This window comes from Anopheles marshallii, chromosome 2 (assembly GCF_943734725.1).
Source record: "Anopheles marshallii chromosome 2, idAnoMarsDA_429_01, whole genome shotgun sequence".
Lineage (NCBI taxonomy): Eukaryota > Metazoa > Arthropoda > Insecta > Diptera > Culicidae > Anopheles > Anopheles marshallii.
In genome coordinates this window covers 46,453,173-46,519,083 of record NC_071326.1, presented here as the reverse complement: position 1 = coordinate 46,519,083, position 65,911 = coordinate 46,453,173, and the positions used below count along the sequence as shown (strand labels likewise).

General features: G+C 42.0%; 4 protein-coding genes across 4 annotated transcripts; 1 reads left to right on the top strand and 3 right to left on the bottom strand.

The window, feature by feature from the left end:
• Positions 1–9,081: 9,081 nt before the first annotated feature.
• On the bottom strand, positions 9,082–22,265 carry LOC128710491 (muscarinic acetylcholine receptor DM1). The gene is made up of 5 exons (XM_053805545.1): positions 21,746–22,265; positions 14,071–14,303; positions 13,621–13,973; positions 13,161–13,328; positions 9,082–10,471 (listed from the first exon to the last, which is right to left on the bottom strand). Exons 1-5 carry the CDS (start codon positions 22,263–22,265, stop codon positions 9,082–9,084), a joined length of 2,664 nt encoding a protein of 887 aa, XP_053661520.1.
• Positions 22,266–28,803: 6,538 nt separating this feature from the next.
• LOC128719322 (arrestin domain-containing protein 2-like) lies at positions 28,804–31,375 on the bottom strand. Its single transcript, XM_053812947.1, has 4 exons — positions 30,920–31,375; positions 30,670–30,849; positions 29,290–29,475; positions 28,804–28,980 (listed from the first exon to the last, which is right to left on the bottom strand). Exons 1-4 carry the CDS (start codon positions 31,373–31,375, stop codon positions 28,804–28,806), a joined length of 999 nt encoding a protein of 332 aa, XP_053668922.1.
• Positions 31,376–33,298: 1,923 nt separating this feature from the next.
• LOC128719494 (pyridoxine/pyridoxamine 5'-phosphate oxidase-like) lies at positions 33,299–34,181 on the top strand. Its single transcript, XM_053813119.1, has 3 exons — positions 33,299–33,344; positions 33,408–33,564; positions 33,659–34,181. The coding sequence occupies exons 1-3, from the start codon at positions 33,299–33,301 to the stop codon at positions 34,179–34,181; spliced, it is 726 nt and encodes a 241-aa protein (XP_053669094.1).
• A 5,665-nt stretch (positions 34,182–39,846) lies between these two features.
• Positions 39,847–49,310, bottom strand: LOC128709906 (diacylglycerol kinase eta). Its single transcript, XM_053804944.1, has 13 exons — positions 49,195–49,310; positions 48,911–49,106; positions 48,337–48,834; positions 45,332–45,477; positions 44,687–44,953; positions 44,487–44,612; positions 44,210–44,412; positions 43,308–44,140; positions 43,103–43,246; positions 41,772–43,017; positions 41,137–41,697; positions 40,638–41,071; positions 39,847–40,377 (listed from the first exon to the last, which is right to left on the bottom strand). Exons 1-13 carry the CDS (start codon positions 49,293–49,295, stop codon positions 39,847–39,849), a joined length of 5,286 nt encoding a protein of 1,761 aa, XP_053660919.1. The 5' UTR covers positions 49,296–49,310.
• Positions 49,311–65,911: the final 16,601 nt, after the last annotated feature.

Sequence of the window (65,911 nt, the reverse complement as noted above, 5' to 3'; positions counted from 1 at the left end):
TTTTTTAACCATACAGACAATCCGTTTTACCGAACCAAAGAAATACTGAAGCAATTAGTAAAATAACATTTCTAAGTTTCCTATTTCTCAATCATTTCCGTACACGGTTTTGACCAAGGCACGTAATACAAGGTACAAATACATTGATTCCCCTTCCTAATCACGCATACTATGTGTGTTATCACTAATGCTTGTCACCCATGTAACCTTTTTCTTGTAAATCCCATGTAACCTCACTGTGTATTCCGGGTTGCATAATCATAGGCGTCAACACTAAGTACGACAGTTGTGTGGCCCCATTCGACTACAGGGCCTTTACCTCCGTTCAACCCATTCTAGTTAGTAATTTATCCTATTTTAACATGCTCCCCCCACCCCGAAACACCTTTTTCAATTAGGGTCCTCAACTGTCATTCTGCTCAAGGGCTCCAAGCGGATAAATCCGCCACTAATTAAAACGAAGGGTGTAACTTAAGGATTACAATACTATTATTTTTTTTTTCATTCATTTAGTTTTATTTGCCAGATCATTTGAAAAATAGAGTTCCGCGAGATACAGCAATATTGCTTTTCAGTGACTATTTCTTTGTAATATTTGTACCTTTAGGTTGTTTTGTTATCTAATTTAAATGATGTTTTGTACGTTTTGAACGTTTGTGTGCAAAAGTCCTAGCATTTAAAATCTAAAACTACGTCTCTATTAAAACACTGAAATTTAACACTATCTACCATGCAGCTAATTACTCCTTAATTTATACGGAAATATTTCGTATGATCACATGTTCTGAATGTAATAAAGCGTTTCTTGTAGACTCAGTCATTTTAAGAATTAGATCATTTATGCGCATTGTGCCAGTTGAACTATAGAGATCAGTAAATCTAGTTATATATGGAGCATTTGTTATCATTCTTAGTACCTTATTTAAACATATTTGAATTTTCTTTTTATGCACCTGTGCACATGATTTTTATACAATTATACCGTATGTTAATGTTGAGACAAAGACTTGTTTGAATATGATTATTCTATTTGTACGAGAAAGACAAGATCGACGATTAATAAGTGGATACAAGTTTTTAGTTTATATAAGACACTTTAAGTTGATGTAGTTAGTGTGAGCTCTGATTAGAAATTTAAATAGAAAAAAAGAAAAGAGAAATAGAAATAGAAATAGAAATAGGTATTTTAATTCTTTTTCTCCAACTTTTTGAAGTTCCTGCGATTGTTGTATGAATGTTGGGGTTTAAAAAATATTCTTTGTTTTATATGGCACTATCATTGCCTTTGTTTCTCTTTGAATTACAGCTATCTTCCATGGTGTCATCCATCATATGCCATCATGTCATCATCATATGGCATTGAGACAGCGCTGGGTGGTGTAGCGAAGCTGTGCCAAGGTCCTTCCCCTAACAACTAGGGCCTGTGCACATGATTTTTATACAATTATACCGTATGTTAATGTGGAGACAAAGACTTGTTTGAATATGATTATTCTATTTGTACGAGAAAGACAAGATCGACGATTAATAAGTGAATACAAGTTTTTAGTTTATATAAGACACTTTAAGTTGATGTAGTTAGTGTGAGCTCTGATTAGAAATTTAAATAGAAAAAAAGAAAAGAGAAATAGAAATAGAAATAGAAATAGGTATTTTAATTCTTTTTCTCCAACTTTTTGAAGTTCCTGTGATTGTTGTATGAATGTTGGGGTTTAAAAAATATTCTTTGTTTTATATGGCACTATCATTGCCTTTGTTTCTCTTTGAATTACAGCTATCTTCCATGGTGTCATCCATCATATGCCATCATGTCATCATCATATGGCATTGAGACAGCGCTGGGTGGTGTAGCGAAGCTGTGCCAAGGTCCTTCCCCTAACAACTAGGGCGGTGTTATCACAGAAGAGATAAATTTCGCTTGTTACGGGAAGGCACTGGTATATCACTGGTACGGCTGTATACTAGATGTATAATAAGGTTTCCAATATAATGCCCTTTAGTATACCTGCCGGGATATTTTCGCAGCTAGATTTATTTTTCCCCATGCTGACCTCGTACGTCCTAACTTGGAGATAACTCTGCAGTAACTTGACGATATGTTGTGGCGGATAGCAACATTAGTAACGAAGGACGCAATTAAATACTTCACCAACTACACCGGAGAAGCTTTATGACGCTAAAGAAATGATAAAATGTTTTACTGTGAACACCCACACTCAAACATATACATATTGACATTTGGAAGGAAAATGTTTTCGAGTGTCTTAGCAAAAACAAAAAAAACCTTTTTCATTTCATTCCAATTTCTTAAACTGACTAGCGAAAACTTTTGGACTCAGGTTCATAGTTCGATCTGTACTAAACTTAATGGAAACGAACGTATTCTACTATCTGTCCAAATGCAACTATGTGATGTGATACAAAGTTTATGTGGCAGATTGGCGGGACGACGTTTTAAAGACACCTAACCCACATTGCAAATAGTTGCATGTGGGAAAGTTTTGAAATGTCTTGGACACTTACTGTAACCATCGCATACGCTGCAGGGCATAGTTGAAAAGTTTATTGTTTATTGTATCACGTGATGCATTACTTTGTTTCGATTCTATTCAAATTGTATTGCAGGCGCCTTTAATCGATCATTGAACATTTATAGGTAATATTCCCATTGTAAGGCATTCACAATTAATACTCGGAATTTCAACGGATGAGGCAACTGAGACGTAAACGATAACAATGTTCTAGGGAGACGAAGAAATCTCTTTCCATAGACCATAGTCCCTGTAAGCCATTTCATCATCACCATAACCATGTTTGGCTAACATTATTTTTTCAGTTAGATTCATTACTTCAACTGCGGAACGGATTTAGCAAGCTCACAGATGCCGACTGAAATCAATGCATTGCTCATTTTCTTCATAATCTACATTGCGGCACTACAACTCAAAGGTCTCTCCCCTCCCTTGGGGCAATAAGTAGTATCAAAATTTTAAATAAAAAAACTACTATCATAAATCGAACATAGTGGTTGATTGCAATACTAAAATACAAATTTGCAAATGCAAAATTTTATAATTTTTCTGCTACCAATAAATAATACCAATCGTACCATTCCTTCGTGCGACAGGACTGGTACAAACCTCAGTCTATATTCAAATTATTCTTAAGTAGAAAAGACTATCTAGGAACAGTGAAGACAAACTGAAGTTAGTAGAACACTTTTCATATTTTGCATTATCGAAAAATAATAGGATATTTTAGCTTTGGAAATTAATATTAATTTTGGAAATGTAAGTGCTTAGTACATCAGATGAACAGAACATGTAAATGAACACTTAAACGTAGTTGTTCAACAAATGTTTCATCAATTTCTAAAACACGGTTTAGTTTATTGTGCTCGAAAAAAACCTTCCTGAAAAAAATAATTACATAAACGATAATACCCTTTAATAAATAAGTACCCTAATAAGAGATTACACAAGACAGCTAAATAATAAAAAAAATGAATGATTAATTGTATTGCATTGACTTAAAGTTTGCCACAAAAACTAGATTGAACCCCGCCAAATCCCCAGCATATATAAATGGCCTTCGTTTACTTCATTTTTCCGCTGTTGAATAGTCAGTCATCACCGTACGAGGGAATGCTCGTGATGGGGGATTTGGTAACGCTCTTGTACTGTATAGTACGAATTCACCACCAAGATTTATTAATTAGGTTTTAAGAATGCTTCCATTGAAAAACATTTCAAATATTACACAATACAGTCTACTGAGCGGTGTTTCGATCACCCTAATCGGATATTCTTTCATTCATAAGAAAACAAAACTTCAACACTCCACAATTACAAGGACCGTCTTCAGTCGCAAAGAAACCCCCAAGGAAATGCGAAACAAGTACAGGAAGCAACAACAAAAAAAAAAACAAATCCAACCAATCGGAACGGATTTGAATATTGGATGAGAAAATAATTACTCTGTCGCAAGCGACCGTTTTCGTCCATTCATAATTGTATGCGGAACAAAAATGAATTGAAAGGCAACTGGCAGCCGTACCGGTCGGCTGGAAGCATGCGATTACGTTTATGCACGATGTACACCGCCACGATGTACGTTTTCCCAAGTTCCTGGTGTTCGTTTGGAATGGTGTCTCGGCACTACCACGAGACAGCAAAATAGATACGGTAGAACGAAAAATACAATGACAAGCAACAATAATCCCTGTCAGTATAGCAGAACTGCCATCGGCTATCGCAGTAGTTTCACTTAGCCGAACTCCCTTCTGGGAACCATTCCCCCGGTACAATGCCTGTTTATTCTTCCTGCGATGGTATGAAGATTCTTGTTCTATTTCTTGCTTTATTTTATTTTATTTTTCTGCATGCCTTACGGTGACGCTCTAGACGTACTTCAAGTGCCTGGTGAGCATATTTCATTTCTTCCCTGTCATGAATAATTGCAAAGCTGCTTTGCCTTTAATATGGCTGCAGGGAGATGACGCTGCTCCTACCTCGGCGATACATCGATCGCAAAAGGAAGTCAAACAGTATGATGGAAAAGTTCAGTTTGAGCTTTCCACCGTTTGCGTATCGAAACCAATCAAGTAGAAACTTTTGGCGGTGCTTCGGACCCTTCACCAGTTTCAAACATTTTCCACCGTGGCCAGGTAAGGGGAGAGCTCGGGAAATTGAGTAGAAATTGGCTCTCGGTCTGTATTGCACCTTAAAACCACGATACTGCGATAAGGACATGCAGGGTGATACACTGCCGGACAAGGACAGCGAAAAGCTCTTTAATGTCGTCACGGTTCGCATGCACTACTTTGGCTTTGTTGGCCTTTTCACGGTTCACTATTTCCTTGAAGTCAACGGTACTAATACCGTGCCCATTAACGATCTGCCGAGCCCATGGATAGCAAGTAAAAACGGCAGATATCGTATCGGGTTACAAGCTAGCTAGGGAATGGGCGTGGAAGCAACCAGCAACGACCCTGCAAATGAATCCCTAATAATTATCCGCGCAAGCTGATTGTATTTTAATTATTTCAACGCGATGTCGGGCTCTGATAGGCACAGAGCCGGGTATCTATTATGTTCTTCGGTTACGATAACGAGGTTAATATACGCAAAAAATACACAAAAACACAAAGCAAGAAACAAAAAAAAATTAAACTGTCACAATTTATTTAGTACAGCCTACCTTCCTAGAATCAAGCCAGACGATTCTAACGAGATAAAAAACTACCTAGAAGTTCAATCAAATTGCATGTCCGCTGTAAAATGGCTGCTTTTATTGTTCAACAGGTAAACCATAACAAACGTTGTGGTTGGATGCATGTGTTTTTGTGCCTGCTTGTATCGCATTTACAAGCGATAATTGAATTTATGGAGAAACCTCCAATGGTCGCGTAGCACCTTTCAATTGAACCCCATTGCGCTGTTGCGAAGATATCGACCTGTTGCTTTCGAACACGTAAAGCAAACCCGCTGCACATTATGCTCCCGGTGCGGTAACACAACCACAGCAGCAGGAGCACCGATGTGACTACTGGCTGTGATGAAGTTGAATTGTTAAGGCCGATATTATCGGGTATTGCTTCCGTGTCGTGCGGATGCGTACATGATGCGAGGAGATTAAATTTCTTAACTGAGTTTGTTGTCACACCTAAGTGAATCGCCGCCGTATAACGCACGTGCTGTAATGGAAAGTGTAACACGAAGTTGCTGTGCTGCTCGCTGCACTGGGTACGGAGGCTGACGGATGGTCGGAGCTGATGATCACTAAACCGAGCGACAAGCCATGGAATGATGGGTCCTCAGGACTTCGGGCAACAGTAAACGTGTAGTGAAATACACTTTATCTTAATCAAATTCAATTTCAACCGGTGCCATGCAGCGCTAATGTTATTTGCGATGTAACGGACGATAACTGCTCTGTCTGTGCGAAGTAACTCGCAGGGGCTGGGTCTCAGTGGGAGAGTAACTGGAGAGGAATTTAAATCCTGCAGTTTTGCAGCTTAACCTGGCTTCGGCAGAGCACCAGTACCGCTTGAACGCTGTGAAAGTTTTCTAGTTGCAGCTCTCCGCCTTGCATCCAAGCACTGGAAAATCAATGGGACATGTGTGGCTCAAAAGTTTACCCTTTTTGCTGCTTCGTCAACTTTAGTAATTTTATTTTGTGATTACGTCATTCAAGGGCTTAACATATACAAGAAGAAATATACCACTTTAAGCTACACCGGTAAACAACTATTTAACATAATTCAGGGTTTCTTATAGGACAGTGTAACGCAAGAAAATATGACAACAATCGCTGCATATGACATCTCAACGTTCTGAGATGGCACCACAACCACAACCAGACAAAATGAAATGCTACCACATGATATCACTATGGAAGCGCATGATACAACAACACCAGTGCGACGGTACCAGTGAAGTACGAGGGAATGGATTTCCTTGGTTGTTTAAAACGTTTACTGTATTTTTCATAATATATAGCGTAGTTAATAACGATAACTGCACTAAATGCATTACGATATCATGTTCTTCCATTTAATATTACCTGATGCGATTGTCGTGTACGGCGTAAGATGCCGTAGAGATATCAAGTGCTGCGATTGTTGCCATAGTTGCTTGCGTTGCAAAATCTAATAAAACATAAAAATCCTGTAACAATAAGCACAAATATTCAAAATACAAAAAAAGAAGGTTGAACGCAATAAAGGAAAATCAATATTGCTGTTAATCTAGAATTCAACCCACCGGAACAACGCCGAAAAGCGGTGCAAACCCGTACCGAACGAAAAGGACCATATCATTTTTTCATAGAAACCGTATAGAAACATCAAACCGTGTATGTTTCCGCTCAGGACGTTCGTAAGATCCATGGTACAGTATGTTTCATGATCCTTTGTGTTTAAATTCTTTGGATTTGTTGTCTTGTTGTGCGCTCAATAGTTGAATATGCGTCAGTAGCTTAGGCTCCCACGCAATGTACTAAAATTGATAGGCTTGAAAGAATACAAAAAAAAACTCTTGTTCCGTGGAGAAATCAATCGCAACTCTCACCTGTTGGCTGTATTGTGCAAGCGACCCAATGTTCCTGAGTTTTAAAACGATTAATGCCTGATTTAATATCGTCGATTTGTTTATAAGCCTGTCCGATTTTCCTCGTGAGCATCCTGTTAGTTTTAGAACGAACTAGGACAAGTTTTAGATCTTAAGCTCTTAAGTTAAGTGCTTAGTAGGCTACGGAAACTGGAAGCATTAAAAATATTGAGCAATAATAACAATAATAATAAGAAGAAAACCACAACAAGGAGGATGCACACAAGCACAACGTTTTGCACTCGTAGTTCGTATTGATTTAATGCGAATGTCATAGGAAAGGATTCGGTTGCTTTTCATCACATGTGGTGGCAACGTACCAACTGGAAATGCACACCAGTTGCTTTGTTAGTAGACGGAACGATTCTGCCGAGTGAAGAAATGTTGTTTTCGCCAGCTTATTGAAATTGAAATAAAGCAAAATGGCTACTCGAGGCTAACGGCAGGAGTGGCTGATTGATCCGGATTTCCACATCAAGTTTTCTGTTTCTCAAGAGAAAATGAAAAAAAAACGACACTGGTAGACGCCTAGACGCGAGCGGAGCGGGAACACTTTTGATGGGAAATGTCGCAAGTCAGTGGTAAACGATGGAAAGTTGTTTTGAACGATGCATGCTCATACCATACCAATATCGTCATCCTTTGTCGTGTACGAATCGTCGCACCTATGGCGATATCTACTGGGAAGACACAAACGTCCCTTCTCAAAAGCACAGCAATCATACCACAACAAATCAATCGTAAGTTAACGGTAGACAGTTTCGTAACTCGTTGTAGCAAGCTCAAAACGACACATTCACCTGTGGCAGATTCAATAATATCCAAAAAAGTAGCGTAGGTTTCCAATTCCATCACGATGATCTTGAACTGAAATAGTTCTTCGTCTCTATTTAGAGATTCCGATAGGAATTTCAGCTATAAGTAGGAATAAGAGAAGTTGATGAAATGTTTGATAAAAACTGATTTCTCAAATCTAACTAAGCAAACGAAACATTTGAACAAATCGACTTTCCGGTCATTCTGGAGTGAGCTATATAATCACAAAATAGTAGTTTCATTAAAAAGTTTTAAAGGTTTTTATTTAAAATTTTTTTTTTTAAACTTAAAACTTTTAGCGATTCTTCAGACATAAGTTCATTTATATCAATGTCCAAAAGAAAACTAATAAAAGTATTTGGCAATCATCTCTACCTAAGGAATAAGGAAGTCGAGGAATTAAACAACCAGCAACACCCCATAAAGTACCGATGATATCGAAAGGAATTACACTCAGGAACTGAAATACAAATTAAAACATTCACTGTATACTTACGGGGAAATAAGCGAATGTGTTGAAAACATATACCATAATATAGCATGTGCTGAAACAGTTGATAGTTCATGGACACTATTTTAATAAAAGAATTTACATTGATTATTTTACTTGGAACTGGGTTTTGATGCAATATGATGATTTAAAATGATTTATTTTTGTACACCACAAACAGCCCATAGTGGTGAGTTAGTGCAATGGTGCAAGAAGTGATAATTATGACATTTATTTGAATGTGTTTGTTTAAAGTTCGCTTTCGTTCCAATTATGGTCATCATGGTTGCAATCTCTTGAAAAAATCATCGCTTGAAAGAAAAACACTAAACAAAACCATTGAAACTCGACAAACAATTTACTACGAAGAGGATATAAAACATTTATTGCTAAGTAACACCACATACACCGTTCATTACATACTACCGTCGTCACGTCATTATCGCCTGTCCGTGCCCTGTATTGCCCTCGAGGTCGTGTAAACAACGACAGTATCGAGTCCCTATGTAAGTATCAAAACGCTCACCACAGACCGAAACCGTTCACAGGAGTGGGGACGTGCTTATGAGGAAGAATATGGCAATTATCGGCCAGTGGACATAAAAGTGTCTGTTGCCATGACTAAACCGGCTCACTCTGATCCAAACGTCCAGAGACCGCGGCGTACTAGCTGTTCGGTTGCCAATGGCGTGCCTTCAGTCCGTACCGGCAGAGCAACACCTTGCGGAACGCGTCGCGGAACGCTTTGTTGAAAATGGTGTAGAAAATTGGATTGACCAGACTGCTGGCGTACCCGAGCCAGGTCACAAACTCGAACACCCACTGGTCGATGTTATCCTCACAGTGCTTGCAAACGCTCGGCAGCAGATTGAGCACGAAAAAGGGCGCCCACAGGATAACGAAGGTGAAAAACACCACGCCGAGAACCTTGGTGGCTTTCTGCTCCAGCCGTATGATGCGCCCGTGCCGTGAAGAATTGCGCGAGATCATGCTCGAGTTACGCGAATGGTGCGACCTGACAGTCATCGTTGTCGTGGCCATGGTCGGCACTGTCGAGGTGGCCGCTGCGACCGCCATCATCGCTACCGCAGTGCCACCGCTACCCGTCTGGTGCTGCATCAGACACGGTGAGGAGCTGTTTTTTTTGGGTGCACCACGGAACATAGTTTCGCCACTACCGGCTCCACTGCAGGAACCTCCCTCGAGCGTGGAATGGCGAAGGTTGATCGATCGCCGCAAGGACACGCTGGATGGGCTCGCCTTCGTTGGTGTAAGCAGTAGCGAAGTTCTCGCCCCACCGAAACTAGAGCCGCGCCGTTGATGGCGCCGCTGATCCCAGGTCACCACGGAAATACCCTTCGCTGCACTGCATTTCCGGCTCGGGGACGCCAGTGCCGAGGCAGGAAGTGTCGAAAGGCTGCTCGAAATGGACCGCGTTGGCTGTGAGGTCACGTTGGAGCTGGACGAAATGGAGATCGTGCTGTACACGAGACTATCACCGGTACCCGTTATTGAGCTGAAGTCGGAACTCGTCTTCACGATCTTAATTTCTGCCGGTCGCAGGTACTGCTGCCGACTGGACGCACCTTCACCGAAAAACGGACACTTGCACGGTGGTGGCAGCTTTAGGCTTTGTCCCGCATGGTTTTGCGATAGCGGATGGGAACTAGCACCAGATCCATCACCTTCGATGCAACTATTCTCAGCATCCGGATGACGATTGTTAACTGCAGCGCAAGGTACACCTTTCTCCACCAGCCGTGAGATCTTTTTGCGCGAATCATCGACGGTCGCCTTGTCCTCCCTTTCGCGTAGTTCGAGCAGAACGTCCTGCATGAACTGTTCATCCACCTCTATTTCGTCCGATTCCGATGGAGGGATGGCATGAGGCAAACTTTTGAAACGCTTGCGAACTAAGCGAACTGGCGGTGGTGTTCCGGAATTTCTTCGATTGATCCAAGTGGACGTGGAACTGCGTCGTTTTTTTACCGGCACTGGTGATCGTATAGTGGCCATCGTCACCGTTCCTGCTGTTGTTTTCGTGCTCGGTTTTTTACTGTGGATAAACCCGTATGCAAACATTTTTAGAATAAAAAATTCATTCGAAACTTTATCGAACCGCAGTACAAGCTAGTAATATCGCATATAAATATCAATAAAATAAATTTTCATATGGAGGACTTTTTAACAAATAAAATGATAAACCCAGGATGTCTAATGATTGAGTAAATACAAATCATTTCTAGGCCGATTAATTTCCTCTCCAAACCGGGCCCCATCCGTGTAGACTGGATGGGAAATGAAATTATCATGAGCATTAATACATCTACTCTCCAATGAAATTAATAAAAAGAACATTAGGACCAGAAAACACACCCGTCCAACGATCGGCAGTGTCTTCAATGAAGCGAAAAAAAAATAGTAGATGTGAAAAATATTATTCTTTTCAAAACATGATTACATCAGCCCCCGGCAGCGTCTTATCTTCCACACCATTCAGTGAACATGAAGGCGCAGCAGCAACATAAAATATGAAACCCCTACGACTACAGCAACATGTTACCGACGTCGACGAATTGAATTTATCGCGATACGATAACTGTAATGTAATACACTTCATCACCTAACAGCCTATCCGGAGCCGGAAAGACGTAAAGACGATGACGAATAGGCTTTACGAATCCCGATGTGGCATTCCGCGGCGGAAAGGCAAATTTATCATGTTAAGGATGATGTAATGAATTTATCATCGCCTCATGCGGAACGATAAATAGCACCAGCGCCAAACGATCTTGGTGTCACATGTTTTGCGCTGCTCAAACTGAACAGGAGCAATCCGATCGTTACATCAAGAACATTTCCCGGAATTATTAACTTCTTCGCACGAAACCGGGAATTTCGAAGAATAATTCCGATGTAACATGATACCAGTTGAGTGAAACAGCTTCAAATAGTACTGGCACCATTGACCTTCCGGGCAACCGATACGAAACGCGAGCAAAGACTGCCGAACGTTCTACTGCTAGGAAAAGCTAAACACTATCAGAACTGAACTATCGGCTTCGAAACAGCGCCATAGAGTAGACGTTTATTTTATACCCTTTCCACTACAATGGTCAATCAGTGCTGCTACAGCTGCTGTCGTATGGCCTACACGTCGCGAAGCCATCCAGTCCTGCTCCATTCTCGTGAGGGACGAAGTGATGACATACGTAAAAGATTGCTGAAAATTCCTCAACTCAGCATTAATCTTATGCCATCAGTCAACGTTCGGGGAAAAAGGACACCGGGAATGGGCGATTTGTGTTTGTGTGCGAGCGATAAGCTTTTGTCGGTCGCGTGGCATCGCCATTCGCTATAAACGCTGGCATAAAAGAAAGCACAACCGGTACGGCGGAGGAAGAAAAACACGAAAAATTCCAGGATACATGAAACGGAACTCCTGCTCGTCATCGTCGAATCAAGCATCGCGCTCTTGCCAAATATCAGACGACCATGTATGTATTGCTTGTAGTCATCCTGCTACCACTACACTTTACTCGGATTTATCAATCCATCAAGGGTATCGTATACATAAGCCCTAGCTAGTCGTTTGCCAAACTCTTTTTTCATCGCTGAACGTGGGTTGGATTCCACGCTGGAAAAATACATGTTTTACGATGTGTGATATTCTTTTCTCCCAATTCGATTGCTTAAGTCCACCTTCATCCATCTTTGATTTGTGTCCAAAGTTGTTCTGAAAAAAAAAAACCAAAAGCGTATCCTTTTTGGCTCTGATTTTGAGTGTTTTACAAATTTCTTCAAACACTTCACCGTTGCCTTAAGTTTCCAATTCAAGAGCGATTACATCACTTAACTTCGTTTTCTACACTAACGCAGTACGGCGTCGAAAAGTAACTTTCAACTCGCTTTTGAAGTTGTAGCATGTAACAATATGTTTCCATCAATCAGAATTTGGTTGTTGTTCCAATTGCCTTTTCAACTTTTTGCTAACTGAACCTCAATTTATTTTAGCTTATTCTTAAACAAAGTGTTGTAGGTGGAATATCTCTTTCATTCCATCTTTTTGTACTAATTGAAGAACTTGTTTTGTTAAATAAAACACTAGAAACAATAGTCTAACCACAATGGAATGTGGAATTGGAACATTTATTACGTTGTCGCCTAGTGACATGATTCCTAGTTGATTAATAAAATGATTCCCATTTAAACAAATTTTTAGGCCATCTTCTATCAGACAATCCAATCATTCAACAGTGACGTAGACATCATTGGCTTACGACTCTCCTACGTAACTGACGCTAACCAAAGCATTGAGCAGGCGACAGAAAGCCTTGAGACGGAGATTAACGAAGCAAAAACCAAACTGTTGGTAACATCGCCAGCGTTCCCGCGAGCAAATCATGACTTACGCATGGGTTACGTTCAAATGGGTGACCTTTGGGCACATTTGAAGTAGTCAAAAATATCGCCTTTCCTGGAGTGCAATATTAACACCGATAACAGTATTGATGTTGAGATACGCGATAGAAAGCCCCTTGTATACTTCGAGGCCCTCTCTATCATACAAAAAAAAAGGTTAAAGAAGGCGCTTGTCCGTCCCATTTCTGACATAATTCATACGCTTTTCCTTTTAAACACAGCTATTTTCGGAGCCCTCTACGTTTGGGTCCAACATTAGACCCGACACTGCATGGAATTATATCTTTTACAGTATGTTCTTGAATGCTTTCAGTTACACTTACCGAAACGATTCACTTTCACGGCTACCTTCGGGTGATCGTGAAGTACCACTTGAACCCAGGTGTCGATCGCTGTGTTGCGCCACGGATTCTAACCCTTGAGAAAGTTTCAGCATCTCTTCTCCAAACCGCTGCATCGCAGTCATCGTAATAGAGCTGGGTTCTGGAATACTGAAACGAAAATTATTGCTGATGTAAAGCTCCGTGGCAAGTACCGAGCAAATAATTTCATTTCGTATGTGCGTGAATGCAACTAGAGCTAGTGTGTTATGTAGCTAATATGGTATTTGGGACGGTATGTACAGTAAAATCATTCATGTAATCATTCGATGAAGTTTATGATTTAAGTGTTGCTGTTAACATTGTAATTATTTCCGCTTTTGTACTGAACTTACAATCTACCAAAGAGCACTTTGCATCTTGGTGCAGTGAAGTTGAAAACTGTCCTGTAGAAAAGCCTTACCTCGACTCTAACAACCAAAGATCATGATTATCCAGCGTGGATAGTTCCGTGTCGGTCGAGGCAGCGGAATGTGCGTGAGGGTTCTGAGCGGTGGGTAGGCTGAGCTTAATGATTCGTTTCCATGTATTCCGCCGATCAAATGCCGGCGCCTGGCCCAACCACCCGCTGGACCAACCGCCACCACTACCGACCCCGCCCAAATTCTCGCTTTGTTGTGCCAGCAGACGTACGGTTAGCGTGTAGGTTATCAACATGACACAGAGCGGTATATAAAAGCATACGATGGATCCGACCAGTTTGTACACCGGGTCCGGTATTTGGCACGTTCCATTCACTAGCACCGATGCATGGTTCTGAAAGAAAAATAAAATACACCCATTTTACGTGAAAATTATGTTCCTCTGCAATGTTTCAACTGCATACTGGGGGCGATTGCACGGTTGCACTTACCTTAGAATACATTAGACTTAACGGGAGACTCATCGCAATGGAAAGCAACCACACAAAGCTTATTTTCAACACGACCCGGCGCCGCGTTTTGTTTCGCCCGAATTTCATGGGATAGCGTAGCGAAAGGTACCGGTCGACTGATATGGTGCACAGATGCATTATGCTAGCGGTGCAAAATAAAACATCCAAACATATCCACACCAGACAGTACTCGGAATCGAGCGGAAAGTGCCCTAGAAAGAAAGGAAGAGGACAACGCTGTTTACACAAGTACGGAAAAATTAATATTGTAATTTCCTTCCATATTTGCTCCCCATATTCTGCATGGTGCATTTTTAAACTCTCGACAGCTGTATCTATCTATCTAGATGGCTATATGGCTGAAAGCTGTTTTATCAATAGGTATTGCTAGATACCAATCCATTTAATTGTTCAATGTCATAGTTATACATCACGCCGCACAGTGTTCCTTGTAAACCTGTGCATATCTCTGGTTCAATCACTGTGGTTCATCGATCGTGAAAGTTCCTCACAAAACGGTGCTTTGATCGTGGAACGTTTGATTTCATTAGCAAATAATTAATTAAGTTGAGTAACACCCGCTAGCAGATGTCGAGAGGATGGTAAAATAAGGATAATGGGTGCACACTTTACAGCACAGGAGACTGGATGGATAATTGATTAATCGCACCTTTTGCACAAATTGAATTTCATGTTACTTTGTTTGGTGTGAAAAAAGTCTTTTCTACATGCCGCATACATAATTAATTTTAATTGAACCGTTATTATGTCACCTTCGCAAATATACATTCATTTTTGTTTTAACGCATTGTTAAATTCTTGGAGTTCGCTTGAAGCCATCGGTACAAAACAATGAACAACTCGAGTAAGATGGATTGCTACAAACGACTATTTGAACAACTCTTGCTGCATATGTGATATTACCGACCGTGGATCACTTTTATTGCTTCGGCAATCGTACAGGTACTACCACTTATCAATCAATCGAGTTTGATTAATTTTACTGGCTTCTGGATGATTTTTCCTTAGCTTTTCTTAGCATTAGATATTTTTAACAAACATTGAAGAAAAAAAACTCCAATGTAACACATTTAAGTCATCTTGGAACAAGCAACACGTCAGAAAATTTCTACCCACATTATTTTAGCTCTTCTCGTTTCCTCGCACTCACAGAACACGTTTTTTTTATTGAAATAATAGCACACGATGCATTTGTTTGAGTTTATTAATGGATAGAAAATCCTTTGAAAATTTGAAATTTGAAAATATTTGCAGCCATACAACAAACTAAGTGTGTTTGTTGCCTTAAAGTGATCACAACTAGAGGATTCCATCGGGCTTCAGTCTCGTTAGAGTTTCAGAAAATTTAATAAAATAGCAATACCTCAACTGTGGAAGTTGGACAAATGAGGGAAAAAATGGAAAAATCTCGTCACTCATTACGCCCGAGTGCAAAATCCATATTGATTACGGGTTTTCTCACTGAAATGGTTTGTTAAAACGTGATTTAAATTATTGAGAAAAATTCTGCACGTTCCCATCAACAAATCCCCAATTAATCTGTTGTTTACTATAAACCAACATTACAACCAACAAAGATACTTAGCCCTGGCTTCATCCAAAGGAAATTTATCACAAAGAGTGAATAAATATGAGAAAATGATGAACACAATACGTATTAACGATGATTATAATGCTCGAAAGAATGTTGATTAATCTTGTTTGATAAATAGTTCTACCGATATTCGTCAACATGAGCGACGATCGAAGAAGTTTCCACTCGTATCCTCACTCATTTTTCTCCCACTTCTGCTGGTTCATGAGTAAAAGTTTTGTTTTTCCCGCTCACGAAAACTTTTTCCCTGGTCATGTTCACTTAACAGCGCTCTGCATTGGTCGGTTATTTATTTCCCCTTTTGTTCTTTGTTCCTGTTTGTTCTTACTTCTTTTGATAAACACAATACTTGATCTGATCGGATCGATAATCATCTCGCTGGGATGTATAAATTTTCAATCGCTTATGAAACCATTAATCATAAATAATACATTATTAACAGTATCTATTGCATCACCACTATAACGTTTAGGCTGAGCCATACGATGCGTAGAGTATTATTGGCTATTTATTTGTCATTAGTATCATGCACACAGTAATATACATTGGCTCAATTATTGCTGATTATTCTCCCGGCCTCCCTGGCGATCCGAACGAAAGCGGGATTGAAGTGTGGCATTTCAGCTAAATTCTATGAAAAGATCAAATGCTCGATTGACATACGAGTTCTCACAAACAGTACTCAGTCCACGCTTAGCTAATGAAGCTGTTGTAGCTAACGTTGGATAACTTTTCCTGGGATGGTTTTTTTTTGTGGTGGTTTTGTTAGTCCGTCCAGCCAGACAAACGGTCTGTACCGCTATGTACGGACGCATTGGTAAACATCATTAATTAGACGGTGGCAAACGAAAACAATTGTTTGCGTTAATGATTTCAGCCGTTTCCAGCACACCCGTTGGGTAAACTATTGCAGAAACGCTCCAAAACGGAAGTGTACTCCAAAGCGTCTATTTACCACAGCCCTTTCCTTTCCTAAACCAGTGAACAAAGCGTGAAAATGTTGATGTGTAAGAAAACGTGCGTCTATTCGTGGCAGAGGCCCCAGAAGCTTTTTTCCTTCTTCTATCGGTTAACTTCCGGACATGAGCTTCCGATGGCAGTGGGTACAACCGTACCGAGTAAAACCATTTTTCATCCATGCTCCCATTCACCGATGTGCTTTACGCGCGGCTTCGAGATGGTGGCCCCAAGAAATATTTTCCAAAGGCAGGAAGGTGGTAAAAACGGAAGAATAACACCATGTTCGACACCCGGCAATCCTGTGGCACTTCGTCCACCTTCAAAGACAGGATCATACATCGAAATCGTCGGAAGGCCACGTCGTTGATAAACAACGCTTACCAGCGGCTGCGATGCAAGATTTGCCTGCTTCTGTCAGTCAGGCTTTTGACAGGATCCTATCCGGACCGGAAATGTGTGGCTGTGTGTGTGTGTGTGTGTGTGTGTGTGTGTGTGTGTGTGTGTGTGTGTGTGTGTGTGTGTGTGTTGGTATGGGTGTATGTTTTTTTTTTTATTTTCGTTTCTTATCCAATGTTTTACGGTTGTTATCCTGCGGTGCCGCGGTTGTCGAAGGCATTCGACTGCACGACTGTGTGATTGCGGACTCGGTTGGTTCTGCGAAGTGGCAAGCCGGCCACCCAAGCCCAGGGTATTTGACTTCGTTCTCTCGCCTATTGACTGGCGGTGGATTGCCGGCGCATGTGGACAAAGAAAAACGACCACGTACCGCTGGGCTTGGAAAACATTGGCAGGTGGCGAGGCGTCCGTGTGGAACCGGTGTATAAATATTTCATGATTCGAATTTACATAATATTATTCGTAATGCTTTCTCCATCCCCGGCGGATTTACAGAGCCGAAACAACAACATTGGCGGCGGGCGACGGTACCCCGAACGAGATCATCTCACGTCGAACGAACGAGCAGTGTCCCATCCTTCTTATGGCTCTATTGTGCCCACGCTTCTACCAAGTGTGAAAAGATTTTAAACAACATACTGACAATTGTTTAACACCTCTGTCTGTTGGGATGTCCTGCTACAGGTCGTTTCCTTCCTGCGATGGCAGCCAACGCGCAACGGTGGAGCAGGCTCATCGTCAATAAACAGGTGGGATGTTTTGCCTTCTTACTTTGTTTGTGCAAAAAAAAACGACAACCAACCTGTGGGTCTATCACAAAAGCTCCGATGGCATTTGCTTGTTAATATTGTTGAAATTGTTCCAAAACCAAACAACCCGTAAGCGGCCGAAAGCATCTATATTATTACATTGAGAGACGTTAGACACATCTTGCGCGAAAGTTAGATGTTTTACTTTCAATATGCTGTATATATGTAAAATTCAGCAATACAAAAAGCTTGTCTTGAGAGTCGCATCATTTGAAAAAACGCATTGCAACAGCTTTATAGCTTGACTGCTCTATTTGGTATCTATTTTTATTGCAGAAGGAGAAATCTTTTTACCGCAGATTTACATACACCATGCTAAATTTAATATCTTGAATCATCTTCTTTTATTTTAGGTAAGAGATTATGTAACATCATCTAACCGATTTAATTCTATCACATCTATAAGACTATAACGATCACACCAGTTGGAGTATATGGTGAGACTCGATGGCGGATCAATCCGCTTGGAAGCCCTGAGCGGAGTGTTAGTTTGGGCCCTTTTTTGAAACAGTTGAGCGGGGGGTTTGCTTATGGCCTTTTTTATTATGCTAACCGCCTTGTGTCAAACGTTGGAGCACCCGCTAACATACGGGAAGAGTCAAAACATCTTTTTTATTAAATAGCTTTGCCTTTTACTATCACAATTCACAAACCCTTTCCTATGTCACAGCTTTCATCGGAGGGCCCTAGACTACCGCCTACTTCGCCGGCGTGTTAGATCCGCCACTAGTGGGACTTATCATCATCATTACGAACATTTCCAACGCATAGTTCTGTTTCATAGGAATGTTTTGAACCCTTCCCTTGTCCGTTTCGACGAATGAATTTAATTTGTATATGCGCCAGCTTAACATTCTGAGCACACGCATTTGGAGAAACTAACAAAAAATACGCCCGATCTTCGAAAAAAAAAGATTGCTCCATTAATGCGTTAAAAAGTTTGCACGAGAAAAAAGTTTTGCGCCAAGGAAACGGTCGAACGATGGCAATTGTAGTATAGTATTTCATTAGCTTAATATTGTTAGCTTCATAGCGGCATGGAGCTAGCATGAGATTGCACCCCAACATCGATCAATAACTGAAAGGGAATGGTAGGAATGAATAAACTTTTGTTGCTGAACGTGCGTCGTACAAAATAAACTGGCTGGGTCTTCCCTTTTTTTGTACTACTTGCCGCCCGTTTAGGTGGCTCGATTTAATTTTGTTGATGCGTTCAATAGCCTGATCATCCCATTTCTGGTTGTTCACCAGGGCAGTTGTTTTCTCCATTTATCCAGGCAAAATGTTTTGAGCTTAACCGCTGCACACAAAAAAGAGGAACTCATTGAACAGACGACAGCAGTATGTTACAGCGGCGAGCTTCAAATCACACTCCGTCATCGTCGGACTGTTGTGCCTGGATGGTGGTATTACCGAAAGCCAACACAACAAACCCGAGTTCCGCAAGTGCTTTTTTGCATCACGTGATCCCACACGGGGGGCACCTTTGTACGAAGGTCAGACAAGGCTAAGCCATCACGGACGCATGGCGTCCTATGAAAACACGTTCACCGGAAGAGTGGAAACAAACATTTCGCGCTAACACAGACACATGGAAATATACCCAAGTCATTGCCCATAAAGGTCACCCACTAATAAGGCCCACCTCAGAAGAAATGGTGCTGTTTCGTTTGGGCACAGCAACGGGGCGGCTGGGTGGGAGAGTTGTAAAGTTGTGTTTTGATCGTAGTATCACACCTAAACCAATGAAAGCACTTTCCCACAGAAAAAGGTTCCATTAATGCTGTTCTCCCAAAACGAGCGAGGAAGAAATTGTATATGAATGCAATTAACTAAGGGTCGCACATCCCCTACCGGCGAGTGTGTTGCTGCTTTTGCCTTTACCGAAGAAGACAATTTCCCATCGTGACAAATTACATTACGAACGGAGTTACCATGTTTGGCAATAAAAAAAAAAGTAGTAGACGTACATAAAAATGTCAAAAGTTCGTTCGAATGTACCCAGTAGCCACTGGTGCGGTTCATATAGTGTTGAGTACTTTGTTTTTTTTTCTAAAATTCTAGGGAAAATACTCGTTTTTCGTCCATCAACACAATCGTTCCTGGAATTTCCGGTAAAAGGTAGCTTCGTTGCAAATGTTGCAAACAAACTGCAGCAAGCAATTAGCCTAATTGGAACACGTCGTGATGGTTCGACGAGAACGTGCTCGGCAATGGACTTTAGCTTGCAGTTCAATCGACAAAATTTGTATCCCCAATTAGGGCAAGCTGTTCAAAATCATTTTCAATATCGTTCACTCTACCTTTTATCATTGTCTGTCTTGCGTGTAATATTTCAATCATTATTGCAGCAACACTTGGAGTTCATTCTGCAGCAAGTGCATGAGACCTGATATCTATTACTATTTACTACCATGACCATCAAATAATTTAGCAACCCTAGAGGCAAACAAAAACAAACTGATGATGGCAAGTGTGACGTACCGGTAGGTGACCGCACCTACGAGGTCGTCAAAAATTTCTTCAATCTTTGGTCAAAGGTCAGCAACGACAACAGTAATGATGTTAATTGGTGTTGCTGTAAGTTCTATGAGTAGCCTTTTCAACTGCGCCACATACAAAATAAACCATCGGAATACGGTCCGAAGAGTTCGGTGAGTCCAAACATATGGACTAATGGACATATGGACTAAAGTCAAAACAATTCTCCAACAACTTTTTTTTTTGTTTTTCCAGAGGTGTGGTAAATCGCCAAATCTTAGACGCAAGTCAACCGCAGACCACGGAAAATGCGGAGGCATCACATTGCTTTCCCAGGATACACATCCTAAAACCATCACCGTTTGGGGGAAATCTGGTCTGTAGGCACTTTTCTTCGTAGTCACCATGAGAGAACCAAAAATTCTTCCTTAGAACTGCTGACCAATTAATGTATGACATAGGGCAACGTACAGGACATTTATGTATAGTACAGTACAGTCCATCTAGTAGCTTTCAAATGTACATCTTAACCTTTGGAAATTTTTCGCGATAATATCATCGTATGTGATCTATAATGGGTGACCCGGTGGCATGATGGTCTTCACACGAACGGACTGGACCAAAATCCCATCCGGACCAATCCTCCGTACACAGTACTGATTATCCAGTAAATAAAGTCACAAAAAGCCAGAAATGGCAAGCCTTGGACCTCTTGAGATTGTTGTGCCGATAAAGAAGAAAGAAGAAGTGATCAATAATTCGACTACTGTCACGAAAATATACAAATCATCTCAAAGTGTTTGATGTTTAAAGGAATACAACACCGGACGATGTTTGAGCTGAATTAATGGAGAATTAAGCAACAAAGCCAAACCAATCCAAGGCAACATATGTACCAGTTGGCCATATTGGTAAAAAGAGGGAAAGCAACTAGCATATAGTGGTAGTCGTTGTAAGCGTACTGTTAAACACCATTTTGCGTAGCAACAAGCATAGCCCAACCGCAATCGCATTATCATTTGCAAAATTGATGGTTCCACAACACATCGTTTGTGACAAACTCTAGTCCGTTTCCATAGAATCACCTTTGTTATATTGAATCTATTTCACTCTGTTTGTTGTGGTAGAGTAAGTAAAGTAGGAAAGATGAAAGCGATTGTGCCGATCTTGCACAAATGGGTGCCTGTCGATGATCTGTCTCGCCGTACGATGTTCATCTTCAACATCCAGGCTGATGTGCTAGAAACCGTCGTGTATGTTGTAAAGCTATTGCATTGAACCGGTGATTGAAAGAATCATTGTCACCACGGTGTGGCTATCTTTTTAGTACATAGTGGTTGGGTACACAATGAAAATCACAGCACAGATAAATGAAACACTCAAACAAGCTTACCTTTGACCAGCGTTAGTATTCCTAGCGGCATCACAGACAGAGCAACCATCAGATCCGTAATCGCCAGTGACATCAGAAAATAGTTTGTGACGTTCTGTAACCGACGCTCCCAGACGATGGCGAGGCAGACGAGAATGTTCCCGGCGGCCGTACCGAACACGAGTATAATTGCTAGCAGGGCCCAGTAGTTGTGCAATGCCAGTGAGCCATCATCATCGTCGGCAGCAATCTGATCCCCGATATCGGCGTTCACGTTCGTCCCGGACCGGTCGTCGGTAGACTCGAGGTTTGCAGTGAAATTAAAGCGTTTCATGTAGCTAACGTAGCCAGTGTAACCAACCGAACGACTTAAACTGCCGGCCGAACTATGACCACCCGTGCCAACGGTCGCACTAGCCAGCGTTACCGTACCAGGAAACCAATCCGGAAAAGTAACAGTCGATAGTCGAACGACGTGTATGGGTTTCGTAGCCGACCATAGCCACATTTCCACCGGATCATCGTAGTACGGGCGTCCCATGTTCTTTGACAGTAGAACAAACGTAAAGCGTATCCCAGCAGCTGCAGCAATCCCACCAAGCCTGCGTCCTTCCGTATGCTGGTGATAATAGTGAAACCCGTTCGAGGTACAGGCACTTCTAGCTTCAGCACACGACACAATTGTTGCCCGTTCGGTCTATGGAATCCTAATGAAAAGGGAAGCAGAAACGAGATTTTGTTGTTATTCGATTTAGTTTGAAGCGCTCATCTATTCGCAACAAAACACGGCAAAAGTTACCAATTAGGATAAATTTAATAGCTTTAACGTTCAAATTAAATGCTACTGGATCGCCAAGATATTGTAGCACCAGTGGATCTTTCTAACGTGTGTAAAACCACATTTGAAAAATGCAAACCATCTTCAAAAACTTTTATATCAAAATAAATGAGTGAGCCTGAAACTTTTTTGCAACCTCTCCTCTCCTTCTTCTTTGTCGGCACAACAACCTCAAGCGGTCTAGTCTAGCCTCTATTTAGCCGTAGCTGGATATTGAATCCTGCGTACAGAAGATTGGTATAGATAGGATTCTGGACCAATCCTGTCGTGTGAAGACAGGCGTCATCGAATCCTTTAAATAGTGTAATTCCTACCTAGAAAGTGCATGGACATTCCAAGCGAATAACATATGTTATAGAAGCGTTCGAGTCATCGAGTGTAAAATATTTAATTTATTTGCTTTTACTTTAAATTTATTTATATTAATTTTTTTGCTTTTTACCTTTAATGTACTACTTCGTCGATACATTTTGCGGTCGGAAGAATGCAAAACGCACGATGAGAGGAACAATGTATTGAACACATTTACTTAACCCGCCCGAATGCACCATTTAATTTCCAATCTATTGCACAAGTTTGCAAGAAAGATTGTAGCATGACAGGTGGTTGCCAACAGAATGTGTGACGCTAAGTACCATAGTTGCTACTAACTGGCTTTTATGTTCTTAAAAACAATTTTCCATCAACTGGAGGACTTTAACAAGCACCCTTTTTTGCTGAATGAATTAAACACAACGATGAATGTTTAAGGCAATATATGGCAACGTAGGACCAGCATGTATTTAATTGAGTTGTAGACTTTCTCGTTCCAAATTGGCTTTTTATCAGAATTGGATGACAGTCCCTAGACCTCTTGAGGTAGTTGTGCCGATAAAGAAAAGGAAAAAAGTTTCATACAAAAATCCATTAAAGCACATCGTCTATTGATCTGATGAAGATCACGATCACAAGTTTTATGATCTTTGAGAGCAGGTATGAGGCCTGTAACGTATGCATAAAAAAGGATTGATTTCAAATGGTGATGATATTTAAAGTTAAAGGTAAAGTTAATTAACCACCAATAAACTTTATTAGAATTCTATGTTTGATAAGTTTTCTACAAAAATGGGTCTTTCAACCTTAGTTTGAGCAAGGACCGCTTAAAACGTACTAGTTGGCGTTTAGTTTGGTCTTTTCTTGGTCATGGATATTGACTGCTCTTTCGGCTTCGCCTAAAAAATAGTTCAGATCTTCCATTTGGAGTTCGGTCATACAAGATCTAATGGCTCAATCTGAACATTATTGCGAGGGTTGGTGCTCATCTGTGGAGTGCTTATCTCTGAACAGTTCATCTGCACCAGTGTATTCATGGCATCAAGAACCAGGCGAGATCAGTCTAAAAGCAGGGGCGGATCATCCTCTACGCAAACTATGCAACCGTGGGCGGCTTCGAGCAGCTAAAAGACCTCAAGTACCAATAATACCTGAAGCTTGCCCCAACTGCCTAGCTGTAAGAAGCACGAATTGTCATTCTCCACCAAAGATCCGCTGGACATAAAGTGTGAAAGCCGGCAATGCAAAATTTCTAGGCCGAGAACGTAAAGGACAAGGCACAGTCCATTATTACCATTTAAAGCAAAGTCTGCTCATCCATCATGACATGATGAGAAATTTTTTGTCACCAATTTCAGCTGACCCTTTTGCATCAGAAACGGTTGATGCACATAAGAATGTCCATATTTTACATAACAATAACCATCTTAGCATCGGCCATACCGGGGGGGAACTATGAGATCATTTGCCTTCAATCTTTCCTTTCATATTCTGCTGCACTTCATGCTCACTGGTGGCCGGAATGAAGCTTCTCTTCGATAGAAGTGAGAAGCTATTATAAATACCGTCCACCGGTTAGAGGGTGGACACAAAGAGGATACTTCTTTGCTTTGGATTGGCGTGTGGAGTTCTAAAACATTCTGAAGAAGGTTAGTTAATACAAGATATTCTTATATTGTTTTAATTAAAGCTAGGGTATTATGGCAAAAATGGGTATTATGGCTCAAAATGAATATAGTAGCCAATTCTGGCTTAAGACATTTGGCAGTGAGACATTTCAGAATCTTATTTTGACATTGCAACAGATAACATTGCTATCATTGTGATGCAATGATACCAGGCTACACTGTTAATCCTACCCATAAGGTCTTGGAAAGTTAGAATAATAACAGTTTGTTAGTTCCTCTCTTTTTGCAAGTTTTTGCATCACGGAAATTAATGAGGTGTACGCCTAACGGTGCTACACTTTGCCTAACAGGGCGGCTAGAAGTAAAGAAGCATGTAAGACAACCTCAAAGATGAACTAGCTAAAAGGAGTCCTGACATCTTAACAGAAGGGTTCAGCTCTTAATAGTAAGTTGGCCTTTGGAGTCCCGTGTATTGGTAGCGGTGCCAGTTTTCACACAACAGCACTGGTACAAAATCCCATCCGGACCTATCCCCCGAACACTTCCAGCTGCGGGTAGATAAAATCGAAGAAAGCCAACAATGGAGAACTTCTTCAGGTTGTTGTGCCGATAAGGATTAAGAGTATGATAGTCTTAACGCTTGTTACCAAAAAAATTAGAATAAAATTGTAAATTAAATTTAACATTACTTCTCTTTCATACAAAGTTTTATTTAGCTTGATTATTAAAGCATTACAATGTACGCTGTAAGTTATAAACGCTTCCAGAAAATCTTGCCTGAGCTTTTATTGAGCTATGCGGTGGTCGACCAGACACGTGCGATGAACTATTTCTGGACGAACTACCCCAAAACCTGAAATCGGTAACACCATCTACTGACAGCTAGTGTTGTTTCTAGATTCCATTTTCACCCTGCATGCATCATTAAACTTTTCGTGATGGAAAATCGATGGTCCGCGCTCGTTGCCGTGCAAACGCGGAAACAGCAGCGTGGAAGCATCGAAACCACCGCACGGCAGTAAGAATTTCGAATCACATCATCACACAGCACTTCGTGCTAATGTCAACTGATAAATCCTACCCGCCGTGCCAGCCTAACCGATCAGTTTCACCTGCACCTTCACGATGCTTTTGATCATCTTCCGACAGTTGTGTACACTCTCCCCTATCTGTTGGGGGGGGGGGGGGGCTTCCAAACTGACACCATTACCCGTGGCGCGTCCCGTTCCGTAAACCACAAACAATCTCCGAGCGCTATTAGCGATTAATTTGATGTTTCATTCTCCCTTTTTCCGCAGGCACCCTTCATCACCGAAACGCCACATGAAAGCTCGCATGAAATACAGCACCTGCTGGATGGGACCGGAAAAAGGGTCGTCTGTAGATTATTGGATAGCCGTTTATGGGCAGTACCACACTCCGGGCAGTAATGTCACCCGCCGCATGTTTGTTTCCCGTGCGATGTGACCACGACCACCCGGCAAACCTTCGCATTAGCAAGCTGATGCTCCCCCGTGGAAAATGCATCATTATTCGTCGGGCAACGAATTTCCGCACGCTCGAAATGGATCGTCGCCGTGCGCTTTGCATGGCAACCGGGTGAAGAAGGACCCGGACCAAAAAACGTACTCCATTGAAGCGGTGCTTTATTTGAGTGAAAGCGGTTTATTTTCGCTTCGGGTCCGATTGTCACGGATTGCCCGTCAGCTGTTTCGGACGTTGAACCCCATTACGGGGATGAATGGGTTATTTACGCATCCATTAGCAGGTACGAAGGATGCGTAATTCAACTTTCCGGACCGGATTGTGATGAGCTGGCCCTCTGTGTTTTCCTTCGTTTTGTTTTTTGTTTGTTACAATCCTAAATACATTAAAGTAAATGTAAACTAGTGGCCCGAGGTGCTTCAGCGAACGGACGCTACAAACAGCTTCCCACACACATAGCAAAATCCGAAACGTTACTAACGATCCCTATCACGGTGCATCTCTCGTACGGATGAAATTACTTACCGCAAGCACACACTGAAATGCTGGAGCGGGAGTGTTTCTTTTTTTGCTACGCTGTAAATTGTACACACATCCTTTATTAAATCCAGTTTTCCCGCCACGGTCCGTAATGACGCGGGTTTATAGGAGACAAGTTGGGCGAAACCATTTTACCACTTCCGAGGTCGGTATGCACTGTATGAAGTGTTTGCCGTACTTATACGCGCTTCAATGAAACAATTTTAATAACCGTACACGACATTAGCGAACAAACGTTAAAATGCAACGCGATGCCATTTAGTATCCCTCTGCACTCTCTCTTTCACACACGCACGCACACACACGCACACACACACAGACTCTCCCACACATATGCAATAATTCATGTACCCACACACACACACACACACATACACACAAGCGTACACGTAGTGATGATTTTGTTGCTGTTACCCGTTGCTATTTCTCGCTCTCACCAAGTTGCACTAGTGGCTGGCAAGTATTCCCGGGAACTGTTCCGGGAGAGCTGGATTCACCGTGTACGTCCGAATGTGTATTCGAAACGGGAATGCATCCGCGCTGCAATTGGGACAAAAGTGAGAGTGCGCGCACTCGTCTGTGTTGGTGAGCACATGACACAACCCCCTTTGTGTGCGATGCGAACCTTTGTGCCTGTTGTGCCGTCCCGATGTGCGATCATCTGCAACGGTGATGCATTCGTTGATGCACCCGTGGCACCGGCCTTCACTAGCGCCTGGGTCTGGGACACCAGCAAATGGCACGATGCCAGCCCGCTCGGTAGTAACGCTCGGTCCCGGAAAATGCATTCACATGTTAGCCTTTCCACTGGATAGAATTCTCCATTTGCTTCGTTACACCGAGACTGAGCTCATTAGCTCGGATGCGCTCAGGTGCGGAAAATTGGAGAAAACTATGTTGCTATCGCTGTCGAGCTGCACTGTTGCTGCCCGTCAGTCACCGTACGGACGAAACGGATCACATGCGGTCGTTTGTATCCTTCTGTTATCAGTTCATGCCTAATCCACAAACACACACACACATATTCAAACACACAAGCGCACAAAAGCACACATCTTTATACACCAGCCATGGCTTCGTTCGCCTCCACACATTGTTAAACCATACAACAAAACGGTCATTTCCATTGATTTACATGCACTTTTCGCTAGTGAATAATTCCAACCAACAAAGCAATCGCATTCAAAGGGCACAATGCTCATCACACGGTACGCATCAAATGAACTGTTAAATAACAAAACACACCACTGAAAGAAACCGTTACGGAAGAAACGGGGACCAGCAAGCGCACTGTCCCCGCAAGGACAATCATGCTCAGCGCCACGAACACAACTGACCGGACGGTGTCAGGATGGTGCGAAGCTTCGGCAAGAAAGCTTCCCGCACAAACGAACGAACCCCGCACGAATGAAGCGCCGAACCGAGTGAACCGTTTCCCGGGACCGAATGGAGGCGCGTGGTGTTTCGTACTCGCGTTCGTACGTTCACGATCGCATCGCTTGGCATCACTTGGGTAATGATACCGAAATGGAAGTGCTTCAGCCAGTGAGTTTAATTAGCGTGCAAAGTGCATTGTTCCCGTGGGGCCAAACGGGCGTGTAACCGAAACCAGCACCCAACGGTGGTTTACAGGCAGATTGTTTTGTTTTGTTTTTCTTTACGCGAATACTATCGGACTGTTGCTACCTCCTTGCCAAATGTGTATGTAGTTTGGTTTTGTTTTGCAACTTTTGCTAGCAGTATTTGCTGGAACTGGCTGTTGAGTGGAGGACATCGTTAAAAGTCAAGGAAGCCTGGAAAGTCTGCCACTGACAGGGCGCTTGGTTACACACGGCATACTGGGAAGTTCGTTCACGAACACAAAAAAAAACTCGTCGTTATCTTCGTAACTCGCATCTTAAATCGTTTCACATCGTAGTAGTAATCATATTCATCGCTTTTTTTCTAAGAAGACATAGAATGCAGAAGTTCTATTATAATTTCTGAACTTCATAACCCTACGTCAAGTGCAGCCATCAACCTGACAGAGCAATGTCTCCAGCTACTCCGTTCAAAACTACAGGGGTTTTATGCAATTCATAATTATTTTTCATTTTAAAACATTTGTTTTTTTTTTATTTAAATATATTAGTAACGTAAAACACCCTGTTCAAAACTGTCGCGTTTCTTCGCTCATGTCGCCGAGCCATTGATGCACCGGGAGCGTATCTCGCACATCGATCAGCAGTGTTAATCTCGAGTGACAGTCTCATATCCTGCGAACGGGGCATCATTGCCTAGTGCAACACTTCAAACGGTGTGCCGCGTGAGACGGGCAGCGCTGCGGGATACTGCACGTAGTTTTCAACCCACTCCTGGAGATTTTCATCGTCGCGCCGAAACGGGTACGTACCGAGCGTGATCGGAATTCGGATGGCTTCCTGGCGCTCCATCAGGTTCGGCTCAATCAGCACCTGGATTAATGATAAATTGGAATCGAACCGTGCATTATTATTGTGCACCGTGTGCGCACCATTGCAACTCTACCACCAGCGGTGTGGGTTGCTCTTGAAACATTCGCTTTGATGTGCGTAAAACCATAGTTACAGGATGTTTGCTTCACGCAAATAAAGTGCACGCAGTGCAATCTGAGGTACGCAGATAAAGGCAAAACCACCCACGCCGGTTAGTGAAACATATGTCCCAATTCCCATGGGACGCTAACAGGGACGATGCTTCAACCCACACCCGGATAGTAATGCAACGACTCATCAGATACTCACACAAACACTGTACTGCACCTTGATCAGATGACATCCGAGCAGGTTGGTGGGTGGTAACGGTGGTACCGTCAGATGTCCATTCTGCAACACGTCTCTACCGCCGGACTTTATCTTATCACGCACAACCGCATCCAGCTCACGTCGCTCCTGGTGCACGAGCTTTCCATGCACAAAGTATTTCACCGTCTGATGGCGAGTTGGTGGAAGGAATTTAAAAAAAATGAGAGAGAAAAAAGGCAACTTTACTAAGCATTCGTTGCTCCAGCCGCCCAATTGGAAAGTGTTTTGTGCGAAGATGGAACCCCAGAAACGGTCTAACACTGAAGCTGACTTTGAGCTTGCTTATTAGAAATTCGATCAGCACTGAGAAATGTGCAGCACAGAACATTAAAATATTGCTTGTGCGTCTATCATTCTTGCCTAATTTCCATTTTCAACCACCTCCAGTATGTCTCCTGTTCACATGGCTACATACTGTAAACCAAATTGCCAACTGTTTGGCTCACAGCTTCAATTTCTACACTCAATTCGCAAGCATATGTAACTATGGTGTACAATTCTAATTTTTAAGCTGTTTTAAAAGCAGTTTGGTCTGAGGTTTTTAAATTTAAGAATTTTAATAGCAATCATCAGTTTAATTTTTGACCTGAATACTGAATACCATAACTGTTCATAGGGCGGCCCAACATGTACAATTCTTAGTGATTTGTTTTACACAATCATATTTTCAAGACAGAATTTCTGGCACGGGATGGCATGAACCACGATCATATCATTGTACGCAACGATCGTCTAGCCGTGCTTTTGCTACTATTACAAGTTAACCAACTACAGTATTACTTTCAGAGCGGTGGTATAAACTTATAATTTATGACAACCTGGTAAGGATTCCTCAGTCATAACTGGCATGTTAGACTTAATGTTACCATTTAGTTGGTACGTCAGCGGCTTGCTACGGAGGAACGGTCCGGATTGGATTTTGCACTCTTCTAATAATGTGAGAGATCTTCAAAACGTTTATGCAAAAATGTGGTGATTTAATGCTTTGATATTGAAGTTTAAGGCGGATTTTTTAATGTTAATTACATTGCTTGGAACAAGAAATGACCACACACAAGAATGAACACTAACTAATATTATGTCGAATGGCTTATTTAACTACACACTTATTTAATGGTAATCTACCAGGTTGTACTATTCTTCGCCCTACACGAAATAAAACGAGTTCCAGTGTCGTGGAAACCATTCGTAAAATGTGACGTCCACTGTTTGGCAGTTTTTTGACCATACGTAGAGCGTGCATCTTACGCGCACGATGACGCTTCGCTGGTTCGTACACAACAACAAAAACCTGTCCCCGCGTGGGTCGAACGCGCTTACCTCGATGAGCGCATACTTGAGCAGCTTCACGGTCACATTCGTGCGGTTGTGAACCTCGCCAGTGAGCAGAATGCTCTCGCCCGGCACGTACGCCCGTTTGTCCAGTCCCACGTTGCAGCGCACCACGCCACCGATGTAACCGACGCCTACGCGATGATCGACGTTTGCCTCGAGCGGTCGCTGTGGAATAAGACTTCGCAATAAGGAACACCGCTTTGCGGAGGAATAATGCATGGTACACACAACTTACGCTCATGATCGGCACTTCCAGGTTCAAATCGATGGGATTCAGCACGATAAACACCTGCTGATTCTTGTGCGTTATTCCAGACGTTTCCTGCAGGCTCGTCTTGCAGTAATACTGCACCCAACCGTGCCGGCCAAGAAAGGTGGACGGCAGCGATACGGGTAGTCCCAGCTTGAACGGAAAGCAGTGTATGCCGGGTGAGAGCAGGATAGGCTTGTTGTCGAAGTCATCCAGCAGCTTCATGCGGAAATCAATGTAATTTTCCTTATCGTACGATTTGTCCCGGCGTCCCTTGGGCACATGCACGGTACACTCGCCCAGGACGTGGAAGTGCAGCCCGAGCACGGCCGTGTCGGCCTGCGTTTCCAGCAGCACCCGCCCGGACAACACCTGTCCGGGAAGATACAGCAACGCGCCACGGTCGAGAATGATTTGAAATTTGGTCAACTTTTTCGACATTGTATCACGGCACCGGCCGAATCGAGATGGCGGCAATCGTTAACCAAGAAATCGGATTGACAAATCTTCACAAATACGCGGCACAATTGAACCGATACACCGTGCCTGTAGTGGCGTGTGTGTCGTGAACGAATCTGAATCCACACTGATTCAACCGGTGACGGTGCCTGCGGTGTGACGCTGAGATGAGAATTCTGGGCAGTGGGCGTTCGAACCACTGACTTGCCTTCCTACCGTCGGTCAGATTCCACCAAATAGCGATGGAACGAGTGCCGTCGGCTGGAATAATCTAAATGAGAAAATAGCAATAGACGAGTGGAGAGTTAAATTCAACCGTTGCGTTCACGTCCACGAACGGCAGCTTGGCACGGTTAATAAGGTGTAGTAATTAAAAAGCTACTGGTGGTGGCTAATCATATCAAATGGATTTTATTTCTTCATCTGGACTCCATTTTCACTTCTATTCTGTTTACGGTTTACGAAATCCACCAGCACCAGCCAATATTTCCAGTTTAATGAAAGTGCAATTAAAAATAACGCACACACAACGACTTCTGCGAACAACGAACGAACACAACGAACTGAAGAGAAAAACTTTTTATTTATTCGAAGAAATTAAAGGTAATTATCGTCCTTAGACAGTGAACAAGTAGATAAGCATAGAAGTAGATAAATATTCACATTCCAGGAACCTTTGTTGCTATTGCTTGCTGTGGAAATATATAAATTCAAGTAAATGGGTTTGTATAATTAATTGATTTTTTATGATCGACGTACTTTATGTATTTTGTACATATAAAATGTCATTTTACGATTTTAATGTAATTAACAACCAACGGTGCAACTAAACAAGAAACCGTTATTGATCGTTCAGCTGATGGCTCATAAATCGATACATACTTACATCGACGCTGGGGTTTCGGCGTTTGAACACCGTTTTCGCGTTTCGACATTTTCAATCTTCAGTGTTTCGGGTGCTACGAGATTTCGAGATCATGTACAACTCAACCGTCCTGAAGAGTTGCTGTGATCTACTGGCCTACCTCGCAGATTGGGCTCCAAAACAGGTCTGCGCATCGGTGTATTGTGGAAACGTGCACAATGGAGATGAGTGAATCCCGAAAAAAATCTACACAAATCCCGATTGATTCTACACAAATACTCCCGAAATAAAACGCTAACCGAATAGTAATTGCGCCAGATGGAAAGTAACCTCGTCGTTTTTCTATTGAACTATTTCATTTTATAGGACCATAATACGTACATGCTTCCACTTGACTCACCAGTCTTGCTATCCAATTGTATTTGCTGCTATTCCTGTAACGTTTTAAGAAATTCTTCCTTTTGTACCTTAGTAGCGAAGCCAGTTCACACGTAGCATCCTGTAGACAGTTATAAATCAAGCCTGCTAACAATGAGACTGTGGCACAATTAACCATGTGGAATGTACTTTTACTGGCAATGCACTAGGCTCTTTGCAGTACTGCAGATATACTTGCAGTAATAAGAGTTAGCTGCATTCTTCATAATTATTCTCAGTCCAGAATTAATAATAAGGTCATTTGATATCCCGCAATCTTTAAAATCGATCGAATAACAAGCATAATCAATTTACCTTCGGTAAAGACCGCGAAGTGGTTGTGGCACCTGATACGTAAAAGTAAGAAATTCAAATTCATTTAATTCAAAAACATAAAGTCGCTGTAGGCCTTAACTGTTGCTAGTTCCAATTTCCGCAATATTATTAATGAGCGGTTTTAACGACATTTTCAAATTTGTTATTTGGGTTGTTTGCGTCAACCAGCCATCAGCTGGCGTGCTGTCACGCGTCCAAATAAACAAACGTCATTCGTAATAAAAAAAAGGTTGTGATAGCAAATAAACTGTAACCGCCAGCTATTTATTCTTGTTTCTCATCTCCCTATGAGATTATTGTTTTTAAGAAGAATGTCGTTCGTAGATCTTGCATGTAAGTAACTTTATTATAACCATATCCGTTCATTAAAACTCTATCTTGTTTCTTCCATAACAGCACTCAGAATCAAGTACAAATCGGAGAAGGAGATCTTTCTAGAGTCCAGCATTGAGCGGAAGGAACCGATAAGCCTATTTCGCAAGTGGTTGCAAGATGCTTGTGAGACTCCAGAGATCATCGAACCAAACGCTATGTGCTTGGCAACAGCAACAAAGTAAGTAAATCGTTTAATTGAGTCGCATTCACTTATCTCGCCGGTTGCGGTTACAATCTGGTACTGATAGTGACATCATTCCACCAAAATGTAGAGATGCTGTACCATCGGCTAGGTTTGTACTATTAAAAGACGTAACCGAAGATGGATTTACATTCTTTACCAACTACGAGAGCCGTAAAGCGGATGAGCTGGCAGAAAATCCGTGCGTGGCGCTGGCGTTCTATTGGCTACCGTTAAGGCGCTCCGTCCGAATCGAAGGCAAGGCCGAGCGCATATCACGCGAGGCTTCGGAAACATATTTCCATCAGCGTCCACGCGCGAGCCAAATCGGCGCCGTGGCAAGCCCACAAAGCAAACCGATACCGAGCAGAGAGTTTCTAGACCGAAAAGAAAAAGCCATCAAAGAAGAACTCGGACCGGACGGTGTAGTACCACTGCCAAACTGGGGTGGCTATCTTGTACGCCCAAAAGCGATTGAATTTTGGCAAGGACAAACCAACCGTCTGCACGATCGCATCCGCTTCCGTAAACAGCTCGGTGCGCATGAAGCCATTGACGGTACATTGCTTCATCAGGGAGAAGAAGGATGGGTGTACGAACGATTAGCACCGTAAACTGACCACCATTTGTGTCGATCAATTCTAACCCTCGTCTTCCATCTGGATAACACACCCTAGTGGCTGTGGCGAATGAAAAAGTCTAATTCTATGTTTCGGATGCTAAAAGTAAGCCACACAATCGTTTTTTGGTTTCCGGGTCGTTTTGTTTAACCCGGACTTTCTTCTGTAATAAGGATTCTGCTGGTGGATCATAGAAGGAAACAAATCTGTGTTTGTTATCGTTTATTTATATTACAATAAAATTGTGGTACGCAAACCTGGAATGCATAATATGCTGTGTGCGGTGGTAATAGTGTTAAATCTTAGGAATTTATTCCATTCAATAGAATAGAACGAACAAGTAATTTAGAATGAGCAGGTATCGGGCAAAGAAAGTGTTTGAATTTGCAACCTTCTGTTCATGCGAATTATCCTTATCTAGCTTTAGTGTCTATTGCAACGCAGTAACTTGAACGGACACGCGATTACAATGATTTCAAACTGATAATTATAAAATATAGCTTACTTCAAATGCAGGTGGAACGTAGGGTTTTGGGTAAACTTAAATATATTGTTGATAAACTGTTGTTACATATCGTCTTTGCACTCGTATCAAACTTCTCTTGTTATAGTTTCCAAACGTTCTGGACAGCTGTAGAATTTGTAGAGATTGTTACCAATCTGCAAATGATATTTTTACATAGGTATATTTTATTTTGAAGGTATATTTTTATATAGTTAAAGAATGCAAAATATCACAGATTTAATTCGTGAAACGTGGTTTTGTGCTGTATAACGATTATAATGAACTCAGCTAAAGCAGAAAGCGAGGAAGTTATACAGCTCAGAAACGCAGTACAAATTAATCTATAGCTTGTATAAATGTAGCTAAATTAAGCTTCAATATTTATCTGAATTGTTTGTTTCTTCTGGAGGATGTGTATGGAGGGGTAACAATTACAACAGCTGATTATGCTTACATTAATGCTGTATCTTTTATGTATTATAAAATGTTTACATCTAATATCTATGCTGCATCAAACAGAGGAATTGTATAGAAGTAATCGTCTGTTGGAAGAATTGTATAAATTAATCAACTGCCGGGGTGCAAGCTTCAAATTCAAAATATCACCTCTGATTGCTAATTTCAATAATAAATCCAAAAAAACCATAACCGTGACCATCTAAAACTCAATACTATTTCCCATCGCTCGGAGACGTTCATAAGCTTCCTACACTTCGATGTCTATTTCATAGCTAACATCCAATTATATAGGAATAAATTGAATCGTCGTACCTATTCGATAGCTGGCACCGTCTCTCAGTTTCAATGCCGTAAGGTTTAGCTGTGAAATGCGTACACTTTTGTATTTGGTAATACCCGTAGTACTCGACTGCGTTATGTTGCGTTGTACAATCAGACGAAACGTAATTACGATGTGAATTTCATAACATTTACCGCCATTGCAATGGCGTTGTGTTGATGTTGCACAGTTTTTGGTTTGAGCTCATTTTGCATAGAACTTCTATGATAGGATAGCTTTTGCGTACCGCGATTGAACGTTAGTCTAGCCTTGCTAATGACTAGCTTGGTCAATTAGGCGGGTATGAAACGTGGCAGGCTCTATGTGTTACGTTCGTTTGTATCTGGTATCTATTTGATTTTGATTGGTCCGTTGTGCGTAGTGCGCTTTAAAGAAATTGCATGGCCAGGTATTACATTGGTCAGAAATTGTATTTCTGTTGACGGGGGTTGGGCAAACTTGCGTCCTCCACCTTCACCCTACAGCAGATGTCACTGGTTGTATTTAGTTGGTCTATGGTTGGTAAGATTATTTCACCAGCTGTCGTGATCCACTGATCACATCCTCCCATGTGTGTGTGTTATCTGACATGGCTTGCTTGTTTTACGGCTCATTCTTTTCGCATGCACCTTCCCTTAACATATTATATGCTGCATCCTAGAACAAGTAGCTAAACACAAAACATCAACCAATGCACCTAATATGTAAGCGCTTAATCAATATAAACTGCTTTATTCAATATGTGACTCTTCAACTAGGCATATCCATGCGGTCGTTAAACAAAGAATCGACACCAAACAGTTAGGGTTGGGGTTCACTTTTGCTGATACGTTTCAATCACCTCCCTATGCTACATTCCGCAAGCCAATACCACTACATACCATCATTTGCTTACAGTTACAACTACAATGATACAATTAATGCCTCCAGGGCAAGGTTACAAGTTTTGTGGGTTATTCTAATTAAGCCATGCGTAGCCATATTGCATCTCAATCAGTAGAGAAATTGCGTCCTATTGCGTACGGCACTATCGCCCACCCGTTACGATAGTCGAAGCAACATACAAACATTACGAACCGACTTTACCGCGCTTTTGGTTGGAAAATTTAATTCATTGTATGCTAAAGTTCGATGGGATACATCTTTGGCAAAGGATCAACAGAAGTGCAGTAAAGTATTGCCGACTGCATTGAAATTATCGATATTGCTCTTTAATGATTAACGAGCCATGCGTCACAAAAGCAACTCATGCGTTCGCAGTGGTTGCGTTGTGTGCTATGCTAATGGTAAATTGATGGCCTCGTTCGTTGCTGCTGCACAAAATTGCATCCGCAAAGTCTGCTGAAGTGTGCTAAACTAAAAGACTATTACTGCTTTTCTTATTGCAGCTGTGTGTTGTTTTATCGTTGCGATCGATACCCAGTCGAAGCCACTATTGCTGTGTGGGTTAAGAATATTTAAAATTAAAAGCTGCCGAAACTAACTTAAGTACAAAATGAGCCAATTCTTCTTACAGCGCGCTTTCGATGATTGTTCTTGCTGGTTTTTGTTTTTCGTACATCCCGGAACACTTACACTATCATGCAATGAAACTTATCGAGTTCTAAACATCTTTTTTTTGTGGAAATTTACGGTGGTTGTAATCCGGATGCATGGTTTTATTTCCACCACTTATCATAGGCAGGCTCGAATATTAAATGATTTCGTTTTGTTTTGTGTAACCTATCCATATCACTACTAGAGATACTACCAACACCTATCGCGAAACAGTCAATGATCAACATCTATCTGTTTCATTTCTAACAAATTGCCAATATCGATAAGAAGTTGCTTCAGTTTATATTTGCTCATGGTTTAGATTAATTGTTAAATGTTCCTTTATGGTTCAGTAAACTTTCTTATAATTGAAACGTCCTTCATCCGTAGGCATCCGTATTAAAATCGCTTCTCCCGATTCTAGGCATCGACGTGATACATTCTGCCGCATCATGCATTCTCCCACTAGCTTCTGTTTTTCCTCTATGCCCGTTTATTTTCCAAACCCCAGCAATAATGAATGCTTAACGTAAAGAAAGTTAGGTTTCCACAGTGGAAGTCTTGTTAATCTCTTGCTTGAGATCGATGATAAAAGTCTAGAAAAAAGGCGTCCATTAACATTGTTTTGTTTTTCAGCCTTCAAGGCTACATTCACACAAACACACACACACATAAAATTCACACACACACATTTTGAAACACAACAGAAAACTCCAAATAGAAGATCATATATAACTTTCCCTCGCCTTCCCGCCGATAAACACTTGCTTTGTGCCTTGCTTTAAGAACTACTCACCAATGACAGGTAACAGTACATCATTTCTACTTTTTAATCGCTTAATAACCGCACTACTCTATAAAGGTATTAATTTTGGTTTTAATTTGCCCGTAAAGTTTAAAGTGTACGAAGATGTGTGTTTTGTGATTTTGTTATTTTACGTTTCTTATCAACTTTTAATTCAACTTTCAACTACACATACTACGATTGTCTTTCGAATGGAAAACATCCCGATTGCGGAAAGCGTATTTTTGTTTCAATTGAGATCTATACTTGATAGCATATCGTCTGTTATCTTCCTTGCTTTTCATCTTTATCCTTTTGTGTACATTTTTTATCTCCCTTCCCCTCCCCCCCCCCCCCCCCCCTCCTCAATCTCTCTCTCTCTCTTTTTCTCTTTCTCTTTCTCACTGTTTGGAAAATTCTTTTTTTAATATAAACACAAACGATTGATTTATGATAACTATAATGCTACAATGTCTACCGAAAATTGAATAGTTTTTATGTTCATATTCTCTCTAGAAACTCTCCCGGAACAGCCACGATCAAATATTTCTCGATCGTTCTGATTAAAATCTGGTCTTATTCGGTCACATTGATAAATTGATTGGAAATGTAATCTTTAGTTGTTGGGACCGTTAGTGTTTTAGACATTAGTTGTTTTATTATACGATTTAATTGCATAGATTTAACTCTTCTGTATTTAATGCTGCATATGGTAGGGTTCATACCGTATGCCGATGGATCCAGATTCGATTGTTTTTTTCTTTTTTGCTTTTCGGGTTTGTCTGAAGATTTCCGACATCGTACAATTTCATTATCGGTACGTTACAGTATCGGTTCACTTAGCTTGCGGTGATTGCGTATCTGTTCACGCATAGTCAGGGTTACAATCTAATTGTATATGTATATTCTATTATTTGTATAAGACTTAGTATATCCTTACGGTCTGTATATTTAATCATGTAAAGTGTATAAGTAGCTTGCTTTGATCTGTTTTGTTTATATTCGATGAGATAACATTTACCCTTTTGTTTGGGCTGACTGGTTCCAATGATTAGTGGTTGTGCTCAGTTAACTAAAGTCCTCCGAATATTAATGTAGATTACGCTAGCGATATTTTTACTCAATAATATTCACTTATCACAACTAACACACGGTATACTCCATCCAGTATACCTAATCCGTACATAGTAAACATTCAACAGTACTAAACAGGAACACAAAAAGGATTACGACTGCTTGTGTACAGACAGAAGTGTTTGCTTACCGCGAACAATACGAGTTTAGCGTTTGTTTCAAATTTTAGTCATACACAAGACATCATACACAATGGAGAAATCGATCGATCGAGCCCAGTTGTGAAAGCGTAATCGAAACAGGAATCAGATTTTTGTCTGCGTTGTTTACGATCTATACAGTCGTTTTTTGAGACACGGCCAATCAACGATCAAAGGGAAGAAACTAAACCACACACAATCAACAGCCCATCATATTTACGATTAAGCTATACTATAACGACACCTTATAGTCTGAATATGTTATACATTAAGTGTGTTGCTTACGTCGTCACGATTTTGTATCGTGTTTTGCTTTACATCTTCACAGCGATAATTCATCCTTTTCTTGCTGCGGTTTATACCATCGCAACAGTTACTGGCAGAGATGTCGGTGGCCGTAGAAGAAAAGGATGGAAAAGGCCGCAACTATTTTTACTGCTATTGCTAAATCAGTTAGGAAGGGTACAAAAATTCTGAGTTCTTCAGACGGTGTAGCATTTCCTTACAACTAATCTTATGCTGGTATACCCTTATGGTAGGTTACGTTGCGTTCGCTACTAAATACGACAGATACCAAAGTCTTTTAGTTGCTTTTATCGAAGTTTTAGTTATGTCTCTTACATTCCTGTTAGATATACTGTCCATCGTTCGCAGAGGCTGAGATCTTATCTGCTCCAAAATCACATCAATGGTGAATTTTTGTTCGCTTCGTTTGATAGCGTGATGATTCGTTATGCGCATGCATCGATCGTGCGCGAAACATCACCGCTACTGTCACACATCTACCCTGTTCCTAGGTCTTTGATTGCTTGCAGAATACGCTTCACGTGTCCGACCTTGGTAACGCCTAGGTCCTTCAAATCACGGCGCGCCAGTGTGAGAAGCTCTTTTCCGCGTATGTCATTCTTGATGAAACTGTCCACGTACTCCGACAGTTGCATCGCTTCCAACCAAGTAACTACCTCTCCCACACCCCAATTACTGACCGTCTCACGTGATGTTGTGGCTGCTTTCGATACAGTTCCCGTTGCTGCCGGGCCGTGGTGAGAGCTGTGTCCGCTGCGGAACCGCAACCAAAACGGCTTTTGTTTTTTGCGATGATCGATTTCTTCGTTCGGTGCCAACACGTTCAGATACACCCTTGTCTCACCAGTCTCAGACGATTGCTGCAGCGTGCACTTACCAAGCTCCATTTCCATGTTTGCCAGCGAAACGCTTAGCTTCGTCTCCAGGTCTTCTCTGAGTATCAGACTATGGCTGCGCTCTCTCAACAGTTCACACGTATCCTCATACAGCTGTCTAGCGCATCGAACCTGCAGGAGGACATGGAATTACGCAAATTAAAAGGGACCATAAACACAACAAGGCGGTCCAGTGATGTATTGATAGCGGCGCTGGTCTTCACACGACAAGACCGATCCAAAATCTTATCCGGACCAAACCTCCGTACGCAGGACGGACCATCCAGCTACAGGCACAATAAAGGCACAGAAAACCAGAAATTGCCTAGACCTCATGACGTTGTTGTGCCAATAAAGAAGAAGAATATACACAACAAGGTCATTCAACCTACCAACTGTGTCAGCTGCCGACGAAGATTTGGTCCCTCGATGATTTTGCCACCAGGATGGATGGACTCCAGAGCATCCGCTGTCTTTGAGGCCACAACGTAAAGGTTTGGCTGCAGCGATGGGTGTGATATGATGAGAAACTTCACCCACTTTACCAGCGTGCTGACACATTCGATGAAGTTCAGCAGTAGGTACGTTTCACGCTCCGAAAACATATCCTCGGAAGGAGCGACGTGATGCTCGGACGCGGTTGAAGGTTGTTCCCGAGCGATGCTGATACTGTGCTGACGTTGCTTCTCTTGCCAGCTCTTCAGTGACACCTCCAGGCTACGATTGCGGCACAGCATTTGTACGCGATTCTTGTGTATGATCCGTATCATGCCAGGCGGTTGCAACCAGGCCTCTCCGTCTACCTGTATCGGAACGCATTCTTCACCTACAAATATGAACAGAAATGTTTGTGGCCAATTCTATCCACCTACGCTTCTTTGTCAAGCCTACCAAGAATATTGATCTGAACGCTCTGACACTGAGCTATCCGATGATGCTGTAGGTTGATAAGCCGTGACGCAGCCATCTGCACGGATCCGAACACTGCCACCACCTCCAGTATGCGATCGTCGAAACTCTGTGCCAGGAAGCAATCGTCCTCCTTCTTACTGCCCCAGAAGTTTGTGCCACCCATAAAGCTGGGAATGTTCAGCACTACGATACCCTGCAAGGAAGGCAGCGGGATGCGTTGTCCGTCGCACTCGAGCTGCACCTTTTGCTCCAGGTTTTTGTACGTTTTTTGCAACCATTGTTTCGACCCAAGTACACCGTACCACATGTAATTCTTGGCACGCGATCGACACTTCTCCGGATGCTCCTCACGTTTGTTGTGGAAATCGAGTGAAATCTTCGCATCAATGCCAATCCCGAAGTAGTTGTTCATTACCGCCTTCTCGTAATATCCTTCGAGCAGTGTTTCGTCCGGATCCATCAGTGGACTTACGGCGGCGCACAAGGTGTCGGCATTAGCGAGCAAACACTTCGATATAAAGCCGGTTCCAGTGCTTACATCTGTAAGCATTCGAAAATTTTTTGTAACATGAACAATCTGCATGCAGCAGCTAGCGTCCCTATACTATACTTACTTGGCCAGGACGGCAATCGGACAAGAGGGTTGATGATGGGTAGCTTCTTCACTCTCTCCTCCTTTTCCTCCTTTTTCCTGTCCTCCCTGGCATCAGAGTCCTTGTCCAGATTGAACAGTCCTAGGTTGGAACTGAAGATGTTACTCTTGGAGCTTCCCAGACCCTCCGGTTTAAACAGCAAGCTGCCACTGCTAATGCGCCTCGATGCAGCTGGGGAGCAATTTAGGAAGCGAATGTGTTCCGAATCGAAACCCAACAGATTCGGATTGTTGTTCGAGTGCCGGCGATTGATGTCGATTTCGCGCGGTGCCAGCATGTTCGGTGTATGCTCCGAGTGGCGCCGTATCTCCGGCACCCGCAGCGATCGCAATTCATCACTAATGGCAGGAGACGGGGGCTCCACTACCACATTGATCGTTGGGATGCACGGTAACCGGAAGCTTTTCTCGCTTCGATCATCCTTCTCGTGCTCATCATGATCAACCTGTTTGCCTTCACCTTCGTCATCACTATCCGCTCGCCCACCCCCTTGGCCATCTAGGTCATCTTCCTTTTCTTCCTCCTCCTCGTCATCATCATCTTCCTCCGCGTGTGTATGACCCTGCGGTTCGTCATTTTCACTAGACGAACGCTCGCCTAAATCATCATCAGGCAGACTTTCATCTTCATCTTCCGGATTTGCCGCAGATACTAGCTTCTTATACTCGAAGCCAGACGAGCGAACTGTATCCGTTTCCGATACAGACATATCCGAAGGTGAGCCGTGTATCGGTAGCAAGTTGCGCGCAAATGTTTTAATGTTTTCGTACTCATTCTCACCGACGGACAGACGGTTGGTGAACCCTGTTCCCAGGCTTCGCGTCATGCCCCGGTGCGGTCGTTTGAAGCTCTTGCGCGCAATATCGTTCCCTTCCACGAACTTGGCCAAGCTGCAAAATCGGGGTTCCTTAACTTTCTGATCATCGCACCGATTGTCGATATCGAACACACGGTTTTCGAACCCGCACTGTTCCAGCTCGACGGTATCGTTGCGCTGCTGCTTTGCCTTAAAGCTTCTTCGCTTCGTGTGATCCAGTGTGCACAGAGTGGTCGTGTCTTCCGTGATGGTATTATCCTGCAACGCTCCAAGCAAATCCTGTCCCAGTACTGAGCTTATGTCATCCATCAGGCTTTCGCCGTGTAACGCTTCCGTTGTGTCGCTCGTTTCCGGCGAATCGATATGGCTGAAGCGGTCGTTGTCCAAATCCTGCCGTGATTGATTACATTAGTGCTTTGGTACAACAAAAAAGCCAATATGTTGCATAGGCGTGGTCACATTCTACGGCACTAACCTGTATAATATCACCTACATGCACCTGCGAGTTGTTATCTGATTGTCTGTCGAGTATCTCCGACGTAACGCTACATTCTTCGTTGCTTATTGCTGATAGGATATCACTGCCATCGCCGGGTACCTCATCGGAAGACGATCGTTCCTGTGGAGATCAAACAAATGTACCTTACCGTGTTTAATGCCGATCCAAGCAATTCGCTTACCGGCATGTCCGTATCGATGATAGTAATGTTTTCACTAAAATAGATGTTTTCCGGTGGTTTTTCAAGACTCGGAATACAAATAGTGGGCACCTGCAGCATATTGCATGAAGAGCCAGGCTTCGATGATGTCGGTTCGGAACCAGCCAGACCAACTTTGCACGTACCCGTGGCGCTCAAGCGTTGCGCTTGGGTGCGATAATAATTACGCTCGTACACTTCAATAGGCTGAAACTGCATGTAGCCACCCTCGCTACGATGATGTCCATTGCCCAACCCAGCCATCTGCTGCTGGTGATGCTGTTCGATGGTTTTCTTAAACGGTTTAAAGCCTAACCGCTCGAATGCGCTGTTCGGATCAAGATCAAACTTCACCGTCTTAGTATCCGACTCGAAGGAAAAGTCGTACGGTGCCGTTGTCGACTGCGAATCGGACGTCGTAGTGGTCGTGGATTTTTGGTTCAACGTATCATCTTGATCCCGGGCCTGATTGTCGGTCGCTATTTCAGACTCACCCTCCAGCGGTGGTTCGAGGATGGGTTCTGCCATTTTTGGCTCCGTGTGAACGCTGTTCTCCTCCAGCTCCTCGATGCTGGAGATGCGATACGACTCCGGTACGCCGGAACTTCGGCGACTGCCACCGTCGGCAAACTGTTTCGGTACTGGTAGATTGAGAGTGCTGAAAAAATGCTCATCCATCGAATCGCGCCGCATATCCGGCAGGGGTGAAATGCAGGTTAATCGTGATGTAGACACCGAGGGCGATATCATGCCGGGAGGAGGTGGCAACGTTGCCGGAGATGTGTTGGCTGAATTATCCGATGAGGAAGCGGTGGCTGTAAGTCGTAATGGTTAGATGGTTAAAAATCCCTTCCAAACACTGAACCCACCGCCGGTCAACTAACCTCTAAGTGTGTTCATAGGCACGGAAAGGCGCTTCTGTGGTGCGTACGGTATTACTTTTTCGCTCATCTCCACCACTTCATGTATTGCTCGCTTGAGGCTGTTGGCCCGGCATAAAAGTGCTTCCTTTTCTGAACGACGGTCTATTCTACTGATGCGCTCTTTGGAATTCAATTTATCTTTTTCGTTTTTCTCTATTGTTTTTCTGTGAAAGGCAAAGTCAATCAAATCAACCGGTTTAGTCATACCAGGATCGCATTGAAGCCTTCTGCTACTTACGTATCTATTGGTCTTTCTGAGGCACTTTTTTGAGCAATTTCTTTCAGTGTTCTAAATAATTCGTCGTCACCATGAAGACCAGCTTCCTCATCCTTCAGAGTATCTAATAACATTCCTAACTTTTGTCTAGAAAACAACACATGTCCAACAAACAGGTTAGCGAGTCAATCACACGTGTCGTGAGGGGGGAAAAATCGTACCTTAAAATATCACATTTGACGCTTAATTGCTCTTCGTCGGAGCTGGTTTCTCTTACTCTAGCGATAAAGTCATTGACCGTTTCGCATAGGATTCTCGTCGATTGTATCATCATTTGAGTGTCTTCGTTGTATACAATTGACTGCAGATGCCACAGTGCGCTGTCTTCGTACTGTGATAGCAGCGGATCCGCGTAGTGCGAGATCGACATCTTTGGGGTCCGTGTTGTAGCGATGCCAATGTCCCGCTCAAAAACCATCACACTCCACCTGTAGGGAAATTGCAGAAGCGGATATGGTTCAGCGTACTGTAATGTAAGATTATTAAACGACCAACTTTGTTTTCTGGACACGTTTACGCCCTATTTTTCACGGAATATTGAGTATAATTAAACCCTTACGAGGGATCGACGGTATTGCTTGAAACAAACCTCACAAGAAACGTGAGCTAAAACCAATAGTATTTGCCAATAATTTGCGGTTGTTTCTCTCCCCTGGCATTACTCTACCGTATAGGCTTGGCACACGGAAGTCGCCATATTTCCATTGGGTCAGGGTATCGATAGGGAAAAATCGTGCCACAATTTCTCAAACACTCTTCTCACACTCTTGCCACATGCTTCCTTTCCACTTCTTCTAAACGCTTACCTGTCAAGCATTTTAGTGCTGGCTTTCTCGTACCGTTCGAGAAGCTGCGGCAGGTGTGCGTCATCATCGCAGGAGCTTCCCCAGCCGAGAACGCGTGCCAGATCGTTTCCCGTTCCCAGCGGAAGAACTGCTATTTGGCATTGTTTCTGCAAAGAGTAAAAGTCAAACACTCTCAAACAACTTTCACCTTGATCGAATTTACAAAATCGAGAAAGTTTAATTCGTTACCATTACTGAGTACATCGCGACACCCCCACCGTAGTCATTCTAGGACGGGAAGGACCATTTTGGGGTAAGAGGTAACGTTTGGAGTGGGTTGTTATTCGAATGCCAACCATCAATTTATGGAAAATGTGTTATAAAAAAAACACCTTTCGTACTCTACGCTTTATATCGACTTTCCAAACTGATTACACAAAAGTTATGAAGAAAAACCGTTCACACGAGCATAGCTGCGAACTTTAATCAATTCTCGGAAGCGCAAATAAAAACGACAAAAAATGCATTAAACTTTTGTCATTTGGTACGCTACACATCCATTCCTGGGGGAATATGTTTTCTAACTGGCACACCTGTGTATGTACCAGCACCAGATGCGTACGGTTAATTTAAGAAAATTAATTGGAAAGAAAAAACTAGCTCATTTGATTTTTGCTTCCGCAGCTCATGGCTGTTCCGTATGCTATTTATCAGACCCAGAAAGGGAGACAAATGACACAGAATTTATTTAAACACATACCAATATCTGTATGTACCCATGTACCCATTACCGATTAAGCTTACCAAAACATATAAAAATATCAACACAAAATCAAGCCACTACGTCCAATTACAAAAACATGCTCGGACATGATATTCATATAACTGCTGGAAAATGTGCTGCAGTTACAAACTAGCATATAAGAACGAAACCAGTCGTCTGTCTAATGCAATCAATTTAATTGTCGCCCGAGCTCCTACAGCTGTGGTCTCCGACCTATGCGCACCAAGTACCAGTGGTACCTCTGGCGATTGCGATTCTTTAGCTGTTATCACTTAAAGTGTCATGGGTGTGTCTCCGATTTATTCTACAGAGCAAATAATCGCAAACTATCATGACACTTTCGTCATTCTTTTAGCATGTTAAGTTGCTCTAACCAAAATTTAGATCTGGTTAATAAATTCCCACAATGACTGGCCAAAGGTTCACCTGCTCGGTTTAAACATATGGGCCGCTAAAAAACAAATGGTAAACCAAACTAGTCCGCGGTATTTAAAAAGTTGGAAATCACTGTCCTACTCGACTCGAACATAAAGATTTAATTTTATGGAATAAATCTGTGCTTTTTTGAAACATTTTCAAATTTTTTTTTGTAGCACAACATTATTACGCTCATCCATCGCACATGACCTATGTCATATGAAGCTGTTATCATCCGCCCGAAAACACATACAAACATAACATCAAACAAAAACTTGGATTTGTGCCTTAATCACCAAACAGGACATTACCTTTCCCTGCCCCTTAGGATAACGCTCCCGCATTGCCGACACGTTTCAACGGAAAAATGTGGCCTGAAAACATTCATTCCACTTCCTCATCATCGTGATCATAACCGTTGCTCGGTTACATCCGTCTAGCCCTTCGCAAGGGTTCCGTTCTTCTCATTAGATATTAATCCTCCCCTTCTTCCGTGGGTAGAGTTCCGTTTAGATGCTTCATGCTGATATTGGGTGCGAGTTTTGTGCGTTTCGCTTTCTTGCATCCTTGTTGTCACCATTCCTGGCCGACCCCAAATCTCGCTCTCTCTCTCTACTCCCCACCATCAAACCCTCCCCACCCCCCTCCCCTCCAAAACACAATTCGTATAACTCATTTCCTGCGGGCGGGAATGGTTTCTTATCCAACCGTGGAACGGTTGGTCATGTCAGTACGTTAGTCGGACACATTTCTTCCGTCCATAGCGTTTTCGTGGCCCCCGGGAACTTTCATATCCGTCTTTCGAATGAGCTGTTTACGATCTGTACTTTGAAAAAAGCTCAGCGTAAAAAAATATATACTTGTTGCAACACAAGTCAACAGCATTGCGTACCTCGGCGGACGCAATAATGGGAAATTGGAAAGCCAGAACAAATATTTATTGAACAAACATTGCTACAAAATTCCATGTACAATTATTTGGAAAACTAATATTAGAAGGAAAGGTATAACTTTTACAGCAAACTGCCTCTGTTAGGTACACTTTCCAGTTCGATAACACCGTAAGCATCGTAATCTTTTGCGTATGTCGAAAAAGAGCACTAAAGCTTAGCAAAAAGCCTTGGCGCAATGGCCACTAACCGATCATAAAAGCGCCATGCTATGGTTATACCATTTCTTAACCACTTTAGTCGTAACGCATGGTTGGTATAGCTGCAGCTTTAGTAGTGAGCTTCCATCTGGCACTTGGAAGGAATCGCTTCATACCAAAACGTGTCATAATTCGTACCCTTGACATTTTACTACAGACCTTCAGTTTACAGCTGAAGTGGAACATCCCATCCAGACATTCCTTGCGAAATCGTCGTCACAATCGGTACGACCCGCCGGATTGGTCATGGTCGGAATAAGTCTGTCCTTGATACAACTTCTACCGTCTATAACCGAAAGGACGCATCGTATTATATGGGAATTCGTTGAAGCATTTCCGTTTGGTTGGCATAGACGAAAAGGCGGACGAGTGATGGAGGTAGCAATTGTACCAGCTGGTCCGTCCGGTCGAATGTTTTACTTTAGCCGGCAGCCCAAAACGAACTCAGAAACGGAGCGCACAGCTCTGCAGCACAGACACCACGGCAAACCACCTTATTAGCATACCATTTTCAGGACGGTTCCTAATGAGATGAGTTTTTCTGTAGTACTTCGAACAAAGTGCCTCGTTGGGAGTGAAGCAGAACGTGCGCGTCTAATTTGCCCGACATTTTCGTCCAACTGAACAAACCGTACGACCGGAAAGAGTACCCGCTGTAAGAGCCCGTATACTTACTTGCATGTTTAGATGGTCTATCTCGCTAAGTACCCAGCCGACGGATCCGTCGCCCGAGCAGATCAGTATGCGAAACGGATCAAAATGACGAAACAGACGCAGCCCGAGGCCAGGGCCGCTCGAGATGAGATCAAATACTTGGGCCGGATTGAGGAGCTGCTTGAAGCGGCGCAGAAACTTCACCCCCTGATTGTCTCCCGACTTCGAGTTCACGAACACGAGCAGTGGCGAGAAGCTGCCGTGAGGCTTGCAAACGTCCCACGCCTCGTCCAGCCCGATCGAGTGCAGCGATGTCGGTGGCACCATGGATACGCGGGCAGGTCCTAGTGGGCACGAATTCGGTGCCTGGGGCCGGCAAGCGGTATGCACCGTTGAGCGACACCAGAGACATCGCCAGTCTTGCAGACGCATCACGGAACCGCACGTCTTGTCGCACACCAAACATTTGGACGAAACGGGCAGATTGCCCTCCATCCACTGGTGGGGCATCACGATGTTCTGTTCACAAAAAAAAACGAGAGATGAGCAGTAAGTGAGCACAGACGGTGCAAGTACATACGGGGTCCTTGCTTACCCCATCGTTATCCTCGATGATGTCCTTGCCGACGCTGGCGAGCGTTGTCCATTTGCAGTTCGAAATTGCCTTTGCAGCGCACCGTTTATGCACCTTGCATTTGCACACCTCACAGGACAGCCCATGGGACGTAACGCCGGACAGTGCCTCCCGGCAGACGTTGCAGTACGTAGGCCGTGCATGAGATGTTGCATACCTAGTTGGAGTTGGATGAAATTTTGCATGACGGATCGTCCTAAGCATAGTAATTGCGAGGTATACAAGTGCATCGAATCTCAACGTACCAATGATGGTGACCGGAAAGGAAATCGTGTTGATCCGGTGGTCCTGGTTCGAAAAATTCGCGTGCCGAAGCAGCCTTCAGGGCCTGCAGCCAGTCCTCCATTTCTCGGCGTGATTCAGCACACAGCACTAGCGATCTGGTAGGTGTAATTAACTGGAAATAAGGAGAACTTCATATCAGCTATTCGGATTTACATGTTTTAAGTATGAACGACGTTTTTTTCTCATTCATTTTTTCATCTATACTACAAGGAAGAAGTTTTGTTTCTATTATTTGCTGTTCGTGTGCAGATACACGATGCTCTTTTGCATAATTATAAAGATAATTCCTTTTTTTAATAATTAATACAACGCGATTACTACGTGACCTTACTTTTCCCCGCTTTCACTGACTTATTCAACCAGCAAACGATTCGCACAATCATCGTCACGCGTCATTACATCGATTACTTCGAAGGTAACTTCAATGAAGCTGACATGCCATCCCAATCAACAACGCCATCACTATCCACTTACACCCATCGGCGAAAAAATCACAATCCTGGAAATGGCAATTAGATGGTAACGTAACACAGGATCACTGTTCATTAGTACAAATTCGGACAGCGTTCCTAACTATTCGTGCTCGCAACACTCTAGTCCACTAAGCAAACCCCACTCAAGAGCGTACTATTTCCCTGCCGGTCTATTCCACGAACTGTTAGGTGAATATAACACCGGGCAATTAATGAAGAATGGTCAGGGATGGCAAACCTTTCTGGTTCAAACGTAAAACAACAACTACGCCTCGCCGTAAGTGATGAAATATCACGCAACACATCAACAGCGTCCGACCCATGCTGCTCCCCACGCCTAGCGGACGTATCTCTGCCACGGCCCAACGGAGCCTTTTCCAATTAGCAAAGCTCATCCTCATCGGATCAGCGTTCTTGTGTGCCTTCTGGTAGGCTCCAGCCTTATCTTGAGCGTTGAGACGTGATAGCATGAAGCACACGGGGAGGGGGAAATGCTATTTTATCTCGCGTTAGAGCCGAACAAACAAAACGGTATAATAGAGACCGCCGAGGTTTCTTCACCATTTATAATGCCAGCATACAGCGCCGGACCCTGCGCCTACTCCACCCACCCTGCCAACCTTCTGCTTTCGCCAACAATCTGCACCACACCGTCACATCCCAGCGTACCATATGTAAATAGCATCCCATCCTAAGGGTTGCCCCGACTCTTAGCACAGGTATTGGGAGGGTTTCCCAACGCTTTTCCACCCGGGTACTGCGGGTTGTCTCTTGTCTATTATTTTGCTCTTTTTTTCTTTTCATATTTCACCTTCTTTCGCTACACAGCTTCTAGCCCTGCCGCTTGGCGTCGCCTGCCAGTTTGCTCGTTTGCTTTGTGCGGAACACGTCCCAGCAAAAGTGAAAGCTTTGCCGTGCAAACAGCTCTTGCCGGGGTTTGCTGATGCTACACCGTGCTACACCGGATTCGTTTTACTTTTTGCTTTGGCTCGATTTTCCTTCCTGTTTAGTAGACGGAGTGCACGAACCCCGGGTCACATGTAGCGTACATACTGCAGGGAAGGACTTTGCAAAAGGACATACAATCCGTTTGATGAGCGTCACACAGCTCGATTCCCGCGTCAAGACAAATGCAAACGCACCGATGCGTGGTTTCACATTTAAATTTGTTCAGTTTAGGGGTTTCTTACTTTTCGCTCTTCTCTATTTGCTAATAGAGTTTTTGTCCTCTAACCTGAAAGGTGTTATCTTCATTCCGTTTCAGCTTTACCTCACCACCCCTCACATAAGCACAGAAATCATGGTGGCTGGATAAATTTTCCCATTTTCTGCACAAACAATACCGAAATCGGTGCGCTACAGCCGAACCTGTGCTAGGTGAACGGAACGACGTAGAACCAGTCAGGCAGTATGGTTCTGAAACAACACCGGGAAAAAAAGCTCCACAGCGGTAAATTACAAACAACAGCACAACGCGGCAAACTAGGCCCCCAACGTGAATCCTTCCGTTGCGTTGAATGTTTAATCTTAGCGTTCGCGCTAACTGACTCGGCCTTGCCTTTGCTTTGTCTGCCCGCGAAGGTTCCGAGCAAATGTACGTATCGGAGGCCCATTGCGGTATGCAATGGTTACATGTTTGCCATATTTGTTTTTCCAGCCTATTCATGATTTTTTGAAACGTATGTAAGGTTCGCCTCGTGGTTTTGCTCTTTTCCTGCTGGCATTTGTTTTTTTTTTTACTTCTTCGAGGTTCGGTTCGAGCACATAGCGCGAACATTCACTGTCTGGATGACAGATACAGCAACCCCGCAAACACACAATGCTCCGAAGCGTTCTGACATTGCCATTTTACGGTGTTTGGAGATTTCAAAAGTAGCTTTGTGGTTTGCTGTTGCAAACAACACGCAATCAACGTACGATATTGTGTGTCAGTGAACCACAGGAACATTGATGTACAGTGATTGCAAACCGCGTCTGCTGTTTGCAAAGCAGTGCTGCGTTTCACGCTTGCAGCCATGTCTGCGTTTGAATGTGGAACTTTGCAGCGTTATGAATGGATTTGAAATAAAAAAAGGGCCCATTGTCAGTCAAATTGGTATCAGACTGTAAACACGTTGTTATAAACCTGTCGCTTGATCCTTGTGTAAAGTAAAGAGAAAATCATGTTCTAAAGCACTGCTGAGCTCGGGAAACCAAACCACACATTTGCCAGCACAATGGAGCATTCGTTTCGCTATTGTTTGTACCGTCACCAACCATATCAAAACTGGCCAAACGCAGAATAAAAACACTATTAACGCCCCGCGATTATAGTGTTCGAAGTACGAAAAATTATTGACCTAGCCGATACGTCGTTAATCCGCCTGTTTGTTCGCAATCGAAACGAAAACCTTCCTTTGAAACACACCTTAATCAAATGTACCGCTCGTTGCAATAAAGGGTTTATGGTGACGACTTTACGCTTCCCAAGCACGTGATGTTAATGATTCAAAACGAAACACGGCGTACCAGCGCACTGGAAGGACACGAAATAATAAAACCCGGCAACGGCAGTTTTCGGTCGCTGCAATTCCTAGCGATCAACATCCGAAACAAAACCCACTCCTGATGGCGGCGGGAAGTTGCCTGTTTGGTTTGGTGCTCTCCAGGACAAAACCGACAACGAACGATGGCGACATTGAGAGGCGTTTGATGGTTTCGTAATGAACTCTTCAGCAAGATGCTAGACGAAAGACAATGTCAAGTGCAGTGCTTTTTTATTGCTTCTGCTTTGAAGTCAGTTCGTTGCGTTCTATGTTGGCAGACCGAGAAGAGACACCATTCGTCGTTAGTGTTGATCTTGAACATGTAAAGAATTTACATTTAACGTTCAATAACGGTTGCAACGCACATAAAAGTTGCTGTAACTTTTTGTTTATTACTTCACCTTCATTAGTTCACTGGATACAAAAAAAATCCCCCGTAAAGGCGAAATTAAACTTAGCAACCTAATCAAATGTTTAATTAATAATAATGTTTATAATTATAATTAATTAGTATAATTAATGTTTAAGTAGCTTCTATTAGTAGCAAACCAAAAACCCTCCCAGGAACTGGAGCTTTTTTTTGGAGCCATGCTAAGCTTTTTTTGGTATCTACAAACAAACCAATACACTTATGTGTGTTTGTGTGCATATTTTTCAAAATAATCTTTTACACTGCAAATAATAAATTTAGCTGCATCGTAACAATGGTATATAGCAGTGGTCTCCAAACTACGGCCTTCGAGAGTCTCCAGTGTGGCCGGCGACGCTATTGTTAATGTTACCAGTTTAATAAATTTAGGTCCAATGTCTAATTTAGGAAAGTTGCAACATTTTTTAACTGTTCAAATATTAATTACAGTAACAGTTAGTAACATTTAATACTAGAAATTGTGCAAAAAAAATCATCTCGAACGCAACATCCCTGTAAATTACCCGTAACATACAGGGTTTTACATTAGATAGAATATGTATGTATGTATGGAAAAATTAAAGAAATTTTGAAACGTTGGAGTTTCTTTCATCTCTAATAGATAGAATATGGCGAGCCCAACTTCATGAATCGCGGTAGTTTATATAAATAAACGGGGAGATTTAAAGTGAAACACAACATATTTTACTGAATCACAACAGCTGGATATGAAATCCCGGGCACAATGTAGTGAATGTCAAATACCTACTCAAGTTGAGATAATACATACAAAATTAATGTACGAAATTTTAAACAAAGGATGTACAACATATCGATTAAATATTACGATTAATGATAATAAATACTTGTGATTAATTTCTAACTTCATTTCGTAGTTCAACTCTTGAATCCTCTTATAAGTAAACAGGCTGACCGATTTAGCATTCACTAAATTGTGCACGCGATTCCATACCCAGCTTTTGCGGTTCAGTAAATTATGTTGTTTTTGAATATCTATCTTCGTGTCTATGCTATTTGTTTGTGCGATTCAGTAAGTTGGATTCGTCATATCCTATCTAATGTAAAACCCTGTAATGTGTAAGTGGTTCTCATGCTATCACAATTTCAACCAGTGCGTCCCGCGAGCTGAAAAGTCTATAGACCCCTGGTATAGGGAATGATTTCTTTTAATAGAAACAAAAGCTTTGTAAGAGGAAAGCAAACTGATAGACGCATACACTGTAAAACACTTACCTGGAAGCTATGGTTTGCATTCTTCGTACTGCACTCCGCAAAGCACAAATTGGAGAGATCGATTTCATCGAACAGATCGCTCTGAAAAACACAACAATGCAAAGTATAACAGAAACATCAAACGACATGAAGACAACTTTTGTTTATTTTTTCAAAACAAATTGTACTGTCAATTAACATTCATTCGCAGTTCGCTGAAGAGTGTGCCGGCATGACATAGCAGGTGCGCTTCTATGCCGCTTTCTTTTCGGTGGACGTGTTTTCGCAGAATTAAAATCAGTGTTTCCTTTATGATTTACCAAGATATATTCATTTTCCGTAGTAAAAGCTTTCTATAGGATGAAGAGCAAGGCAGGTGGAAGGGGTGAGGAAGGCGGGAAGGTTAAATGGAGATCTCGATGGAAAGTGTTCGATACTAACGGTCGTAAATTACGATAAATAAACCCCTCGGTCTAGCGAAAAACACATAAAATGTCAATTTACGGTTTGTTAATTAGATTTTCTGAACGCTCGTAAAGAATAAACTTTGCTCGGTACCAGCTGTATAGGAAGTGGGACTTGCTGGTCCGCGATGAGACGCACCGTAAATGGTCGGCACCAGATGATCGATTTATTCAGCACGGAGCGCTTAACGCGTTCCACTGCCCAGCCACTTCTAAATCCTAAGCTTTGGCCCTTGTTGAAGCTTTCCAACTCCAGCAGACTTGACTCGGTACTAGTTTGCATAGGGCTAAAGCCCCGCCAGTGTTAGAATGCCGAACGGTGCAAATGGTGCGTCTTCAGTTCGTTATTTCGCAGAACTTCGTCGCCCAAACCATTTCGGTTAGATGAGATTGGTTAGGTTCTGGAGCACAGGACACTTGAACGGTCTAAGCGCGAAAAATAAACCAAACCGAACGATGGAAACCAACAGCAAAACGGGATAGAAAAAGAGATAAGTTTTAATTAGCGTTCCTTATCTGATTGCCTTTGAATGAATAATCTCGCTGGACTCTCGGTTATTTACTCTGCCCGCCTGCAGTAGCTTTTTTTATGTGTGTGTATCGCCACCCGCACCCGGTGGAACAGGGATCACTTTCAACCGAACACCAGTAAATAAAGATCAACGAGCTGGTCGCCGAGAGGATGCTGTTTTAAGCTTGAAAGGAAACGCTGAATACAGCAAACCCCTGACGGGCCACAGGGCATCGTGGAAGGTATAGCTTTTAATGATGCGCCTGGAAAACGGCGTAGCTGGTGTGTTTCGTATCTTACCGATCCTTGTCGAATGGCCATTCGTGCCTAAACTTCCGAGACGGATAGTGACCGCGACACGATGGCTACGTTATAGCCGTTCATTATGTAAATATGTGCTTTTTATGCGATTTACCACGCCAAATCGGACCATTAGCACGATTATTAGCTGCGTATCCTTGAGCCATACTTCAAAACAAACACTTTTAGGATTAGCAGGATTGCAAAAAGCGAGACTTTCGAGGACCTGGCCGGTACAGGGGTCGAAGTTTGGCTCTTAAAGTCAAGCACTAGGCTATGAGTGTGCGGTGCTTTCTTTTGGGTAAAGCAAGCTCAAGATAAGGATGCTGCATGCTTCAGTATGACATTCGTTCATCATTATAATGTGAAGAAAGCAATAACTTAACGTACCATGTGAGCAGGCATTTAAGAGCCCATTGCTACACAGAGTACAAGATTACCAATTTACCAAACAGCAGGTGGTTCATCCCTTGGAATCCCCATCCGGAATGTCTTTATTATGTGTTATTGATGCTTATCAACACCTGGCGCACAACTGTATGGATGCCGAAAGAAATTTCTTTTGGTCAAGTCTCACACGGTCGTTCTTGGGACAACCCGGAGAGGCAGAACATGGAAACATTTTTTTTTTTGCCCTCATAATCGAAAGGTCCCTCACTTGTAATGGCCGGAGACAGCAGTTGTTAGTTGCCTGTTTAAAATAGAAATAGACCTTTTTCATTGAGAAAACGAATCTCCTGAAGATGGTTAGGAAATATGGGTTATGTACTAACCAGAAGTAACACATTATAAAAATGTAGAAAAAAATTATTCAAAAGTAAGAGATTATTCGTATCTCGTGATACTTTACAGTTATTTCAACAGCCTCTACTGGTGCTGGTACGTATTTTTGTTTTAGTATCCAACCAGATGGCATTAAGATCATAAAAATCAGCACTAAAGTAGCACGTACATTTCCCTTAGACTAGGTAAAATTTACATACATTTACCATGTACACAACTTTCCACGGTACGCTGTTTGCTTTCACTAGCCAGAGGGGCGGAAATCGTTGACTTAAAGCGCTACCAAAATTGACGCAACTAAGTAATTAAATTATTCGTCACACAGGGCAACGCCTGCGGGCCGCGAACGAACGCTGCTGTGCAAATTAATTTGTTATTTTCAAATTTTCCACGTTTCACGCAGTAACGCGACGAAAGCGACAGGTTTGAACCATCGAAATGATGTTCGGGATTTCGTGCTGTTGGGTACGAGTTATAGTACTCTCCAAGCAGATACGAGTCGTACCCACGTGAAAGCAATACCATGTTCAGTCGTTTTTTGCTTCATTACCAATTTATTTATATAAAATAATAATTCGTACCGCAATTACTGTGGGTTCACTCGTTCGTTACAGCTTTCCAGTGTGCACTAAATCGTGATTACGATTGCTTCTGTCGTTTCGCGCGTAACTTTGATATTTGAAATGCGCTCCCTGCTCGGCTTGGATTTGGAATCCATCTGGCCTGGGAACCTGTGTGGGTGTGTGTGTGTGATTCCTTTTTTATCAATAAACACATATCTGTGCAAAGATCCTTTTTCTACCGGGACTCTTGAGCTCAAACACCGTACAACAACATAAAAAACACCGGAAAAAGCTCGTCCATCGGCTTTGCTCTTCACGGTCGGCAGACGTCTTGAACAGCAAGGAGAGCGAAATCAAAAACATAAGTGAAGACTTATACACCTAGCGAAGAAGGTGTAAGTTTCATGGGAATTTGAACGCAATGAGACACACCGTTTGCTGGACCATGGCGCGCAGAACCGTGAGAGGGGGAAATATGCTCCCATCAGGATGACTTGTAATTCAATTTTCGACTCCCTATATTACATTTCACTAATGGTGGCATCAACTTTCAGGATTGTGTGCAGTACGAAGAAACGAAGAATACCAACAACAAAAAAACTCTCATTGGCATGATGTTTAGTTCAGTGAAGCCCGTTAGCCTGACGGTTGTGCTGTGTAAATATACCTTTTCTTTACTGTTTCTACCTAAGCCTCTATTGTAAAAGTAATCTCACGAGAACTGCAGAACAAAAGGGGGGAACAAATCCCATAAAATCCGTTCGATGTGGAAAGTTACAATCGTTCTTTGGAAATAATTTGATCTGAATAGTTTTGTTGTGGACGCTGCACTAGCACCGCACGAACAATGTCTGTTGATATTAATGATTGCCATAACCTCTTGTCTTGCAAGGTGTTTGCCGTCAGGATCAAGGAAAAGAAGTTGCAAACTTTCTATTAACACTTTCACGAGAAAGAACTTACCAGCGTCTTTTTTTATACAAACTATGCTAAGCTTGTTCACAAGAAATTTGTTCTTCAACGGCAAACACACACCTAGTTCATTCTTTTTTATCGGCACGCTAACCTCTAGGAAGACGTCTAGGCCTGGCCTTTCTGGCTTGCTTTGACTTTATTTTCCCGTAGCTGGATGGTATGTCCTGCGTACGGGGTACGGGGTATCCGGATGGGACTTTGGGTTGGTCCTGTCGTGTGAAGACTGACGCCGCTACCAATACACCACCAAACCGCCCCAACACTGCTAGTAAAATCTACTAAAATATTTGTTACAAACACTTAGCAACTGGATCAACAGTGTAGAGCATAATTCAACGAAAAAATTGAGCACAGAAAATGGACGGAAATGGAAACTTATTTTTTAAAGCCAACCAACCTTTTGTAGCTGCACGCTCGAGAAAAGAAACAGATTGCTTGATATTACAGTTTAAGCTTTGCTTTTCTTCAATCTCTCTCAAAACAATAGCTTTCCCTGGAGACGTAGCCTTACGCTGTGGTGCTTTTATTTATTTATTTTTTTCCTAAAAGTTTATCTTGCGTCTAGAGCACCACAAGCCTCTTGGCAATTTTGTTTTTCCCTTGCCTGGAGAAAATGACATTCGACCTAATTTCCCAACAACTCGACTGACATTCACTTGACAGGTGAGTTGTCATCTTTCCGTGTTTTGGGTGTCTACTTTTATAACTAAATCACTTTTGTTGCACGTATAGTTTATGTAACTCAGAACTCAGAATAACCATGAGAATTTACCAAAACAGTACTACATCTCTACCTCTTTCTATAGCCGTAACGTTCATTTGTGTAGTATTGGGTAGATGTGCACATTTTAAATAGTTGTGGTTTTCTATGTTGTGATGTGGACGCATAATTACCAATTACTATTCTTCTTCAGGAGGAAATGCCGTCATTATGGAAAAAAATAAATAAATAAAATACTATTGTTGTTTATAATTTATGATATAAAAAGTTTATGATTATGACAAGACTCTAATTTCCAATTTTTGTACGACAACTTTCTACCATCAACTAAGAATGTGCTAAAATGTCAAATGTAATTGATTTCAGCAAAAAAAAGATTGAAGTGGACAAATATGACTATATACCCACAATCACAGATCACCAATTACACTAAACAAACAAGAGCATCCATAGAAAGTGGCAGCATGAATAAAACCAATACAGTAATATGCAAAGAATTAAAATATTATTGTTATCATTACATGGCAGTCAATGTTCATATATAATCATAACTACAATAAAAGGATGTTATCGCTTGTTAACATGATAAACTTTCTATTATATAAAAAAAATATGCGAAAGTAAAAATTAAATGTTAAACATAAGTTCATACACACCAAGCCAAAAACATGCAAACAAATTAAACACATTTTTCCATCATCTTTGTCAGCCGCTTTGTGAACGTCTGACCAAAGGTATTTTATGCACATTCTTTCGTCGAAACAATTCATAAGAACCATCGCTCTTATGCTATTGTAATTAAAAAAAGCTACGATACCGAAATTCCTCCGAGGCTTATACATCACATTCATGACAGTAACATGGAGATCTTCAAAGGTGGTAACGAAATACATCGGGCAAGAATGCGAAGTTTTTCCTTGGTGTGCATTCATATTAGGTAAATCGCCATAAGCCAACTTCTGTGCGTACTAGCTGGCGTAGCTTGCCGAAGAGTTGTTTGACGTCATCAACGTATTTTCTGTGAGCAATAGTCTACCAAACACAGGATTTTTTGAATCCTTAAGCTTAAGTACCATCAGTAAAGTAATCCAACAGACAAGACTTATGTGTAACGAAGTTACAACAAAACCAAGACATCCAGATCTAGCCAACAATCATCAAACCGTTAGTAATTATTTGAAATGCTGGCAAGAAAGCGACAAAATTTTCTCAATATTGTAGTCCTAATTAATGTATTTTCCAACAACTTCTGCTCCGCTTCATTAAACATTGATTTATCAGATTCATTCGTTCATTGAGCACCGTAGCTCCGTTCGCAAATGCTGACTATTCGAGAATGAATCAGTCAAAGCCAGATTCAAAATAAGTAAGTAAGCCAAACCAAGTTTACGCACATAGTAAGAAGTACTCGTTTGGTACATACCAGTTTTGTACCTAAACGGCATTTATAACAAACTTCTTTTCGAATCAATTCCATTAATACTCTCGTTCTACATAAGCTCGCCAACACTAACAGATTGTAGCTCATTCCTGTCAACCACTTTTCATCACCTTTCTTTTGGACTTGCTGGAACTCCCTTCTGGAACTGGAAACGAAAATTTCCCCCGAGAGCTGTCTTTTTATCGTGTAGGCCGTTCGGGAAAGTGGAAGCTAATCCGGAAGCTAGCTTTTCATTGGGAAGCCAATGGTCCCACATGTGCAACGTATCGAAATAGCTTCGGCAACAATGAAATGATCAGATCTTCAAAAAATGGTCGAGAAAGATGCAAAAGCATTTAAAATATAATCCCTTAGGACCAAATTGTACCCTTGACGATAGATAACAACTGTATGATGCGAGAGGTAAAAAAACTCCATAGCAATGTAAAAGCACCGCCTGTTGATATGGAAGATAAATTATGGACTGCGAAAGGTAGGAACCGGAAGCAGAGAGTTATTCACGAAAGCCTGAATATAAATATTCACTCGGCGCATTCGTCCTCAATAACTTTTACATTCAGATGGGTCTATTGAGAAAAAAAAATCCTCCCGTCTCCTCGTTGGGATCGTTCATCAAGTGTATGGATCGTGCTAAATTGTCAAATCATAACGAAACCCGCACCGGTCAGTCGCGTCCTTTTTGTACAGCCACGTCACATAGGGATTGTTCTTCCGCGTAGGGTAATTTTACAGTAAACCCTAACAAACGATTCTATCGATTGAAGTTAATTTAAAGCAAACACTCGACCGTTTGCTTTACGTGCCACCCCCAGCAAAGACTTAGTACAGGAAGTACAGGAAGAAGGCAATGTTTCGATTTCAATGATTCCGCAAACTCTATGCGCAGTCATCAGCATACAAATCATCGAAATAAATGTGCTTTTAACCTGTTTTCTTTGCTATGTGCTATGGCTCATAGTCATACACCATTGTTTTAATCAACCTTACAGTTTTATGTTTTGTTAACTGACTAGGAATCAACTATCGCATTTATTCATAGCACCGTATTAAATATCCATTTGAATTCTAAAGAGCAAATGCCGAGAATTCAAATGTTTAATCCGCTTTCCACTTGTGGAGAAAATAGATCTTAACCTCAGCGAAATTAACATAATGCATGTCTCCCGGGAACCAGAGGATACTTTGCAAAATATTTCCTGCTTTGAAAACCGCGTGAGGTATCAAAGCTCATTTATTCGCCGCCCTGATTAATCATCGGCAGCGCTATACAGCCTTTTATCTATCATAGGAGAAACCTTTTCCAGCAGCTGACACCAAATTGCATTAATAATTTTAAAAGCTTTCTATCGTGAAGACACCACGTGGAGTAATGAGAGCACAAGTTATTCCCAAATTTACAATAACACAATATTCATCAACGTCCTTCATCCGCTTAGCGGGTTCTGTTGTATAGCTAGATAGCATCTTCCTTTCAACTGCCGGTAGAATTAATAAGACGTACTACTAGAACACGTTGGACGCTTTCGTTAGCAGAAGGTTATGCCATTAATGTGTACCAAGCAGTAGTCAAACAGAGAGTACCGGTATGAAGAAAGAGAAAGGAACGAGCGCATGACACCCCAAGGATTGAAAATTTCTTTCCATGCCGAAACCATTACCTTTGTTTGCTACCCGTTCACTCCATCGTCCTGTAACAGCCCGTCTCCCGAAGTTGTAGAGCAAATGCCCCAAAATAAAAGCAGCGGTTCCGTAAGCCACACCGTCGCTTCTGAAGCTTCCACAAATTCTTCAGTTACAATATCATCTTCATACACACGGAAAGCTAAAGTTTCTCACCCCGATTGTAAGCAAATGTGGTCGAAATTACGGGCGTTTGCATTTAATAAGTGTGCTAACCTTAACCATATTCCGGAATTTTCTTGAAGGCTTCTTGTGGTTGTTATCCGTTTGCTCTCACAGAACTCCTGTTGCGAAGCTTTACCAAACAGTCCTCAGTACAGTTAGGATGGAGGCCAAAATATTCGTATGCTGTCGTTACATATTGTTACCTTCTTGAAAAACTGTTCACCAACTTGCCATGCACGGATTCGGATTTTTGTTAAATCGCAAAGGGGTAGCTCATCATCAAAGAAAACATTGTTTCAGGCATATTCTCCAAGCGGGCTCGGGCAGGCACCAGTTTGGGTGCCTAAACATATAAAAAAACAAATTTTATTTTGCTACTATCCCGAGCTCTGACAGAGCGGGCAAAGCAAGGGGAACTTTCGAAACTAAAGAAACCTTCCGTTGTCATAGTTTGTCGTTGTACAATGTAAAATGTTACAAATGGTTGGTATGACCTTGTGGTTAGGAATCCCGTTTGCCAACAAGATGGCCGTTGTTGGTCGTACGCTTAACTTATGAAACATTTCGATTACATTCTTTGATGATATTTACCCGTATATAATGGTACATAATGTTCATAAACTCCAGCACATAGATAAAACATGTATAATAAAAATATTTTAAACTCGGTTTACATATTTTTACACGGTACAGACTTTGGTGTAGATATTTCAGGACCATTACACGCATAAAACCCATTCTACATACAGTAAAATGTTATATAACGTAAATCGTTCATTATTTATTCATGTCTTCATTTTGTCAAACTGGATTGCATTTAATTTTACACCCGGACATATTATTTACTACGTGAAAGTTTTCTGTCAAAAAAAGGAAAATCTACAATATCCTTTACAGATATCTCGTCAAACAATTTGTTGCTTCTCCCTCTGGTTACAAAGTAATCGTGCTTTTTTTCAACATCCTTTTTGCTATCGGTGTAAATTTAATTTCCTGTTTACGCAAAAAAGTCATCGTCTCATCCCAAGCTACAGCGTTAGGAAGAATGAAAATCGCGTGATGACATCGATCGATTTACGATACTTTGATTCATGGTAGAAGGGAAAAACTGTATCTGAATTGGTAAGCTATCTGGGCAATTCATTTATATACAGATTTTTCTTCAGCAAAAATAAAACTTATAACACGCCGATTGATACTAGATTAAAACAATAACTTCATAATAAATAACTTTTAAGCTTATTTCTACTGTTATCTTTCTAGTACAGCAACGAACAACAATCTATCTACGCTAAATGAAGTTCGCGTGTTCACTGAAATGAGTTCCCGCAATAACTTACCTTTATTATAAATCATCGTATGTAATTACGCTTTCCAGATTGCAAAACCAGACTTGCACATACATGGATGTGTGTAGACCATCTTTACTGCTGTTATCGCCCCGTTAAGCTTAACAACGATATGCTGATAAGACCTAGTTCGTTATAACGATCCGTTCCTGATAGAAGGAAATTGAATATTATTTCTCTTAAGCGATTTACTACGGCAAACGTTCTAAGCACACAAAGAACGGCTCCACGAGGTACATACTAACTTTAGGTGTACATTTGTAACCTAAGCTAATACGCAGACAGAGTGACTTCTTTCTTACTCTTCTGTTTGCCGTTAAGTGGCGCTGTGTAGCCACGTTTTCGACCAATAAAACTTAACTATCCGATAGATGCCTTCTTGCGAGGTCACCATCATCACTAGAAGGGGGTCTCACTACCTAAGGTTTGGTAAGAGATTTAAAGTCTACAAACAATCTAATGAACGATCGATACTACCGCTATCATTTCTACCCCATTGCTCGTGAGTAAAGCATGAATGAAACAGAACTGAGGCCGTTTTTATGCAACAAAACTGATAATGGTAATGATAACAAGCCTTTATGGAAATAGGTGCGCTCAGTTCCGTTTAAGGTTCTTCGACACAGACCTGGAACAAAAGAATTATGTGGCCATAAGATGCATCCAGATAGCTAGGCATTTGGAGTAGTCTGCAATGAGAACATAGCAAATGTTCATTTGATAGCCTCGGAGTAGGAATGAACGCACTCGGAATGAACAATCTGCTTACCAAAGTACTAAATGTTAATCAATAAAGCTAAACCTGCATGTAGCGAACAATATTCCACGCTTGCTTCGGTGTACATTTCTTCTTCGTACAATCTTCACAGATTGTTCCCCGAACCGGTTTATTATGTCAGTCTATTCTCCTATCACGAACTGAAAATCCCAATTTGTGAAACGAAACTGTAATCAAGCAACGTTCGAACTACTTGCCCTTATTTATCAACTCAAACAACCCTTGTGGAATATATTTTGGAACCGGGTGATAGCAACACCTCGAACAAGGCTCATCGTCATACCTTATCATAGTATACCATCCCAATTACGGCATCATAAAAATGTACAAGGAAACTACAACCTGCGACCAGTCACTGGCAACAGGATAACTTTTGCTCACCGCAACATGGTTGGATGACGCAAGAGAGACATTTACGACTGTGTACTCTGGAACATGCTGCTTCACGCTAAAGATGCTGCATGATTTCATATTACAACACACAGAAAAACACCCACACATAAGAAGTAGAATATAATAGAGAACTTTCTAATATTACATTACCAACATTTTCACATCCCTGGAGCAGGTGAACCATCCTTTTGAGGAACTTATACCAACTTTAACTACCCCATAACACCTCCCAAAGTTGGCAAAGGCCAGAGGCCAAGCAAACAGGGAAAACAAATTTCTAGGAAACTGACGCCATTATTGACATTTAGCTGGTGCATGACTAGTGACTGGGACACTGGCAACGAAAACCACACCTGAGTATTCGCTCACCACCACACGCAGTTAGTTTGGGATGTACTAGCACCTTTTCATAGTATGATTCATCATTGATCTCGACAATCAAATTTGCCTGAAATTCAACATTTTTAATCTATTTAGAGCGTCGTAACTAATTTTAAGGCTTAATTTACAAATTCTATTGCGCTCACTAAAATCTTTCTACTGCATTGAATGCAAGAAGTACCAGACATTTCTTTGTTTTAAAATTGCATTTCCCGAAGTTGTATTTGATCCATTCCATATTTCACACTTCCTTTGAGTCTTAGGAAAATGGTACAATAAACTGAAAAGGATAAAAATAGATTTCCTTTATAGCAAATAGCTATATTTGGTTAGATCAAACACGGAATCCAATTGCCAACCAGTACGTGGAATTGAATGTAGAAAGCATTTTTGGTACGCCCTAAGCTGACCAAAGGGATATGCTTGGTGTGACGAATGTTTGCACGAGTAAAAAAAAAAACAAGGTGAAATACGTATGAAAAGCGCACGCATCGAAAAATGTTTGAAGTTCAATGCTTTTGGCTGGAAATTTCATACAAAGTCAATTACGCCCGATCAAAGCGTTTGGTGACGTCGGTACGTCGATAACGAAAACACGATTGCTAAACCACCGGCAGTTATGGTAGTTTTTATCTCTTGCCGCGCGATTCGTTTTCCCCATGGCAAAACCAGAAAGGCAGTTTTTGTTGTGTGTGTGACAATTTCTTGAGTTTAGTTTTCAAAGTTGTGAATACACTTGAAATACAACTAATAACTAATGCGTTAGTATGCCTTTAATATGAACAATTGATTTTACATACCATTTTATTGTTATTCCGTGGTGCAACTAACCGTTGAAAAATGTATGTACTTCATATCGATTGTCAACCATCGTCGAGCGTTAAACACACGAAATTAAAGAAAATTTAACGCAGAAATACACTGCTTACAAGAATAGTATAACCAACTCAAAGGATCCACGTGTGCTCAACTGTTTATGACGCACATGTTGGTCTAATGCCTTGATTAGTTACGTTCATCGATGTGGTGTACGTGTGAAAAGCCTCTACAAAGAAATAGAAGATTACGGAAACATTCGAAATTATATTCGTACGACCCAGTGCATCCAGCATCATAACATCAGGTACTGTGCGTCACGTCATAATAAACCATACCAAAACTTATCACAATACCTCGCATTGTTCTACTGGACAGATGTTATTAACAGGCGATCCGGGAGGAATTACACATTGATAACTGTAGCTTACACTATTAACGACCAACGAAATGCTCGCTTACACGCTCAAGTTATTGCGTGTGTGGGCAGAGATTTCGGAAGAAGTAAATAAATCATCATTTATAATAGGTAACGAAATTGCTTTTGTACCACACGCATGAAACTACGTAACCGAACTTTTCATTAACCAAGATTATCTATCTTCCATCCTTGTTCTTGTTCGACCTTATATCTTTATGACATGGGCAAACAAAAAATCGATTTACCTTAGACGTTTTATTTTTCAATTATGTGGTAGCATTTGAGAAATAATATCT

Bases quoted from the DNA above. Each gene is read 5' to 3' on its own strand.
- LOC128719322 (XM_053812947.1), bottom strand. From the start codon at position 31,375: ATGTCGAAAAAGTTGACCAAATTTCAAATCATTCTCGACCGTGGCGCG. The intron at 30,850-30,919 runs GTAAGTTGTGTG...CTTATTCCACAG, and splicing joins TGGAAGTGCCGATCATGAGC to CGACCGCTCGAGGCAAACGT. The intron at 29,476-30,669 runs GTAAGCGCGTTC...ACTCGCCATCAG, and splicing joins TCAAGTATGCGCTCATCGAG to ACGGTGAAATACTTTGTGCA.
- LOC128710491 (XM_053805545.1), bottom strand. From the start codon at position 22,265: ATGGGACGCCCGTACTACGATGATCCGGTGGAAATGTGGCTATGGTCG. The intron at 13,974-14,070 runs GTAAGTGCAACC...TTTTTCTTTCAG, and splicing joins TAAGTCTAATGTATTCTAAG to AACCATGCATCGGTGCTAGT. The intron at 10,472-13,160 runs GTAAGTGTAACT...GTTTATCCACAG, and splicing joins CGTGAAAGTGAATCGTTTCG to TAAAAAACCGAGCACGAAAA.
- LOC128709906 (XM_053804944.1), bottom strand. From the start codon at position 49,295: ATGGAGGACTGGCTGCAGGCCCTGAAGGCTGCTTCGGCACGCGAATTT. The intron at 41,072-41,136 runs GTAGGCTTGACA...TCATATTTGTAG, and splicing joins CGTTCAGATCAATATTCTTG to GTGAAGAATGCGTTCCGATA. The intron at 40,378-40,637 runs GTAGGTTGAATG...GTCCTCCTGCAG, and splicing joins GTCGGCAGCTGACACAGTTG to GTTCGATGCGCTAGACAGCT.
- LOC128719494 (XM_053813119.1), top strand. From the start codon at position 33,299: ATGAGATTATTGTTTTTAAGAAGAATGTCGTTCGTAGATCTTGCAT. The intron at 33,345-33,407 runs GTAAGTAACTTT...CTTCCATAACAG, and splicing joins GTCGTTCGTAGATCTTGCAT to CACTCAGAATCAAGTACAAA. The intron at 33,565-33,658 runs GTAAGTAAATCG...ACCAAAATGTAG, and splicing joins TGCTTGGCAACAGCAACAAA to AGATGCTGTACCATCGGCTA.